Below are 72,089 nucleotides of genomic sequence, written 5' to 3'. Positions count from 1 at the left end.
ATCTGTTGTCTCTCTCAGCACAAACAATCCTTTCAGCTCGAGCGGCACACTGAGCACCGTCCCTCTTTCCAAACACTCCTCTGAGATATTAACCACGGTCGCCGGCTGCTCACTCAATCTGGTTGATGCAGTGAGTTTTAAGAGAGACTCCGGCTGCTTCTGTGTGAACTCCATCTATTGGTGCCACCCTGCTTATTTTCTCTGTCATTCACCAGTGCTGCCTCCTACTGCTTCACATCTTACAGATGCCTTTCAAACGCCAGCCTTTCAGGAGAAACGGTTTGCTTTTATTCTTTTTTGCTGTGGCATTTTTTTCTGAGTCTGAAACTGTCAAGTGAGCAGCAGCTTCCGCTGTGTGTGCTGCCTAAAACCTTTTTTTTTATTTTTTTTTATTTTTTATTTTTTAATAAAGGCTGCTTTTATTCCACAGATGAAATCTAAAGACGCTTTGTCTTTCTATATAAACTTCCCCTTTCTACGGTGGCCCTGAAGTGCAAAACCACATCAACAAATCTCTAAACACCACTATGAATTAAAAAAAAAACACAAAAACATATTGAGAAACATCTTAAAAAAATATATTAACTAAATACATGTACAAATAACAAAAACATAACAACCAAAACAACATTACCTTGAAACAAGTACAAATTAAAAAACACAACAAAATATTAAAATACACAATAACATAATGAAAACAACATATTTAAAAATAGGACAACAAACTAAATGCACAACATCTAAAAATGTACATTTTCAAACCCACTACATCTTAAAAAACACAATTACCTTAATCTGAAAACATAAAAGATTTGTTGGGGTGGTTTGCACTTCAGAGCCATCGTACTTTTCTCTCTATACTCTACTAAGACCATCTTTGTTACATATCATTTGACTTTATTTTGTTGCATAGCATTTAATGTTTCACAGCAACTGATTTAACCTAGCGCTATCAGTCAAGAAGGCCTTGGGACAATATGTCCCTTTCCCAAGTCATACCTCAATTTCTATCTAAACGTTACCATTTGTCACTACTTCCATGTCATACCCAACTGAATAATAAGTAACTTAAATTTGCTCATTTTAAATGTAATTATGATAGACCAATCGTCATTAAAGTGCTAAAATCTTACAGATTATTTCATTTCATATTATATTTTAGCACCTGTTACAACCACTGACCTCTAGGGACTCTCTCGCTTGTTTCTTTCTCTTCCTCTCCTGTTTGTTTGGCCTGCTGTCACATTCTGACACACAGCTAGAGTCCCTTCCTCCTCATCAGTGGATCGCATAAAAGCCTCAGTTATCCAGCGCCACATCCCTTCCCCTCTGTGATTTGGTTGACCATGAAGTTTGGTCCTGTTCAGTAGGTGTCTGGGACCAATTCTGTAGTTGGACATGTTTGTTTCGGTTAGCTGTTTTGTTTAAGATATCTTTTTTTCCAGATGGGATGTTTGGTAGATGTTCTCTGTCATTTTCTTTGAATTAGTTTTTGTTTTCCTGTTCTGTGGCAAGCCAGGAATCTTGGGTATTGTTCTTTTATTTTGTTAGGCAGGAATTGTTTTGTTTTCAGTCAGAAGGGGGTACTTTTGTGTGTTGTTTTGGCCCTGGAGACCCCAAAGCTTCTTGCTTCCCTCCTATCATGTGAGAAACTCTGCATATGTTAAAATAAGCCACTTTTACAATAAACTGGGATTTGGTTCAGTAGTTTTAAATTGTAGGGTTGTGGATTTACTCTATACGTATTGTGATACACCCTGTTCCTCCTTGACCTTCAATCTGAGGGTTGTAACACCACAATCATTACATTTAGTTTGGTTATCATTTGAGTTTGGGCTAAAATAACTCAATGTTGTGCTGGGAAATATTATTCATTCGGGCCATAAAACCATATTTTCTTACAGATTAAATTATTTTGAAACATTGGCTGGCAAAGTTGTTGCGAAACTTCCCCACGGGAGGTACAAAATGATGCATTATTGATACAAAACATCACACAGCAGACAGCTCAATTTGCCACCTGCTGTTTGCCAGTTGGAAACGGAGCAAAATTGCAAAGGTACCAAACATGGAAGGTGGGAAATGGCCAGTACCTTTCAAGGAGATAACAAATCATCATGTTTGTCAAAAAAAAAAAAACATTATTAAAATAATTTATTTGATGAATATCATATATATGTGAAGAGCAGATTTCCACACCAGTAAAAACAACAGATGCATTGACAGAAAACAGTCCACAACAGCACTGTTGTTCTTTCAGATGGATTTTTGCGTGCATGCGCGTTTACAGGCAAGATTCACTGGAGAAAGACTTTGCCTCTCTTATTTATTCATTTTTAAGGAAAAACATTATCAGTTATAGTTATAAGAAGGAGAAAGAACTAAGTACACAATTACTGTTTGGATAGGATTTCAGAGGGAGGGCAGTTGCCCCCAATCAAATGTGCTTGATTAATTTGTAAAAAGCAGGAGTTTTGGCAGTTTACTAGACTGGAGGTGTTTGTCTGGAGTTGTATGTTAACATACTGCAAAGGTGACGAGACAACAGGGATGACCTTGGAGGAGCAACTTCTGTTGCTCCTCAAATATGGAAAAGGTAATTTTCAGAACATTTAAGTCCACTGTTAATCTTCCCAGTAGTGGACATCCAAGCAAATCTGAAATGCAAGTTCAACTTGTTTTATTTGTTCCTATTGGTAGATTTGGTCTGCAGTCATGAGCTATCTGTCCTTACACTCCGCAGGCAACAATTAGATAAACTACATAATCAGTAAATTAGGAAAATTTGAAGCAAAAGTGGGTGATAAAAGTTTGATCAGGATGTAACAGCTACAGTTTTATTTTGTTCTACTTGGTGAAAGCTACTAGAGCAAAACTTATGGATCTGAAGCCTTTGTTCAGATGGAAGAAACATAAAACTATTGATTTTAGGTTGGGTTTAGGCAGCTTGCAGTAACAGTAACAACCATGAACTTCTCTATTTAACAAAGTATTGTCAAATGGGGGATGATTTGTGCAACTAATCAGGACAATGATCCCAAAAGCATCAGCATTTTTACAACAGTAGGACAGAAAAAGAAAACAATCAAGATGTGGCAAGGCCTTGAATCGTCCTCAAGAGGGCTGTGCATAAACAAATATCTGAAAACTTCAATGAACTTTCATTTATGACATAAAGAAGAGCGAACCAAAATATAATCCCACAATGACGTGAGTGACTGATAAAGTCATGCAGAAAGAAAAATGCTTGAAGTTATTGCTTCTAACAGTGGTTCTCCAAACTATTGTTACTTATATTTTCCAATGTTTTCCCATTACCACCATGGGAAAACTTTTTGGGCTCTCATGTGGCCCAATTTGCTCGGATTCATGCTCTGTTCGCTATAACATTTGATTCTGCAATCCAAACCAGACAGGGAACTACATCTGGAGCTACCAGTGTTTGCAAATCGCCCCTTTTGTGTTTTTTTCCCATTGTAACCCTCTTTAAAAGTAAAATAAATCTCTTTAGAGAGCACCAACTTTAAACATGGACTAGATTTTTCTATCCTGAGTGGACCTCTTTACCTACAAGCTTCCAGATGGTGTGATTTAATTAGTTTAATATTACCAAACCATCAACTGACAAATGAGCTACTTTACTACTTTCTGCAAACAAGTTGATTTAATTTAACTTCACTCTGAAGAATTACCTCAAGCCAATAAAAGCAATTGAACAAAAGCTGAAAAATTCAATATGACATCTGAAGGAATTGTTTCTCATCATAGACTAATGTGCAATATTATGATCTTTTGCCTATATGAGCACAGATGGACCCCTTGTTCTTGTGAGGTTATTACTGAGCTCATTCTTGCACAAAGAGCAGTATTCCTCAGAAGCATGCTAATTTGTTAATTAGCATAAGCGGAGATAAAAACATTTAGTGGGAGAAGATATCGTTGTGAAATTAGAGTTATGACTTAGTGAAACGTGTCTTTCAATCAGTCTGTAAATGGAAGCTTTAGCTCAAGTGTGTCATTTAATTGTTTCACGGTTGCATTTATTGAAAATAAAAGAAGGAAAATGAATTCAGGAAATGATCGCTTTGATCCAGTTTATTGAAAGTGTAGATGCTTAAAGTAAAGTTTGTTCCTCATGAACGTTTCACCACTTTTAACATTTATTTATGGTGGTAAAAAAAGGTTGTATTTTTGGGTTTGTTTTTTATTTTGTTTTGTTTTTACAAACCAAGCAGAAAAAAACAAAATGAGATATTTCATAGGTATTCTGGTGGTCATGTAAAATGTGTATATGGATGTTTGGGGTAACCTGACAACAGCCAGATGCATGTATCGCTCCGCCTAGCTCCACTGGAGCTAGGCGGAGCGATACATGCAGCTGTATCGCTCCGCCTAGCTCCACTGGAGCTAGGCGGAGCGATACATGCAGCTGGCTGTTGTCAGGTTATGTTTGGGGGTCATGAGACTGAATAAAAAGCTCACTTAAGCATGGTCGTTTTTTGTTTTTTTCTTCTTTGCAACCTGTGACATTGAATTGTGATGGGACCATGAGATGAGATGAGATGGTTACAGATCTCCTAGGAATGTGAAAACACAGAAGAGGTAGTCATAATAAAATGTGTAAATATAACACAGTCAAAACGGCCTTTTAACAACACTCTTGTTTTAAATTAATCTGACTGAGCAGCAGTTTTTACTAAGTTTCTTGAAACTTGTTATTCTACTGTCGACATCAAGAAGCTGCATCAAGGACAGAAAGTTGTTTTAATTAAAGTTCCCAAGTTGGGAGGAAAGGAGGGATTTATTTTTTTCCTGACACTGGCCTTATCTGACTTGATACTGACCACATTTAGCCCACGCTGCTTTAATACTGAATAGTTCTTTTTTTCTCTGGGGCCAGATGGGTTCAGACTGGTAACTAACTCTGTTCTGGTTTGACCCCTTTTACATCGAACCATTTTGTAAATAAAAGCAGACAAACCATAGAAGTAGAACACACAAAAAAGTAACGTCAAACTGAACGTTTTAACATCCGGTTTACACAACTAAAGACATCTAGGGAAAATATAAGAATTTACACAAAAAAATTTATGTGTCTAAAATAATGTCATACAATTTCTGCAACTAGCGCTATAAGAATGCATTTGTTAACATTTGATGATATTAGATGTTTCTAATTTTGTAATTATTATCTACAATTTTTTTTTAAAGCTCATAGACAAAATACTGGGATCTATGGCTTTCAGGCTGCAAAGCTACACATATTACCATTCACAGTATTATTCTTGTTTTAAACAACAGTTTATGTCAATGTTATTTTTAGAATGATTTCACTTGTGTATTTTAGTCATCAAAATATTTTTTTGATTGATTGTCTCTGATTTTTAGGTTAGATGTCCTTAACAGCTACTCCTGCAGGTTTGAAAAGCGGGCATTCATACATCCCAACAACATGTGAACATCTCACAGTGACATAAAAGCTTTCCAGGCGCGAACCAGCCTCCTCTCTTCAAATCCGTTGCCATGGATTTAAGATCTTGGAGGTATGTGTAAATAGGCTTTCAGCTTCAGAAGAACAGGAAAGCTCCCTGACCCGACAATGTCTCCCCCAATGACCAACTAGCCCCCTATCATAGCTCTGATCTTCTGGAGTTGTGTGAGGTTCCCTCATGCTTCCAACACACCACAATTGTCCCAGTCCCCAAGAAATGGACCATAATGGGGCTAAGTGACTATAGATCTGTCACCTGTGGATAATAATTCCTTTGGGCAACTGATGTTCAAGCATCTGATCAGAGGCCCCCCTGTATGATGCCCCGCTGTGTGTTTACAGGTCAAATAAATTAGCAGATGACACAGTCAGTTTGGGACTACATCCAGGGGCATATAGCCAGGATCCCATTTGTGGACTTCAGCTTAGCATTCAGTACCATCAACCCAGACATCCTTTGCCCTGCAAAGGATGTCTGTGCCAACCTCCACCAGCTTCCTCACTGCAAGACTGGGGAGCATCTTCTCCCACACAAGAATCATCAGCCCCAGAATTCCACTTGTGTTATCACTCCCCACTCCACAGCCCTCTGTACAAATACGGCTGCACCTCAGTGGACCCATGTGTGGAACTCCTGAAGTTTGCAGTTGACACCACTGTTACTGGTCTGATCGAGGAACATGATGAGTCTGAATACAGACAGGAGGTGGATTGGCTGGTACACTGGTGCAGTCAGAACCACAAAGAACTTAACCCACACAAGACAATTGAGATGAGGATGGACATCAGGAGAACACCCACCACAGTGCCTCCCCTGACCATCCTCAACAACAATGTCCAATGTGGATCACTTCCAGTTTGTAGGAACCACCGTCTCTCGGTGCCTGAGATGGTCCACAGACGTTCAGAAGACGCACAACATTCAAGCTGTGGGTTGTGTTCTACACTGCCGTTATTCAGTCTGGTCTGTGTTCATCCATCATTGTTTGCTTTGGCTCATCCACTAAACAGGACACATCAATCTACAGCAAACAATTAAGGCTGCAGAGAGGAAAATCGGGGCTGACCTTTCTTCCATCCAGTGATTGAACAGGTTCGGGGTCAGCAAAAATCTCTGCAGACCTCACACATCCTGGACAACCCCTGTTTAGACCTTTACCTTCAGCTCTGTGCTCAGTCAGCATGCCCAGATCAAAGCCATGCATGTTTGCACTAATTCAACCATGTCTTTCCTCCCAGCTGCTGCTAGACTTTAGGAAAGTCTGTTGCTGTTCGCAACAGACTCAATAAGTTTTCACAAACTTGCGACTGGTTCCAAGGATTTTTGATCTGATCAAGAATCGTTTATGCTGTCTCTCAGATGCTAATGTTCATTTGCACACGTTTTTAGCTTCTCTGAGGTGTTCACTTGTACAATCATGTATAATGGATAGTGTCTCATCGTTCTGTAAATCAGCTGCTGTCTATCCTCTGTTTAACTTGAATACTTCATTTATTTACACAATGTATGCATTTACACCCAAATATCCCATTATAACAATTAATAATTGCAAAATGTGTTTTTTTATCAATTGTAATAGATTAATTATGTTCTGCTTTACAACTTAACTTGAAATTTGTTTATTTAAAAATCGTATCATTTAATTAGTGTGCAATTCTTGTGTATTCAGTCTATGTGTCTCGGCCCCTATTATGTCCGAATTTCCCCATTATGGGACAATAAATGTATTTCTATTCTACGCTATTTTTCTATTGTAAAAACACAACACAACAATGTACATATTTACAAAAAAATAAGGTTTATGTTTATTTCCCTTATTATGTATATATATTTTAATTTTTTAATTGAGAGCAGAGTGGAACCAAAGTCAAATTCCTTGTTTGTGTGCAGAAACTTGGCAAATAAGCTGATTCTGATCTCTCCTTTTTTCATATACTTTCCTTCCTGGCTCTATTTCTTCTACTGTGTAATAACACCACCTGGTGGTTGAGATAGGGATTGCTTCACCTGGTGCCAGGCCAGCTCATCAGCACAGCAGTCTCCAATCCACAATCATGTTAGCAGTAAATCTCTCCGGAGTTTACCAAAAGTTGTTAACCAACTATTCATGTCCGTCTGACAGAGTTTTTTGATCTGATGGCCATTTAAGAGGTTTTTGAAGGTGCAAAATAATCGGGCACAAATCACAAAATTTTTAAATGAAATTGTGGTCGATTGTAATATTTTTTAGGTCAAACAGAATAAAATTGTATGGAATTACTCCAGGTTAATTTCCATTTGTAAAACAATTACCCGCTAAAGCAGAATTGTACAAATTTGTCTGCAAATGACAGGATGTGTTTGCCGAGCTGAATTAGCTTTTGCAACAGGCTGATCGATACTAAGCATGTCTGCAACAAAATAGTTTCCAGCTGAAACACGGAAAGGTTAATGGATGTAATTCAACAGGGTACGTCAACAGTGTGGGAAGAGATTTTGGGTGTTTCCAGTCAGCCAGTGGTAGTCCTTGGAAACAAAATACACAAATAGAGACCTGAAAGGCCAAATGGGGAAAATAAGATTCAGCACTTTTGTTAAACTGAGAAATCATCTGAAGGAAGAAGTGATTGTGTAAACCCACTATTGTGTTTATTTATATAGCATCACAACAAATGTCTCAAGGCACTGCAGGATTCCACTGCAGCAGTGGAATATTTTCTACTCTACTTCTAATTTTAAACCTTATGCAAAACATGTCACAGAATGGCACGCGTAGTCTACAGCCTGTGTTTGCGGAGACGTAAGGTTAATCAGAGTTCAGTTGCTCAGTGTTTGCTTAGACGGTCGTAAAGCATTCTTAGAACTTTATTATCACAGTGTGGGGGATGATGGTAATTTAGAGTGGGTGGGGAGAACTGGGTCCTCCCCAGGTTGTAGGAGAGGTTAAAGGTCAGGAGTCAAGATGGAGTCGTGACATGTCACATGAGGCTCTTTGTTTGTTAATCACAGAGGCTCATCCTGTTTGTGTACATTTGTTTCCTATAAAGACACAAGGTTTGTCTTACTAGGAGTGCATTTGGGGAATAATGTACCTTGAATGCTGTTTTGCCTTCAATAAAGACGGGTCTCTGTCTCCATGACAGCACTTTACAAGAAAGAAAGGGGGGTGGGGATCACATTTACATACAGAAATATATAATCCATAAATCCAATCATACAAATAGATTCAAATTCTATTACATACACTACAGTTCAGTCCTAGTTATAAAACAATGGGGTCAAATTGAGATTATTATTCCACTTGGTAAACAGTTTTCAATCCAAATGAACCCGGCTGATGGCATCAAATCACCAAATGAAGAAATCACTCCTCCTGAACGAGCATGTGGAGACAGTGGATGGTCCGTTGTTAAGCAAAACAGAAGGGGAAAAAAAACGTTGCATTGGGCTAAAGACAAGCAGCCATGGTCTGTGGATGATTGATGGAAAACGTTACACAATGAACAATTCTAAATATGTCCTCATAAAGAGATGATGTTGAGACTGTCGTGTCGATGCCATAAAATATTCAGATATTTAAAATATTGGTCCAACATGATTGTTATATAAATTCAGACCATCGGGGGTTGGTGGATTCAAAAAAGACAGACTTTAGAGACTCATGCTGGGAAGGCGGAGACTGTAGATGGAAGAACCCTAGAAGGCTGCTTTGGGAAAACCCACAAAGAACCTTTTCAAAAGGTCGGCTAGGAGGCAAGGAGAACCCTTAGAGAGGTTCCTCAGGGGCAGGAGGCATGGATAACTCTCTGAGGAGCTGTAGAGACCTGTCCACTGACGATTACGGCTTTGAACTAAAACCCCACTTCCCACATCCTTTCTATTTTGGGTTAAAGCTCAGACTAGCTGGGGTTCTAAAGACCTCTGAATCTAACGAGCATTACCCTGATTAGAATTCCTGTGAGACCTTTTTCAGCTAGATAAGTAGGATACGACTGATCTACTAACCACCTCCATCCTAGGGCCACACCCTTCTGCAGTGGACAGGTCAGGCAGCCTAGTAGCCTGAAGCCACCTGTTTCCCGACCACCGCCCTAGTTAACGGTGGCTCCTTCATCTATAAATCGGCACTTGTTACACGATCAGTATTTTTTTAAAGACTCAAAAGTCCCTAAGGGTGTTGTTTTAAAGTTTGGGGTACAGGTAACCTTTTAAGACCTCCAAAATATTTCTAGAACCACGCACCATGACTGTTTTACAATCATAGAAGAACTCAGAAAAATGTTGACTCAATAAGAGAATGTTCACAACTTCTAATAAAATTTTATATGCTTCTTTAATTAGTATGCTTTAGCAGGGGATTAGAAACAGCATTAAGCAATTTAACAGATTACAAATTAATATTTAATCAACGTCCTATCTCTTATCTAAGGCTGCTTACTAATACGTTCAGGAGAGGATTTTAAATTTGGAGGAGCAAACTGACCCGAACCCCAGATGGAATCCCAAAGTGTCTTTGATTGCTGGATAAGGAGTTGTTCAGCCATACGACGTGCCTTCTCTTGATGGCAACCCCGATGTCCCACTAATGCCCCATTCACAAAGACTCATGACTGGAGCCCTTTGCCTTGATGTCTGTGTCTGAGGTCCGTCTCTTCTGCTCGACGAGTGGTTCAGCTTCAGAACTGACATCTCATGGGTGCAACTCACATCTTCTGGACATCTAGGATCTTCTCATCAACCAGGTCAAAACCACAGCAGTTCTTCTTGACAGGATTTGCAGATTGTTGGCCCCGAATTGTGGAAAAACACGAAAAATAGATAATCGGACTCGGCGGTTCTCAGAGACAGGGGTACCGTGTTCTTCCTTTGGCTCAACGATCGTCCTTCCGTCTTGGGTCTTCTTCTCTTCTGCTCCGCACCGCGTGTCTTCTGAGAAGAGGAACTGAGCAACGAGTACACAAATTACCTTTGCTTTATCTGGTGAAAGAACCGCTGGGAGGTTGCAGCACTTCACACCCTCCCCCTGCATTGAACAGCATCACCTCTCTCATCTCCGTTTGACCATTACCCTAGGCAGCGAGTTCCTCTTTGGTCGGTTGAGCTCGAGGTCTTGTTCCTTTTTTTCAACCATTGCAAAGGCCCCTCGACCTTTTTACCCCACTCACCAGTGTGGGTTGAATCAAAGGTCTGGTTTCTCTTCTGCTATAGATGGACAACATCCTCCTCGCTGAATATGATAATTCTATTTTCTACTCATCCTGTCTGCACTAAGACACTTATTGCTTCATTTATTTAATACATAAGTACTTGATCCACACCACCACCAAATTTGACAGAATTTGACTGATGACCCCAATAAATCAGAATCAGAATCAGAAATACTTTAATAATCCCAGAGAGAAATTTCTGTTTCAGTACAACCGCCATCACAAACATTTCAGGGGGAGACGATTTACTGAGGCCTTGCTGCCAAGGACACCACCTTACACGGTGCCCACAGGGCGCTGCCATTACTCTGTGGAAAAATGGAGGCCACAAAAAAAGGAAGGTGGGAGGGAAAAAACATAACTCATACTTTATCCTATGACAGGATACAGTTTGAGATATCAAAAACCTCTTGCACAAAAAGCACAAATAAGACGAGACACATATAGCAGAAGGTAAACATTTGAGACCAGTTGCGTGTACAAAAGTTCATCAGTTTTTATGAGCATCAGTTATGTGTCTCTGTTGGGGTGAAAGTGTTTATATTTCCATGAACGCTGTCCAGAGGCCATTGTCCTTGATGTTATCAGCCGGCCAACAGTTCAGAAAGCATCCGCAGATGTCAGCAGGGGAGGAGGGAGCAGGGGAGAGTTCTGAGCTCTCTCACCATAACAAACCAGGAGTGATTAGATAGGGAAGGCATAGTCCAAATATGTTATTTGTTATCAGACAAGCAACACTGACTTTCCTGTCAGCTTTAAGTCTTTTGCTGGCTCCAAATGGTGAAATCCAATATTCCAAATTGTTGGGCTTTTCCGCGTTTCACATTCCCATCTCCCCTTGAGTTCAACCACCGAAGCCAGTCTGCGTACCAGCACATCCAGCTTTCCGGCTCTGCTCCTCCACCTTCCAGATCTGTCAGTTCCCGCCTTAGTAAGCACGTCATATGCAGCCGGCAGCCTGATCAAGGCCAAATGGCTGCCGACATCGGACAAATTGTATTTGCTGATACATCAAAAATCCACCAAATCCAGTAAGTAGAAATCCAAGTATCCTGAATCCAAACATGCAAACTCTTCAAACGTCCGGGAATTACAAAGTCGAAAGACACACACAAAGGGGAAAAAAAGGAGAACATACATTTTTTGGTAACAATAAAAGCATAAAATGCATAATTAAAACTTGTGAGACAAAAAGTGAGGAAAATTGGTCAGTATGTCCATCAGCATCCTTAGTCTCTAGTCTTGCAGCATAACTTCAGCCATAGCTCAGGATAACCTACATCACTCTTATATGAGCTTTATCAAAAAGGAAGGTTAAAAACATAGTCTTAAAACTACACAGTGGTCTTCCTTATGGACTAAAATTTGGGAGTTGGTTCCACAGGAGAGGAGCCTGTCAAGTAAAAAAAAATCTTCCTCAAATTCTATTTATAGAAACTCCAGGAACCATTTGATGGAGCTTAATTATATGGTGGAATTGTAAGTTCATAAAACAAAAGGCAGGAAGGAAATTTCTTGAAGTCTTGAGGAAACAGTTCTGCCAAGGTAAGTCCAAGAATGGCCAGAGTTAATGCAGTGGAAACTGCTACTCTGATGCAATGAGAAAACATTCTTCCAAATATGGAAGTAACAAGCTGAGCCGAACCTAATGACTGCTGAGAAAGATGCCTTATAAAGTCTTGCAGGAGGTTGTGTGGCTGGATACGTCACAACCTACTATAAGAACGCCCAGGACTAGTTGTACTGCGGGATCTTCGATGGAGATGTCTGATTTAATTTGAGTACGCTGTAACTGGATATACTAATAAAAGTCCCTCGCTTCGGTTATAAGACACAATCCTTTTGTTTGTTTTGTTTTTGTTCCATATGAAAACTATTTTTGGGCCTCTTTTAAATCTCCCACAATTATTATGAAATTGAGAATTTTAAACTCTCTCCCAAATGAAGAGAAATTAAAATTGGAGAAATATAATCTGTTTTTCATTCTCACCCGAGCTTATACTGCAACAATTTATTTGTCAGACTATTATAGTAAAGAATTACAACGTTCCAGCCTTAAAGTAACAAATGCATGAATTAGCTTCAACTAGGTTTTGTATTCCTTTGGGATAGGATGGCATACGTACAGGATGCATTTAAACCCTGAGCTCTGCAGAGGTATCGCAGTCATACTCTATATCACGTAGAGAGGACTACAGCCCTGCTGTGACTGGTTCGTTTGTTTTCTCTCCTGCACCTGGAAGCTTATCAGGATTAAAACTCTCCTCCTTCACATCAGTCTCAAAACTTCTAACACTGTGCAGAGCTCCTCATGAAAACAGGGCAATGCTAGATTTGCACATATGGTGCTGTGCAATTAATGATTCACTATGAAGCATTTGCAAAGTAATAGCTGTGTATTATATATTACCAGCCATTACAAGTATTGGTTATGAGAAAATGTTTTTGCTTTTCTTAGAAATGCTGTGTCAAAAATTGTATGCTAGGTCGGATCACTCCAAGCGTTAATATTTCCAGTGAGATAAAATAAACCTGAGCATTAAAAGGCACAGGATACCGAGCTCCAGCGGATGATAAATTATGCTATGCTATGTTCCGTTAACTCCCAGAAGCTTCACCGGATATAGTATTTTGAACGATATATATCGTTATTGAACGATAGTTCAATAACGATATATATCGATCAATAGACGTATATCGATGATTGAAAAAAGGCTAAATAAAAAGTTCAATAGAATAAAAGTTTCCTTCCGTATGCATTTTAGCCATGTAGGCTAATATTACAGTCATTACATCCTCCCAACCAATCACAAACATAGACCAAAACGCTCCGTCACCAACCTCTGCCATTTTTGAAGGGTTCAAAGAGGATGTATTCTTTTTTCTTTTTTAAAAACATAGTTTTGGTGAAAAGTTAATTGAATAAAGGGTTGAGTTTGAATTCAGCGTTTGTGAGTACTGTATCTAAAAATAGGTCGCTAAGCAAAAGCATAAAATGGCTACGGATGCACTTAAAATGTATGCTTTGAATTTGTTGATAATTATCGATATCGATCAATATGATTTTTATTTTATCAATATGTTTTTTTTCTATATCGTCCAATCCTAGATCAGGATATGTTCTTGGGCATAGAGAACTAATTAATGCCAATCAATGTGGCTTCAGAACAGAGCAATCAACAATGGATGCATTAGTAATGGATGGGTGGATGCATTAGTAATGATATAGAAAAAACTATAGTATTTTTTGATATCGAAAAAGCATATGACTCATTATAGAAAAATTGACTGTTCATAAAATTAAGTCAGATAGGAATAAATAGCAGGATGTATAATGGGAAAGAAAGTTTTCCATTAAATAGAAAAATAAGAATAAAGATAGGGGAGTAATATTGAAGATAATTTAATGTAGAAAATGGAATATCCCAAGGGACCTCAACTAGTCCAGTGCTATTTAGCATTATGATCAATGACATTTTTTTCAAATCCAAATGGAGTAGTAAAATCAGCACTTTATGCAGATGATGGGAACATATGGAGAAGGGGAAAGTCCTGCATTATGTTAATTACAAATAAGAGAAAAAATAATTAGGGAAAATAACATTACAGGGATAGCCATTAGAAACAGTAACATAATTAACATTTTTGGGGTTATGATTAGATAGTTCATATGCTGTCAGGATGCAGCTTGTAGGCTGCAGTCTGAGCCTCGCTGCCTCTCTCCCTTCCCTGCGCTGATTGATTGATTCCACCTGTCTGGCTGCAATCAACCTCCAACTGTTCCCACCTGTTTCCATCCTCACTTATACTCACCTTAGTCTGTTCTTGCTCGCCGGTCTGTAGTGTTCACTCCTGCTCAGTTTCTGCCAGAATCCTGTGTCAGCTGAGCTCAGTTTTTTGTTACAGTCAGCCTGAACCCGGACACAGCACGCACACACAGAGCAAGTTCTGTGTGTGCTCACTTGTTCTTGTGAGAGCAAGTGAGTTTATTGAACATTGTGGATGATGATGAAAGGAACCAGAGTCTTTTAACTGACGGAGATGTAGGGTGCAGAAGCTGACTGACAGGAGGGGTGTGGGGTGACTGACCAGGAGGGAACTCTGGAGCGGAGGACTTGAGACCGTGGAACAGCTGCAGAACTTGAGACCGTAGAACGGTTGCAGAACTTGAAACCATGGAACAGTTGCAGAACTTGAGACCGTGGAACAGTTGCAGAACTTGAGAACGTGGAACAGCACATGAACTTGAGAACGTGGAACAGCACAGGAACTTGAGAACGTGGAACAGCACAGGAACTTGAGAACGTGGAACAGCACAGGAACTTGAGAACGTGGAACAGCACAGGAGTTGAGAACTTGAGTGGAACAGAGCTGAACAGAGTCTTAGGCAATGGCTTGAACAAAAACAAAGTTGAAGAAAGGTCTTCAGGCTGACTGTAACAAAAATCTGAGCTGACACAGGATTCTGACAGAAACTGAGCAGGAGTGAACACTACGGACCGGCGAGCAAGAACAGACTAAGGTGAGTATAAGTAAGGGTGGAAACAAGTGGGAACAGTTGGAGGTTGATTGCAGACAGACAGGTGGAATCAATCAATCAGCGCAGGGAAGGGAGAGAGGCAGCGAGGCTCAGACTGCAGCCTACAAGCTGCATCCTGACATATACATGGAAAACCCATATGAAACAACTAGAAACTAAATGTAAAAAAAAAAGTCATAAACCTTTTGAAAGCTGTTGCGGGAAACAATTGGGGTGCAAATAGCCAGCCACTGCTAAACATATACAGGGTACTAATGAGGTCATCAATAGATTGCGGTAGTATAATATATGGAGCTGCAGCTTAAACAACATTACAAAAAGCAGACAGACTACAGTACAGGGCATTATGTGAGTGTACAGGTGCAACAAAAATAATTACCATTAATGCTCTACTAGTAGAGACTGTTGAGACCCCACTGGAAACTAGAAAAGTAAAACTACCACTAAATTATTGGATAAAAGTCAGAGGTACTAAGGAAGGAAATATAACCTCAGAAATATCAGATAAAATTGTTGGGAGACCTCAATATTCTAGGGAAATGGAATATATATAGAATATATAAGAAAATATCACATTTCAATCCAATCAGTGCCATTCATCCACGGTTATATCCTTAGGCAAAAGTGGACATGAGGGTTTTTTTAAAAGAAAAACAATTGGAAGCTAAACGATGTAAGGGTAAAAACAAATATATATATCTTAGAAACTCATTTTACAATTACCTTAAAATTTACACAGAAGTAGCAATAGTTAGACTAGGGGTAGGACATACTTCTCTTAAAGACATATTGTGTTTGATTGGGAGGAAAGACTATGATAAATGTGAATATATTTATAGAATATGGTGCAAAAGAAAACCTAGAGCATATATTGTTGAACTGTGAAATACACAGAAATAAAAGAGAGTTTGCGTGTAGTAGTAAAAAAGCCATGAAAAGAATGGGGTCTGGAAGGAATGCTGGGATATTAAAGGGGAACAAAGAGAAAATCTGTACAAATATAAATTAACTATTTATTTATATGCATAACACAAAAATAATAAAGATAACTTAGGGAGTGGAAGCTAATGATGTTACACACCAATGTATAGTACGTGGCGGTATGCACCTATAAGCCGTTTGCAAATCGCCATAAAAAGAAAGACGAAACATTAACCTGCTATGATTAACGACCAAACGAATCTGCCACTCACAATATGGCGGACGCGTTGACGTGCCGACCGGAACCTTTCTGAGCGGAACGAAAGTTTTGACTTACTTTCTAGGGGTTGCTGCAGCGGTTGTTACAAAGTAACTTTCATGCCGAAGCCATTTGTGATGTTTACTATATACAAAGAGAAACCTTTCGAATTTAGATATGTGAGTTAGAGTTTTGTGTGTGTGTGTGTGTGTGTGTGTGTGTGTGTTTTTTTTTTTTATATAATTATGCTGGGATTTCTATCGGCACCAAAATGTTGCCGATATGTTGAAGGATTTTTCGAGCTTCGGGCACAAACAAGCAGACGCATCACAGAATCCTGCCTGTCAGAGGAGCGCATCAGACGTTTTATATCGGAGAACACGGAGGTAGTTGTGGGACGGAGCCTGACGCCTGAGATAAAACTGAGATTGTTTACCCCTAACTGCAGGTTCTGGAGAGAAAGACCAGAACTCTGGCCTTTCACTGACCCGTACTGGGCGATTTACTGGCCAGGAGGACAGGCGCTCTCAAGGTCCCTCACAATCCTCACCATAAATCAAATGTAGTGCCCTGTAGACCTCACTAATCTGAACGCTCCTTCTGGTAGGTACATCCTGGACAACCCTGATGTTTGTCGCGGTAGAACGGTGCTGGATCTGGGGAGCGGTTGTGGAGCCTCGTCTATTGCTGCAAAGCTGTGTTGTGCTGCTCATGTGGTGGCCAACGACATCGACCCCGGTATGCTTTGATTACGGATATTATTCTTATATTTTAGTGTGTTTTATTGCCTGCAATCGGAAATCCGTGTTTTAATTCAGTTATACAGATGTCAATAAATATCTTGTGGTTTACCCACCAGAGTGAATAAATAAATATGGATATAGAACACTGAAATCAAAATGAATAAATTTTTACAAGAAATCTCACAATCGTTGGGTTACTTAATGTAATCCCTGGTTCTTTGATAACAGAGTGAGGTGTTTCACTATGGGAATGCCTCGGTGTGACCAACTACGGAAGCTCCAATGACCTGACAGGTTGAGCCGTCCGTGGCCGTGGCTGTAAAAGAATAGTTTGCTAATTAACACATAACCTTTCCTTTGTTGTGCACATTTGTGCAAAAGGAAAAAGAAAAATAAGCTTAGTACTTTTTTAGTGGGGGAAGTCTGAGTGTGTACAAATATAGTTTAAATAAAAAATAACTGTAGAAATCCTGACAAAATAGGATTATTTAGGATTTTATGAAGGCTTTTTGTGACAGATTGTCTTTTGGCTTTTATTGAAACCTTTTATGTGCCTATGTGAAGGCTATGCTCCTTTATTTTATACTGACAATGAAGGCCCTTTGAATATGAAAGTACTTTTTGTGGTGGTACTTAGTATCAAAAGTTTGAGAATGACTGACTAGCTACATTTACATGGACAAAAGTCATCGGAATAAAGAGCCGATCTGAATAAAAAAAACGTCATGTAAACAAGCCAATTGAAATATGATGATCAGATTAAGATCAATCAGAATGAAATTATAATCTGAATGAGACGTGGGGTTTATGCTGATTCATAATCTGATCAACGTGCGTATAAACGCTTGTCAGGCCGAAGTTATTCTGAATGTGGCAAACTGACCAGAGTGCGCATGTGCGCCTGATGTAAACGTGCCATATTTCCACATTGGTGAGTGGCGGAAATACATCGGGAAGCAAAACTGTCGGGTAGGGTTGGGAATTGATAAGATTTTCACGATTCCGATTCCCTTATCGGTTCTGTGGAACGATTCGATTCCTTATCGATTCTCTTTTCAATTCCAATTTGGGGAAATAGGAGAACAAACAGTTTGATAATGAGCATCAACTTTGTTTACTTAACTATCACACGACCTTACAAACTAACAAGTGTTATGGAAATATATAATCACTTATATGATAATAGTGTATTTAAAGTTATACAGATATCAACCCTTAATCCAGTAACCTAAAGATGAGAATGTGTACAGAGCACAAAGGTGGATTCAGACTTCAGCAAGCGTGTGCCAGCCACGGAATGGAACGGGGAATTTATGAGAGCCTTGTTGAGCAGATAGTGTATTTAAAATCCCTTTCTCATGGTCTCAATGTTATTTCAGTTAATTCCCAGGAACCGAGCTAAGGTAATAGATTACATTTAACGGTCAAGTGTCAGGAAACACATGTTTTAGCCAGACTCAGCGTCTGCACTCAGGCTGGGAGGCTGCACGAAGGGGGGTTAGTCCGGCCCCCTCTGGCGGCGTCTCTGGGTTAAAAAGCTTGTTTCGAGTGTAAATCGCTGAGACACATTTTTACAACTCACGGAGAGCATTTTTGGGATAAGATTAGGATATCTGCGTCGGTGATGAAAACTTGTAAGTCGTCTCCCACTTTGGAATTCCAAATTGTAATACATATGTGTTAAACTGTTTTTGCCTCTGAATTCACTGTCTCTTCTCTTGTGGCCAAATCATCGAACCGCTGAATGAGACGGGCCCATATGAGTCTTGACACAAGGTCAAGATGTCCACAGCAAATGTGCAACTGGAGTAACATTTATCTTTGTTTAAATAAAAAAGGAATATAAGAACAAACTTAAATACAGTAGATGAGTTGTTTAGAATACAAGAAAATGTAAGTTTCTTGTGACAGTGGCTTATTAATCTCAAAGTGCCTTGTTCCCATCTTTCTCTTCCTTAAAATGAAGCCAGACTATCGATCGCTTTCCCCGATGGGGTGCCATTTTTTATTTTTATTTTTTTTGCTTTAAGCCTGGTCACGTCGTGCGCAAGTTACGCAAACGTGCTTACTGAATGCCGTGTGCGTAACTTGCGTAAAAAACGCTGTGCTACCATTGTGCTGCTCAGAGCCGCAACACGACGGAATCGAAAAGAGAATCGTTAAGCCAGCTGCCAAACGGTGCCATGGAATTGAAACACACGGAACCGGTTCTGAACAGGAACCGGTTTTTGATTCCCATCCCTACTGTCGGGGCTCCCGATACAACCTTTCTGTTCGAAAAAATAAAAGAGCTCAAAATTGTTGCTTACTCCGTAATGTTTCAACCACAATTAGAACCTCATGCAAGTCCAGCCAGGGCCCTCGGAAGACAAACAAACTCATACAATACTGCTTTAATTACTATTTTTTGCTTAGCAAAGACGGAAGTATTTCTTCTGTGGTATTTTATGATCGGATTAATTGATTGTGAGCCCATATAAACGGTACAATCCAATTATTTGTTCCGAATACATTTTAATTCGATGGTGAAATTTTGTGCATGTCAACATAGCTACGGCTGCAGATCCTTATGAAAAATTGTCACCGTTGTTGTGCATATATCTTTCTGCTATTACAGCATAGTCAGAAAGACGCATAACCACAGCCGCTGGTGGTGGTGGGGGGATACATTTTAACCCACTTATGTTGAAAAGAGAATCAAGAATCTTTATTTTCATTATGTGTTACCATTATGAAATTTTGGTGATCATGGGCCACTCAGTATCAGTAGCACACTGCTCCGAATTTGAACGTCCCCTCTGTGAGACTATAAAGGGACGTATTTATTTATGTAGAAATGTGCAACTATCTATTTCTATCAGGTGGGGTGTTGTCACGATCTTTTTCACAGGACCTTCATTATTGTTCATTTCCCTAGCAACAGATTGTTTACTACTGCTTGTCTGCAGTTCTACGACTGCTTCACCTTTTGACCTCTGTGAAACACTTCACTTCTGTCCAAATGTTTCCTGTCAACAAAACTTTATCTATAAACTTACTCTTCCTCTAGGGTAGGGTTTCTCAACGGGGATGGTACCATTGTCCATCACAACAACGCCATCAGCCTGTGTTACACTGGCTGGATGTCAGCGGACACTGCTGTAATTTTCTCTGCAGCTTTATAGATTGGCGTTGTCGTGAACTTTAAAGTCTTAACATCAGTCATTTTTAATATATCTATGAATAAAAGACAATGGGAGAGCACAAAACATGGAACACAAAAGATGTTCCCAGGGAAACTAATGAATCTGTTTTTCATGCAGCGATGTGCTTTTTTAAGATTTTCAAACATAACAACAATAATAATAATCATAACAGCAGCAATGACAATAATAATAATAATAATCACTGCAAGTAGCCTACATCTTATTTGATGGGGGGTTGCTGACCCAACAGTAAGGTTTCTTACTTTATCTTACTCTACCCATCTGCTGTCTTGTGTGCAACACATTGTCCAAGAACACTCAGTCTCTGACCTTTTGCTCTGCACTCACTTCCTGTTTTGTCCAGATTCAACTTCATGCCTTCTGCAACACTCCTCCGCATCAATATATTCTTAGCGTTTTTATTCTACACTTTAACCTTTGCTTTTAATTAATGTCTAAAACTCTTAGCGCAACTCTTAACCTTATGCATCTGAATAAATGTATTCCGGCTCTTCTGTGACCTCGTTAAAACATGGCATTGGGTTGATGTGTGAGTAAGATTCCTTCTTGTCATTGTGTTATCTGCCTTCTACACTATTTTAAAAATGTGGCCTTTGACATGATCAGATGCTAGCGACCATTTTCAGACAATGAACCCCTTATGTTGACCACGTAAGGGGTTAATTTAACAGCTTTAACCATCTAATGACCTAAGACATATAACCGCCTTACGGATGAACAGATGCGTGAGCCTATCAGCCATGTCAAAATAATTTATGGCTTCCTTATTTTTGGGGATCCACAGTTTTTCACTTCCAACTCCGATACCAGAATTTTGGTATCTGCTGATACTTTTTAGATACTGTCTTATTGTATTTTTTTTGTTTTTTTAAAAAAGCTGTAATAAACTCCTTTCTACCGGCAAGTATGATATGTATGATATGTAATCAAGCGGAGCACTATGGCAAAGCTGATTGCTCCACTTGTGAAAGTAAAATCTGTCGAGCTCTATTTGGCATTAAGACATCAATTCTTATTGCCACATTGCTAGACAGGACACTGGGGTGGAAAAAAGTATGATATGTATTAATGTAAGCATTTAGTAAACTCACAAAAGAAGTCAGAAAAACAGTGTCGTACAGTGGCTGCCTGGTGGAGACTACGCGTTGCTAGGTGCTCAATTATCTCATTAAACTCAATAATATACACCCCCTGCTTTGTCAAATTAGCAGAAAGTGTGGGAATGTATAAATTTGTCAAAACAATGACTATGAAGACCGCGGACAGCCCACGCGGCTCACAATCTGAACTGAGTCTGTGGCACTGGTTAAAGCATCTCAGTGTTCTTTAATGGGGGCTTTTTCGAATGTTAAAGTATGTTGTGTAGGTCGCTGCAGAACTTTCACCTCTCGGCTTGAGAGGTGAGATGGTAAGTTGAGCTCTTGATTTGCAGTGTTTCTGGTGTAACATATTTCCACACAGCGGGCGTGCTGTAATTAAAAGGCGGTTAGCCATGGTGCTACGCTCCAATGCAGCACCTCTGTTAGCTGGCTTCAAACTGTAGAATGGATTTCTTGACCAGAAGTGGGTCTCATTGTGAGAGCTGGAGGAACTCTGCTCCGTTCAGTAAATCCTTTCCACAGTTAGCAGCCAGCTAGTAGAGTAGCTGCCTGAGACTCTGGAGATTTTCCAGCAGAAAACATTAAAGCACAAGAGTAAAGCGCAGTTTATGGATCGGAAATGTCCATGGGTTGGATTGCAATTTTCCGATCCATAAAAAACTACATTCTTTCACAAGCATTTGTAGTTGCCATGACCTGAATAACTGAGAATTTGTAAATTTATATAGACACATAGACATTACCCCTGAGTTACTGAGCAGCACAATACTTTAATGTTTAGATGTTTTAGGCCCCAGCCGAACTTTTTTGCAGTAGCAGGACTAAACATACCTGTTTCTGTTACAGTTGCAGCTGTTGTGACCAAGTTGAATTGTGAACTGAACAACGTGGAGCCGCCCGTTTGTGTGACAGACAACATGATTGGTTCAGACCCGACCGACTTCGACTTGATCCTCCTTGGCGACATGTTCTATGATGAAGCCCTCACCGACAGTCTTCACAGATGGCTGGACCGCTGTATCAAAACCCACGGCACCAAAGTCCTGATTGGGGATCCTGGGAGAGCCCAGTTTGAGGGGCATGTCATTCGGAAGCTCCTGCATCATCTGGCCCAGTTTGAGTTGCCTGAGAGTGTTAGGGAAGAGAACTATGGTCTGATTTCTAGCAATGTTTGGTCTTATCATTGCAAGCTCTGAGCACGTAAAAGGTTTCTGCTTGTTTAAAAAAGTTTTTTTTATTTCTCACAGTTATTTAAATACCTCTTTTGGTCTGCAACGAGTGTGTGGGCAAGATGTCGGCAAGATGTTTATAAGAAATCCTCAGATAGTTGGCTTTTTGAACTGGGGAAACAAAATGTAGGGCTCACCCAGGTTTAAGCTGCATCTGTCATTTGTTGCACAAGATAACTAACATCTTTGCCCAACTGCTTATTTGATTATTCACTCAGGCACACATAGTAAAATGAAATACACACTTCTTTAGAGACTCTTTCAGATTTTAGAACCTTATGGTGCCTATCTCAGCAGTCACTGGGCGAGAGGTGAGGTCCTTTGTTATCACAGGACAACAAAGGACAAACAACCATGCACACACACCCCTAAGGCCAATTTAGAGTAACCAATTAACCTAAGAGTCAAGTTTTGGGACATGCATAGTGCATAGAAGGGGTACCCATGCATGCACAGGGAGAATATGCAAACTCCTTGCAGGTTGAATCCAGGGTTTGAACCCAGGACCTTCTTGTTTCAAGGCAACAGTGCTCTGTTTTTTTTTTTTTTTTTTTACGAAACGAGACCAAGTCTCTAGTGAAGCTGTTCAAAAAGTCAACCCTTTAAAAATAAAGAGGTATGTAATTAAACTTTCTGCAGTGTAACCAGTAATTTCAAAGTATTTTATTATTATGATATACAAACGAAAAGAGAGCTGTAAATACAGATTATAAATTGTAGGATACATTTTTCCAGAAATCTGAAAAGTGTGGTTTGTTCATATTTAACACTCTATACTCTTTTGCTTTCAAATAAAAGAGTTCCTTATTAAAGCGACTTATTTAGTGAATATAGTCGCTCTGTATCTAATAAATCAGATTACTGTATGAAGTATTTTTTGATAACAGTTAACAAATGGAGGAGGGAGTTTCAGCAGTTGTCTTAATTTGCTAACTGCACATGGCTTTTTAAATGAAGAGGCAAGGATTCTCTTAAAGAGTTTAATGTTATTTGCTAGAGAGAATTTTAAAAGATTTCAAAACTAGGACGTGACATCACATTCCTTTGGTAAGCGTTTTCTCTACATCTCCTCCTCATGACCTGAGGTTGCTGTTGAATAGTGTTGAGTGACCTCAATAACAAACCAACATCCTGTCGGACATTTTTTTCTCTTGGTCAGACTTCTCACATCCTGTCCAAAAAGACCGATATCAAGAATCTGGACCACATGTCCTGGTTGATAGCTGATATCCTGACATCCTGTCAGAAACTCGACAGGATGCTGTGCAGTTGCTGGGGCTTGAGTGTTGGTCCAGATAACCGGAAACATCTTGCCGGAAGTATGAGGGACCAGAAAAGGGGGTGGCGGGGGGAGAGTTCATTGGGTCAACTGTCAGCTGTCAAACGTTCGATCAAATGTTTTAGTTTTTTGCCTTTTATTTGCATGAATTGCTGCATCAATATGTCGGTCCTCACATACCTGTTCTAGCTTTAGGCTCTGTTTTTGAGTGATATGGGAATATCTGGCGAGACGGCAGCAGTACAAACAGCTGATCAGTCATGTGAGGTAATTGTTTGCTATGTCAGAACTGCTTCGACAAATGTCTTTCCATTTCCTCTTTAGCGCATTTACTGTTTGTTTGTTTTTTTCGAAAAGTCAAAAACCACCTCAAGTGAACGTAAAAACTTGTTTGCAAAATTTAGAGTTGATTCGAATTTTGCCGTTTCCATCAACCTTTTCTAACTTCAAAATACGCATTAAAAAATCATCAATGGAAATGAGACTACTGACTGTGGAAACCTCCCACTGGACTTCAAGTGGCATGCATTCTGTGCCTATTCACTTTTCTTCCAGAATCTGACTTAGACTTAGACTTAGACATCTTTATTTGTCATTTTGTATGTACAGAGTGCATACAGAACGAAATTTTGTTGCATACAGATTGTAATTAAAAGTAAACAATTGAAATGTAAACAATGCAGGAAAATTGCAGCAGTGATTAAAAAGTAAACAATTGAAATGTAAACAATGCAGGAGAAGAGAACAATGAAAACCATTTGTATGTGCAGAAATGATGGTGCAAAAGGCATTTGTGCAAAAATGCATTTGGAAACTACAAGTTCGGCAGCATTTGTAATGCTAGATAAAGATGCAATGGTGCAAATGTGCAAAAAGTGGTGCAGGGTCCAGTTTAGAGTCCAGCAGTACAACAGTCTGATGGCAAAAGGGAAAAAGCTTTTGCAGAACCTGGTGGACCTGCAGTGGATGCTGCGGAACCTCTTCCCAGAAGGTAGCAGGGTGGGGGTGTGAGGGGTCTTTTATGATGTTTCGGGCTCAGGACACGCAGCGCTGACATAAAATGTCCTTAATGGAGGGAAGAGGAGCTCTAATGATCCCTTCTGCTGTCCTCACCACTCTCCTCACGTTCTTCCAGTCGGTGGCATTGCAGTCTTCTATCTGTGATCATGACTTACAAATTAAATTCCATTCAATTAAATTTATTGAAAGAGCGCCAATTCACAACACATCATCTCAAGGTACCTTACAAAGTCAATCAGACAGATTCAATAAAAAGTTTTCTATCTACGATAACCCAGCAGATTGCACCTAGTCATTGACTTGCAGCATTTACTCCTTTAATGCTGGGCAGAGCTGGGCCTCCAATTCTAACAAAGTCATCACCAAAGCTACAAAAAAAAACTGTTTATTAAACGTACCATTATCACTAAAGAAGGCAGAGAAGTAACTAAACATCTGACAAAGAGTGTCAGGATAGTGAAGACGGCTCACCCGCTACTACCATCTAATGTAGAACAGATTACTAGATCAATGTGTGCTTCTGTGCTTTTTTGTCTCTCTTGTTGTGTCTCGGCTCTGTCTTCTGTAACCCCAGTCGGTCGAGGCAGATGACCGTTCATACTGAGCCCGGTTCTGCCGGAGGTTTTCCTTCCCGTTAATGGGGAGTTTTTCGTCCCACTGTCGCTTCATGCTTGCTCAGTATGAGGGATTGCAGCAAAGCCATGTACAATGCAGACGACTCTCCCTGTGGCTCTACGGTTCCCCAGGAGTGAATGCTGCTTGTCGGGACTTTGATGCAATCAACTGGTTTCCTTATATAGGACATTTTTGACCAATCTGTATAATCTGACCCAATCTGTATTGAATTGAATTGAAGGAGACTCAAACAGAGAAGGAGAAACCACAGGAGAGACAGAATGGTTAGCTATATTGGTGCTGAAGCTAAGACTAAGCTTGCTTCCTGACCATGCAGAGAAAACCATGTAAAACACGAAGGGTTACCAAATGTAACGACCAATGTTCGAAACTGTGCTTTAACATACTTATGTGTAAGAAAAATAGATTTCATAGTAAAGAGAATTCTTATTCTAAACATTTCACAGATACACTAATTGCAGCAGCAAAAACAGTAAGCGATGCAATACACGTGTAACAAAAACTTTACTTACATCTGAAAAGAGAACGTTGGACCATTGAACAACAGACCAGGGGTTTCATTTGTAAAACATGCTAAGGATCTATTCCAAAAGAGTGCATACGTCAAAAAGCCAAAAATGGCATACAGCAAAAAAATGCTGATTTATAAATCATGCACACGCACACCAGCAAGCAATTTGCCTTTATAAATGACAGCTGCATCTGAATCGTTGCGTACCAGGTTCTGCCGCATGTTCTGCCCTCTACACGCCCAGATTCAATAATAAATGGTCATTGCAAAGTACCTCATGAGTGTCATTGTGTATTTAAATGAGCCATCTGATCAATGTTATTTCATGGTTAACAATGCCAACCATGGAAATAATGACTAAAAGGAAAGTGAAAAGAATTCACAGATAGGCGTTTATTAAATGTGTAAATCAGAGGTAAAAGTACATATGTTGTCCATATTAAAATAATTTGTTCAAAACTGAACTATATTGCTATTTTAAACGTCCTATGAAATAAGGATCAAAATCACGAGAAATAATGTCTTGAAACATTTCCCTCAGTGTAATGGATCTTTATAATACAGGAGTCCCTTTCTGAAATGACTGACAAAAAATATTTACCTTTTCGCACAGTAGGATGTTCCTGTATTTTTTTAACCAATATTTTTTAGACCAACACATCATAGTGGAAAAACTGTGAAGTGTAAGAAAAATTATACAAGTCATTAGACACTTCACGCTGACCCTCCATAATAAAATCTAGTGCCACAGCTGCTCTGTGAAGATGTTGGAAGAGGTTTGTCAGAGATTATTATTGAACAAAGCATCATAAAGACTAAGGTGCACACCAAACAGCTCATGGTTAGGTCATAAAACAACATCCCACGCTTTACAACTTCTTAATATAACTGTAAACCTACCAAGACAGACATTTTTGAGAGCAGGTGCTCAGACCAAAATAAGGACATCCATCAAATTGATTCATAAAAAACACAGTTAAATATATTTAACTTTCATAATAATTTTTGATAAACAGTTGGACAAGGCTTTAAATTTCATGAGTACAAACACACATCCTTACATCATTCCAGATGGCCCCACCCCATTATGTTAACATCATTTACAAAATGGCTACACATCATTACATCCTTCCAGCTGGCTACACCTCATTACGTTAACATCATTTGGCCATTCTGGACAGCTACACATCATCTCCCCTTCCGGACCATCATCATACACATTTTGTTTACATTACAGTATAACTTGATCTTTGGTTCAGATGTTTCTATGGTGCATCCTGTATTGCTCCACTGCCAGGGTTTGTGTGCATTAACCCTCTAACTCCTATCTTGACCTCTGGACTGCCACACACACACATTTTTCTTAGATACATGTTAAAGCACACTTTTTAACCGTTGTGACAAGAATACATTCATTGTGAGATATGTAAGCACACCCTTCAACTATTGTGACAAAAATACATGCATTGTGAGATATTAATCCACTACACCATTACCAACACTATAAATGGTGTCTAGTATGTGATCTTTGTCATATTACTTTGACAAAGATCACATTCTAGAGAGACTGAATAAAGATTATGGCGATTATTACTGCAGCTCTGCTTTTTTAAAATTTAAGAAAACCACCTGACAAATAATTTTTGGCTTTTCAGAATTTGACCTAGTCAAATGCAGGGCATTATTTCCATTTTTGTATCACTGGGACAGGAGTGGAAAATGTGGCACGTTCCTCAATTGAAACTGATGTGTCATGTATAAAACTGTCTAAAATCCATACTAAAAGTCTACATACGCAAGAAAATGGTGTAAGGCAAAAAACAAAACAAAAAAAAAACCATTTCAGATTTATAAAACCACAAACACCAGCATGTAATTTCCCCTTTATAGATCACAGCTGTAGCTGAATGTTTGCATACCAGATTCCGCCTCCTGTTCTGCCCTGAACACGCTCAGATTCAACCACTCTAAGGGGAGTGGTGGGCTAGTGGTTAGAGCACAGAGCTTTGGTCCAAGAGGTTCTGAGTTCAACTCCCACAAGCTGCCATTCTGGGTCCCTGAGCAAGACCCTTAACTCCCAGGTGCCGCACAGTGGCAGCCCACTGCTCCCCAAGGGGATGGGTTAAGATGCAGAAGTGAATTTCTCCATTGTGAGATCAATAAAGTTCAATTATTTTTTTTAGTATTATTATTAAATGGTCAGGGCAAAGTGTGTTGTCCTCACTGCAGTGTTGCACCTGCCGCTAAACTCTTCCTTATAAATGAAGACGTGAGTCGTAGCAAGCTCTAGTTGCTCTTTATTGTGGCTCTTTTCTTTATAGTACAAGGTCAGAGTGAAAATATATTGCCTCTGGGACGTTTACAGTGATAAATTCAGGTAGTTGAACACAGAAATGTAACAAAATGTGAACTCAGCTAACCTCCTCCAACTGCAGTACTAACTGCAGTACTAACTGAAAACAAACCTGAGATACCTAACGTTAGAGGGAAAACTGCCCTTCAAAATAAGAGCTCCTTCAAAACAAAGGTCCATTCAGATCCATGCCTGAAAGGCAACACACAAAGCACCTCATGAATTTTAATGTGTGTTAAAAATTGGGCATCTGATTTTTTTCATGGTGAAATGACAACCATGGAGAGAGAAAAAAAACCCAAAGAAACTGTGAAAATTAAATCAGAGAAGAGTTTATTAAATGTGTACATCAGTGGTAAAAGCACAAATGTTGTCCACATGAAAAGAATTTAATTGTTGTTTTAATTGCTGGATGACAGCCTCACACCCTGCTCCATGTTGAAATTCCTCTGAGGCTTTGCGTTCAGATCAATAATCTGAGGAGGGAGGGGCATCAGGAGGGATGAGAAATGTGAATGTAATCATTTTCTTTTTATTAAGTTACAGGCATTTAAGAGCTGTCTTGAAGGAATGTTCTATTGTTTTAACTTCACACAGGAAGTACAGATGTTTCTCCCAGACGAGGAATGTCTTGCTGTGTATGTTAATCCTACACTTAAACGACTAAACGACAGTACTCTGAGAAGCTGAAAAACCAGTTTTCAGCCAACGACACTGCTTCTGTCTGGAAAGGGCTTAGGCAGATAACAAATTACAAGCCTAAAGCCCCCCACTCCATTAATGACCGACAGTTAGCAAACGACCTGAACAACTTCTACTGTCGTTTCGACATACAAAGGGACAGTCCTGCAATCACCCCCCACGACACCACCCAACAGATCACCTCCACCTCCTCCTCAGTGACAACTCTTTCCATTCATGAGAGAGATGTTAACAAACTCTTCAGAAGACAGAACCCCCGGAAAGCTGCTGGACCAGACTCTGTCTCTCCATCCACCTTGAAGCACTGTGCTGATCAGCTGTCTCCAGTGTTCACAGACATCTTTAACACCTCACTGGCGACATGTCAAGTGCCAATCTGCTTCAAATCCTCCACCATTATTCCTGTTCCCAAGAAGCCAAGGACCACAGGACATAATGACTTTAGATCCGTCGCTCTGACCTCTGTGGTTATGAAGTCCTTTGGAGCGCCTTGTGCTTTCACACCTTAAAGAAATCACCGATCCCCTCCTGGACCCCCTACGGTTTGCCTACAGAGCCAACAGATCTGCAGACGACGCTGTCAACCTGGCCCTTCCCCACATCCTCCAGCACCTGGACTCTGCAGGAATCTACGCCATGATCCTGTTTGTGGATTTCAGCTCTGCCTTCAATGCAATCATCCCAGCTCTGCTTCAGGAGAAGCTCTCCCTGCTGAATGTGCCCGACTCCACCTGCAGGTGGATCACAGACTTTCTGTCTGACAGGAAGCAGCACGTGAAGCTGGGAAAACATGACTCTGACTCACAGATCATCAGCACTGGTTCCCCCCAAGGCTGTGTTCTTTCTCCTCTGCTCTTTTCACTGTACACCAACAGCTGCACCTCCAGTCATCAGTCTGTCAAGCTCCTGAAGTTCGTGGACGACACCACTCTCATCAGACTTATCTCTGATGGTGACGAGTCCGCCTACAGGTGGGAGGCTGACCATCTGGCGACCTGGTGCAGGGAGAACAACCTGGAGCTCAACGCTTTAAAAACAGTGGAGATGTTTGTGGACTTCAGGAAGAACTCAGCCCCAGCTACCCCCATCACCCTCTGTGACTCCACCATCGACACTGTGGAGTCTTTCCGCTTCCTGGGAACTATCATCTCCCAGGACCTAAAGTGGGAGCTGAACATCAACTCCTTCACCAAGAAAGCCCAGCAGAGGATGGACTTCCTGCGGTAGCTGAAGAAATTGAACCTGCCAAGGACAATGATGGTGCACTTCTACTCCACCATCATTGAGTCCATCCTCACCTCCTCCATCACCATCTGGTACGCTGGTGCCACCGCTAAGGACAAGAGCAGACTGCAGCGTGTCATCCGGTCTGCAGAGAAGGTGATTGGCTGCAATCTTCCATCTCTCCAGGACCTGTACACCTCCAGGACTCTGAGGCGTGCAGGGAAGATTGTGGCTGATCCCTCGCACCCCAGTCAAAGACTATTTCAATCACTTCCCTCTGGCAGGAGGCTGTGGTCCATCAGGTCCAAAAACCTCACGCCACAAGAACAGTTTCTTCCCATCTGCTACCAGCCTTATGAACAAGGCCAAGAGCCACCCGTGAAACTGGATACTGTCTCTCTCCCCCGTTACATTAATGCACAGTTTACTGAGTGTAGCTTCTGTATATATATACATTTTTTATTGCATTTTATTTTTTGTCTGCAAAAAACCTGTAAGGCCAAGAGATCTCCATCCAGCTGTCCCATAAAACCACCGCCGTCCGATTACCATCTCTCCAGTAGTTCTCTAGGGTGATGCAGGACTGTAATGCAACAAGTGGAAATATATCTAACATTTCATGTTTTATGTATAAAGAAAAAACTAGCTAAAATAAGACATCCTAAGCATCGCAAAAATACTGTCTAACATCATGGGTATCAGTTATTGTAGACCCTATTCAAGTTCCTTCCAGCAGGTGTTTTCTTCTTCGGGGTCTTCAGGTAACCTGAGGACAGCTTCCATCCCCTGTTCATCCACTGCATCTGTATGGAAGAGGGGTCTAACTCCAGGACCACAGACATTTGGTAGGCCGGTGGTGCCCCCCTTTTTTTTCAACCAAAAGGCTCAAAGCTTTATCAATACACTTGAGGATGAAAACGTTAATACAGAGCACACAACAACCACGAAACAGCAAACACACCAATATTAATTATCAAAGATGTGTACATACTAACCATATGATTTCCACAGGGAATGGGCCAGATGCAGTATTATTGTAGTTAAAATAAGTCACTTTATGCAACAATGGATTGAAAAACTGGTGGAGTAATATTTTGTGGAGCCCCAGGATAAATAACACCCCATTCACTACAATTTGAGAGATTATCCTGACTTGGATCAAACCATGACTTGGATCAAAAAAAATATTTTTATATTTTCATGTTCAGATTTATGGAATTTTCAAACGCAGTTGATCAATATTACAGTGGGCCAAACCTTTGGACATACTGTACAATTACTTTAAATTTCTTTGTTTTAGATATAAAGAACTAAAACATAGTTTTGTGAAAAACTAAAGCTATCTTTTTAGATGAAACACGGTATGACGTCAGACACCATCTCTCTGTGTTGAGGCATCGTTTAACACACGTCTTGTTTTAGTCTACAGACAGTGCTCAGCGGCCCACCTAGTGGAGAAATTGTGCTCCTTTAAAATCTAATGTCTCCACTCTGGTATGGCTAATTTTGTGTATCTGATCTTCATTCCACTTTTTTCCAGAGTAAACCTCCATCTCTCTAGATTTTCTAGCTTTTCCCTGCTGTCCCCAGTGTTTACAGTGCTATCTGCAAACATCATAGTCTATGGAGATTCCTGTCCATCTTCATGGCAAACAAGGGGCTCAAAACCAATCCTTGATGTAGTGCCACTTTCAACCTTGAGCTCCTCTCTCACATCTACTGTCTTACGGCTGTCATACATGCCCTGCACTACTCTAACATACTTCTCTGCAACTCTTAACTTCCCCATACAATAGTCTGTCTCACCAACCTGTATAAATTCTTCTCTCCCTCCTTAATGTCCAGGCTATCATACAAGTCATTTTGAGCCCTAAAAAATCATTACAGTAATAAAAGCTTTAAAACATCAATATGTGTTATGTTGTTTATCCATTTGTGAATTGAGTTACTGAAATAAATGAACTTTTCAATAATATTCTAGTCCCAACATTCAAAGTCCTTACTCTCAGTCCTAGATTCTTGTCTTTGCTAATTTCTCTCAGCCAACAGACTTCCTCCTCTTCTACTTTTCATACTGACAGTTGAAAATTCTATGGCGCAGGGTACTCTAGTGCATAATTACGCAAGCTGAATGCTGAGTTCAAAGTTGTTCTCTGAACACATTTTGTTTATAGTTGGAGTGGACAGAACAATTCAATTCTGCTTTCCTTTTAGCCCACTAATAATCACTTTAAGGTTGAATCCTATTGGAAATAAAGCCCTTTTTATCCATTGTAACCCCAGATTCTATCAGTATAGTTGCAGCTTTTCAAGCTGTGCGCCTCACTGATTTCTAAGTGACTTTTTTTTGGTAACATCTGGCACCAACATAATTTATGCTTAATGTTACCATTTTGAGACAGTGAGGCGGGTGGATTTTTTTCCCAGTGGGAAAGGCACAAATAAAAACTCTAAAGGGATCCTTTACAGGTAATAGGAGGAATGATGGGTCTGAGCTGGAGCTCCTGGTGTTACAAAGCCTTTAAAATGCCCCTTAAAAGTGTGCAGCTAAATTACATGTAACGTAATTATGCTCAGTGCAAGGCGACGCAGCAATCCACCAGATCACCACTGGTTCTGTGTCGGTCAACAAAATCGCAAGAAACACGACCACTTCTATTGATTTTAAGTGAGACATTTTGCTACGGGCAGGACATTAAACGTAGTGGTTCAATTTTTGAAGGCTGGACGCTGATAAAATCCCCATGGCTCCGAGGGAAGGGAGGGGAGGAGAGGAGCAGTAAGACCGTTGAGGCACCGAAACACAGCACACGCAGTCAAAAAAATTTAGAATTTTGTTTTATGGGACCAAATTTTGTTTATAAACACACTTAGTGTGTTTATAAACAAAATTTATAAACACACTAAGTGGGGTTTTAGACTGAATCTGGTTAGCGGATTTGTTTTCTTATATGACGTGCAGCCATGACTGGTTCTAAATGAAGGCTTTATCTGGCAGTCACTCTCCCTCCTTGCCTTCTGCATACGCATACCGGCTTACTTTCCCCACTGGTTAAGACCAAAAATTATTCAGAACTCTGATCGCACTTCCTGCTGCTCTGTTAACATGAACTGTAGCAGGAATAACTCCTGATGTTCTCAAGCTGTGAAAGAAGTTGAAACAGCTCTGCAGAAGGTAGGCATTAGACTGAGCTCTGAATGGACAGGGCTGTGAATGGATCATCTGCACCCCAGATGGCCCATTGTTATTTTTATGCGTGAGAAATGCCATGTGTAGCATGTTTGTGTGTGAAGTCAGGGAAATGCATGTCACACAGTCATTGTGTGAGAGTTGAAAGCTCTAGGTATGAATGACATGGTGAACATATGATCTGAAGCAATTCTGTTTTTTATATTATTTTGTGGTGTTGGTGTTACTTTTCAACTGCGTAACTTTACAAACCATGTATCTGTGACTGACAAGATCTATGGCACTTTTGTGACACTCAAACCCATTATCTATGAATTACCTTAACCTTTTAGATGATCCAGCAGCCTTGAGAATAATATTTTCCTTTATAGATTCACAGAGGGGAAATTTGTCTGTGTTTAACCCACCCCTTAGGGAGCAGTGTGCTGCCACACTGAGTGGTTTACAGGGACTAATCTGTGGTTAAAGATCTTGCCCAGGGACCCAGAGTTACAGACTGAGTTTCAAACCGACAACCTTTGCAGCATCCTCAAGACGCCAATGCCTGGCTGCATAACCAATTGGCCACCGCTGCCACCAAATGCTAGCATTTGTGTGAAAAATAAGTGCCAGAAAATCTTTTTTTTTAACCAGAGTATGCCATGTTATCAATAGTTGTTCAGTTCTTTCTGAAAAATAAAAGTTGAAATTAATGCCAGAGAAAATATTGCATGAGTCTGGTTGCCTCCGATTTAGGCCTGTTTGCTTTTGCGATGACCCGGATAACTGAGAATTTGCACAGGCATGTTTTATTTTTTACACTGTTGCTTTAGAACTGACTACAGATTAGCTTGTTTTTAATTACCATTAATTGTGTGTAACTCTGTGTCTTTGCCATTATCATGCCCAAATTTCCCCATTGTGGAACATTAAAGGCATTTCTTATTTCCATCATAATCAGGTTCCTCTGGCTCCCACCAGTGGCCCTATTGCCATTTGTAGATACACATTGCTTTACAAGAAAACTGCCAATGTCTGGAAAGGTATACCTGCTCAGAAATCAGACAGGTAAACATTGGAGCCACACGGCAGGCTCTGGAGTGTGGGAGGAGCTGCAGAGGGAGAGCTGCAGCGCATCAGAGAGCAAGAGGGGAGCCTGTAAGCCAGGTATGCCGGTTAAAGGTTTTTTTCAAAACTCCCTTCTGCTGCTTTTAATTTATTTTAACCTGAACTTTTCAATCTCCTGATTGTGTGGTTCTTATTCTAAAAAGGTATTCTAGAGAAATTTTCTTATCACATATGAACAGATAGAAGTTAATTGTCATGATTTATTTAAAGAGCATAAAAAACAAGTTTAAGAAAAAAAAACATACAAAGTATAATAAAAAAAAATAGTTTTCTTTGGTACAAAAAAGTAAAAAAGAAAAACAAATATTGCAAAATATTGGACCTGTGCGCCGTATGCAGTATAAATACGCAGCATATAAATGTAACAGTCAGTTTGAAAGTTTGAGCTTTTTAAAGAACTCCTCTCACAGGAATGTAAAATAAAAAATTTACTCCCTGAATATACAGTACAAACACAATGTTAGTAACAATATTAAGCATACAGAGGTCAAATGAAGAACAGATCATTCAACCGATAATGTGCCAGTCTTCTCCTTGTATTTCTTTTGATACTCGTGGAAGAGGCCGGCATTCTTGGAGGCATGTAGAGGCTCATACAGCTTTGCTTCACTTGGATACCAAGTTCCTGTTATGGATTGAATGCACAATGATTGGAATTGGCACCAAAGACATGCAATATAATTTTCAAAAAATATAAGATTATTTTTTTACCTTTTTGCTTTACTGCAGCTTTGTCAGAAAATTTCTGTTTTTTTATTGGTTCCAACTTGTCTGAAAAAAAAAAAAAAAAAGTAAAAGTTGTTATTACCCAGGTAATGTTACTTTCCTGGGGCTTTGGTCCCATAAGCAACTTAGTAGTCTGCTTGTTGAGGGGGTGGGGTTGCATGCAGCAAGAAAAACTGTCCGCCACAAGGGGGGGTAAGGAACAGTAAGGAGATGAGGAGTTAATAACCTATCAATTTTATACCCTTAATTTAGTATAAAAAGTTATTTTAAAATGGATTTAGGTGAGGAAGTACACCTCCAAACTTCATGTGGGCCGTCAGTTCATCAGGATTATGAGCCAATTTTAATATTGCTCAGACTTGTAGGGAGCGGCAGAGAGCCACTGACAGGCTAGGCAATCTGGGGAGGCTGCGGGGTGAACCCCGTTTCTGCAGCGTGTAGTCGGCCAGACTGTCTGTGATTTCCAGTGTACCGCAATGCTCCGAATATCCATTGAGCGACGCGGCTTCATTGCTAACCAAAGTCGCATTTACACATTTTAACAGATTTTTGAGCGCATTATACCACAAAAAAATTCGGTCAGTAAGTACAACAGCAATCATATTTAAAGGCACACCATAATTCTTTGAGAGAATCTAAGGATTTTAAGTGCTCCTTATAGTCCAAAAAATACGGTAAGGATAGCTTATGTTATGGGATCCAAACTTTCCATGATGCTCGTTGGTCAAAACCATCAAGTTCAAAGTTTCTTCATCGACACTTGAAATAATAGAGAAGTCTATTTTTGAGGAGGTAACAATAAGATGCAATGTTTTTATAAAACAAACTAGTGATATTGGTGTAGAAGAAAGGTCTGAAACAAAAAAAGGGTCTGTCACATTTAGTTTGGTTTAAAAACTATCATTTTTTTCTCATTATTATTTCCTTTTCATTTTGCTGGTCAAACAAAAGGTTAGTCTATCCTTAACAACAGCAGGATATCGGTCACTCGTTAAAATGCTTGCTGTATTTTAGCTGAGTTTGATTTTGAGTAAAAGTCGATGGATGATCGTGGTCCTATTCACTAGAAAAATGGAAAACTTTGTTATACTCCTGTTGATTTTTTAACACAAATGCTAAGGCTCTTTCTTCAATTCAGCATGACATAAACGGGGATCAGTCTCTGCTGTGTGGTGCTAAGCAAGCCCAAGTTGCTTTTTAAATTCGACAATAGCTTGACTGCATTGTTAGTGCTGACATTTCTCATCAACCCTTTTGACATAACTAAACTGGACCATGTCTACCAGCACATAATCATCACAGAGAAGCTGTTATAAGAGATCTAAAGAAGATCTTCAGACTCAGTTGTATTTACCTGATACAGGTTCAGCTGCCTCCTTCATTCCAGAAGACCCGTCCGTGAAGTTGAAGGTATTTGGCAGGATGCTGAACTTCAAGACAATACCGTCATGGACCTGCTTTCCATCACTGGTTTCATTTTGCGCCGCACCTTCCTGCAAATGTTCAGGTTGCTCAATGGAGACACTGTAACTCCTCTTCAGTGTCTCTTTGCATCTATGGTGTTCATAGAGGGCCCTATTCTTCTTAATATTCGGGGTGTACTGTCTACTTATGGAGTGTCGCAGCTCAGGGGACATTGTCTGCTTCTTCTCCTGTGTGCTCCCAGAAGACATTAAAATGGGTAAACTGGTTTGTCTTCTCAGTTTTCTTTTGTGCCGAAAAGGAACTGAACCAATCATTGTTGGAATGCTTCTCCTCCATTTTTCATAGACCAACTGTTTCACTGAGTAGTCCTTTGTGGGATCGGCTGTAGAGATGTCCCTTCCTGAAGAGGCCAATTTCACAGACAAAACTCCAGGAGGTCTGTGTTTTTCATAAGACATACCTATATGAGAAGAATCCAAACACTTTCCTTTTTCAGTTGTAGAACTTGATTCTTGTTGCCCAGCTCCAAACAATGCTAATTCTACAGTTTTATCTTCAGAGGCTGAATGAAGGGGTTCAGAGGTGTGATCTGGGTCTGAGGCACGTGGTGGTCTGCTTTTCTTAGGTTTCTTTAGGGATGGGAAATAATGGTCCAAATTGCTTTGTCTCCTTTTTTTCATCCCATTTCTTCTTTGATTACCATGGAGGCTTAAATATGTCTGATTAATAGGGTTACTAACTTGGATTTTGTTTTCTGAAGGCGACTCAGCCTGGTCACGAGATGTCACAAGAGTTTGATTACAGTTTTCTTCCTGGTTGGACAGCAAAATTGGCTCTTTCGTTAGCGTGCTGTTGGAAGGATCACATTTTGTTAGCTGGGCAGAACACGCTGAATCGCTCGACTGCAGCATCTCCTGTGCTCCTGTTTCTATTGATAACGGCTCCTCTTGTACATGCTCCCACTCAGATTCTCTCTTCTTGATGACAAGATGATGCATCTCTTTAGTAGAGGATAATATAGGAGAAGAATCTTCCTCCATATGGTCACTTATCCCGAAGGTATTAGACTGGTTACATGTAGTCATCTGTAGAGTGGGCTCGGACTCTTTATCAAAATACGAAAATAGTTGGTCGTCGCCATCATCAGTCAAATCAATGATCTGATTAACGTTAATGTTACATTTATCATCACTTGGATTGACTGTTTGATCATTAACATCCTCCTGGTCAACTGGAAGATGGTCAGGGTGTGGCTTAAGTGTCTCTATGGTGTCTTTATTTGCATTTTGTTTGACTTTGCATTGGCAATGGGAAGAAGGTTTGCCTAATCCTGAATTCATTTCTATAAACCTTACAAGGCAGCAAATCTCTTCCAGCTGATCGACTGAAGACTTCTTCACTTTGGGTTTATTTAACGTTGAATCTATATCTACATCTTGCTTCCCAGAGTCACTCACAACAGTCTCTTTCTCACAATCATTGCTATATTGCTTATGCTGCATTTGCTCATAGATGACTTTTGCTTCCTCTGGAGGTAAAACCTTGATTTTAAACGAGTACTTCGAGTCGCAGGAACTTTTCCCTGGTGACTCATGTTGGGAAGAAGGTGGGTTCAGAGGGGTTGCGTTTTCTTGAATCATTTTAACTGATTCAGTTGGAGACAGGACTTTGTTTACTGCCTCATTCGCAGGAACATTTTCAAAAGTCTGAAAGTCGTGTCCCTGGCTTTCAGTTATGTCCACAAAAAGATGCCGCTTCAAAGCAAAGGGGAAGCCAAACTCTTTATCTATATCATCGAGCTGATCATTGACATTCAACCATAGAGATTTATAAGGAGGCTCTGAGTAGACCTCACCATCTTTAATGATATTGTACCGCTTGAGTTGGTCCTTAAAGTCGGGACTAACTTGTGTCAGTACAACAGTGCCCTCCTTGATGTGTGTGTTGCAGAAGTTTTCTACATCAGAAAGAAAATCCGTTTGTAAAGAGTCGTTATAGCCCTGAATCAGTGCTGCAATGTTTTTACTCCACAATGTTATTAGTATTTTGATAGTACTTGAATGCTTTGATGTGTCTTTTGGCTTGGGTTGAGCTTTCTCCATCTCCAATACAAATTTGGTCAGCGCTTCAGTGGTCCAAGATTTTGTTGGGACCAGAGAAAGCTCATTAAAAGGTGGTGATTGAGAGGCAGCCTCTTCAGTTTGTTTAACAGAATCGGTTTGACTTCCTGGGACTTCTTGTACGCTTTTAACAACTGATGTATGAGTATCCAACTTTGATGTTTGAGCCAAGTTTTCAGGCTCCAAGTCCGAAATAGTTTCATCAATGGATGTGTTTTTTTCAGTATTCATTTGACTCTGATTAGATTCCTCTCTTGAACATGTATTGTCACTGTCTATAACCTCATCAAGTAAAATTTCTTCTGCATCGTTGACAGATTTACAAGGTTCAGAGCTGACAGGGGAGTGACACTCTTCTTGCGACAATGGGGGCACAACTGCAATAGCTCTTATGCCTGTGTGACCAGACATGGATGAAACACTGTCATTTTGCTTGAATGGTGAAGGCATTCCATTACTATTTAAATGGCTGACTGCAATGGCTTGAGTGTCATTTCTCTGTGACAACACTCTCTCACATCCTTGTGCCACATTACTTTGTGATTTAACTGGACATCTTTCGGACAAAGTTTCATTACTGGGAACAACCTGTCCCCTTCCATCCCTATTCACTGCTGTGGTAATGCTTAAGTCATTTGGTAACATGTTTTCTTGAAATGGTGCATTTACAGCTTGCTGTGCCCTTGACATAGCCCCTTGAGTAAAATGCTGTCCATAATGGGGTAGTAAAGACTGGCTAGCATTCAAGCTGTAACTTTCAGAGCGAAGTATGTTAGCAGCTTGTATGTTTGGATTAGACATTCTGGACATACTATACTGGTGGCTTTCATAAGGAGGAGGGCGATTGGGGTTGCTTGCTTGACTTGTACTTTCTGGATGCATATTTTGCCGTACCATTTTCCCAGATGCAGCCTCATGGTTTAAAGGATGCTGAGCTTTTTTTAAACGAAAACGGTTATTTACATACTGGTTCAATGATTGAATGTTCCTGGAATCCCCAAACTTGTTATAGGAAGGGTTGCATTGAGCTGAAGGATGCTGATTAACTTGGTCTATGTTAGAAGCATATTTAACTTGTGGATTTGAAAATGTGCCATGAGTAGCAACACTGTTGTTTCTAGATGACTGAGATGTTGCCATTCCATAGCTTTGGGGGACGTTCTGAGAGTATCCACACTGAGAGAAACTTTGTCTGTAATTCTGGGTAGGAGCTGCCTGAGTCTGACCAATACAAACAGCTGCAGATAGTGTGTTGACCAACTGCTCACGAGGAAGTGAAGGAGCAGGATTATATGATGGAATAGTTCTGGTCATGCCTGGATTTGCCGTTGGTTGCATGGCCTGCTGGGCCCTGCTCTGCTGAAGATGTAAAGCATCTGTATTCCAGTTTGTCTGAGCCCCATTAAAGGAAACCAGCTGTTTGCAGAGCACCAACGTGTTTTGTTTGCCGTAAGAGTTTGTGTAGGTAGAGTTTGTGACGGCACCGCTATGCAGACCCTGGTTTGCTAGATACTGATGAGAATTTTGCATCGGTGCTGACTTCGATGCGCAGGTGGTCGATCCAGGAAGGTTTTCATTTTGCAAATGGATTGATGAATACTGCGGCTGGAGCAATTTGAGCAGGCATTGATCCTTATAATGTGAAGCCATATGATAAGTATCAGAGTTCTTCCAGTTTGCCATCTGTGCACTAGCATTTGCTCCATTCTTTGAGGCCAAATTAGCATTCTGTGACAGTTGGAATCCAGAGTTTCCTGTCATATACTGTTGCGTGGTGTTTGCAGGGTAAGCTCCTGATGAACCTTGGGACAGATGAGCAGCAACTTGTGAGGGTTGAGGGTGTGGTCCGGCCTGACCAGTCTGTGCCTTCATCAAAGAAATGGAATGCATGTTTGTACTTCCTTATGCTTTTTGGATGGTAGAGAATATAATGTTCCTGAAATGAGACAACATTTTTTTTAGAAATATTAAATATTTCTTGCAATAATTATTTGAAGATTCTAAATTTCCCCTTGATCAGCTCAAATCAATGATCAGAAGGTACAAAATATATAACGGAACATTTCCTCTCCATTATGTCTTATAGTCCTTAAAAAAGAGTTAACCAGCAAGTCGGAACTCAAAGAAAACTGAAAAAATTGGCATCAGCCAGGAAAAGCATAAAGCATTTCCCATTTCACCATATGCAATTCAAACTTCTGTGTTAACTAACTGGACTGTAGAGGCTAGTAAAATTGTGGATCTTCACCATCCTATCCAAATCAAACTCATCCTGGGATTTTTGTTTTTTTACTCCTCTCCCATATTGCGGAGGCCAGAAGCAGCTCTTGGAGCATGACAAATTGCAGATCTGCCTAAATGGCTGATGTGCAGTTGTTGTAAAATACTTCAACAGTGTTTTGCCTACTATTCAACAAGGGGGGTACCCCGACAACAAAATCGCCCACCCCCTTAAGAAGGTCAGGGCATTTAGGAAAGTTATTATAAGTCCATGTGTGTTGACTGTTAATTTCATTAAAATTAGCCTAAGTAGCGTAAAATCCCACCCTGAGCTATTTCAGTCTCTAGGCTCCCACATAATAAGGCGGACATGAGTCCGTATACAGGTACGCGCAGAGCTCAATTTTATGACCACATATATCACACTAAACTGCTCGGCGGGAAGAAGTCTCCAAGGCAGTTGAACTTCCAAGCTCCTGTACCCTCTCCGCACCACGGAATGAAAGGTGTGTGGTGGGTGTCTGCTGTGGGAAATGTAGGAATTTGTCACAAGAAATAGCCAATAATTGCGCCCAACTGTGAAGTTTAAAATGTCCGTGGAGAGTGCGCAGTGTGCAGTACTACCAAGTGTGCAGCCGCCTTTAATGTTTCCCCTAAGCTAGTCGTCGCTCCTTTACTTTCAGCTCAGAGGCATCTGGGTTTGCACACAGGTAAACTGTCACTCCCGCCAGGAGAGAGAGCTCAGAGTCGCAACATAATTTTTACCTGCCTTGGTAAATGTTTCTGCGTTTAGAAATTGCGCCCAGTTGATGAGGATGGCTGCACTAACATTTTGCATCTCTTTGCCTTGAAGACATCAATTAAATTAAATTATATTTACATAGCGCCAATTCATGATACATGTCAGCTCAAGGCACTATACAAAGTCAAATTCAATCAAATCATAAAAATTGGCCAAAAAGTTTCCCATATAAGGAAACTCAGTAGATTGCATCAAGTCTTGACAAGCAGCATTCACTCCTCGTGAAAGAGCATAGCCACAGTGGACAGTCGTCAGCATTGTTCATGGCTTTAAGATAAGATAGGATAAGATAGGCTTTATTGATCTCACATTGGAGAAATTGACATGTCACATCAGCTCAGCAATCAGTAATCAGAAGAAGAAGGTGCCAAGTAGGACAAGATGCATCAGGTATATACAGCGTGTCCTCGTTATACCGTGGATCAAAAAGTAGTGGATAAGAAAATAAAAAATAAAAATACAAAATAGAAATAAGGCAAAAGCAAAGGATGTCTTATGTGCATTCACAGTGAATTATATGCATGTATATTGACATATATTCGGGTGTAATAGCAGCAGAAGTCACTTGTTTCAGGATTATTGCACAGTGTATTTAATAGAATTGCACATTAGTTATTGCATGTTGGTTATTTTGCAGCAATCTCTCATACTGAGCAAGCATGAAGCAGCAGTGGAGAGGAAAACTCCCCTTTAACGGGAAGGAAAAACCTCCCGCAGAACCAGGCTCAGTGTCAACGATCATCTGCCTCGACCGACTGGGGGATAGAGAAAACAGAGCAGGAGACACAACAGACAGAAGCACACATCGATCCAGGAATCCTTTCTATGTTATAGCGGATGATCTGTCTCCCCTGGATGATGTCAGAATGCCAGACCAGGTGTATCTACTATGATAAAAAAAAAAAATGACAGAACAAAAAGTTAAAAGTTGAAATAACAACAAACAATGCAAATTGGAAAACATTAGAACTCAGCAGAGTGAGAAATATAGACCTTGATGTCCTTTAGCAGCCTAAACCTATTGCAGCATAACTACAGAGACAGCTCAGGGTAAGCTAAGCCACTCTAACTAGAAGCTTTAGCAAAAAGGACCTTATTTAAGCCTAGTCTTAAAAATAGATAGGGTGTCTGTTTCACAGACAATAACTGGGAGTTGGTTCCACAGGAGTGGAGCCTGATAACTAAGAGATCTGCCTCTCATTCTACTTTTAGAGACTCTAGGAACCACCAGTAGACATGGAGTCTCAGTGTCTCTTAGGACACTACTGGGTAGTCCAAAAACAAAACAACTGGACTTTTTTCCGAAGTTTGAAGACGTTTCGCTTTCATCTGACCTGCGGCCGCATGTCTTGGACACTCAGGTGAAGAGAGGGGCGGAGCTCTCCACCGACCACTACTTGGTGGTGAGCTGGCTTTGATGGTGGTGAAGGAAGCCAGTCAGAACTGGTAGGCCCAAACGTATTGTGAGGGTTTGCTGGGAACGTCTGGCAGAGTCCCCTGTGAGATGGAACTTGAACTCCCACCTCCGGGAGAGCTTTGAACATGTCCCGAGGGAGGTGGGGGACATTGAGTCTGAGTGGACCATATTCTGCGCCTCTGGATGACTGAGAATCTTCACCAGCATACTCTAGTGTGGAGGCGGCTAGTCGGAGCTGTGGCCGCAAGGTTGTCGGTGCATGTCGCGGCAGCAACCCTCGAACACGCTGGTTGACACCAGCGGTGAGGGAAGCTGTCAAGCTGAAGGAGTCCTATCAGGCTTCATTGGCCTGTGTGACTCCGAAAGCAGCTGATGTGTACCGGCAGTCAAAGTGGAAGGCGGCTCGGCTGGGCCGAGGCAAAAATTTGACCGTGGGAAGAGTTCGGAGAGGCCATGGAGAAAGACTTCCGTACAGCTTCGAGGCGATTCTGGTTCACTATCCGGTGTCTCAGGAGGGGGAAGCAGTGCAGTACCAACACTGTTTATAGTGGGGTTATGTGCTGCTGAGGAAATGGATGGATCAACAGAGCTATGACTCTGGGTAAGTTTGGCAACTGTATTAAACCAGCCAGCTTCCTTGCCAGGAGTGATGGCCTAGTGGTTAGAGCAGCATGCTTGCGCTCTGAGAAGGTTGCAAGTACCCGGTTCGATCCCCACAGCCTGCACTCAGCAAGACTCTTAACCCCAGATTGCTCCCCGGGCGCCGCACAGTGGCAGCCCACTGCTCCCCAAGGGGATGGGTAAAATGCATTTATTTATGGTTTATCCATTGTGAGATCAATGATGTTGGAGCCTGGTCTCCAATTCTGACACCCACGCCTCCAAAGCTACAAAAACACTACATTTATTACATGTACCATTATCACTAAAGGAGTCAGAGAAATAACAAAAAATCTGACACAGAGAGCAGGAGAGAGGGGGAGACTTAGACAGAGAAGCTGATGAAAGGTTAGGGGATGAAGCCATTGTGAAGCTAAAGCTTGGCTAACAACCTTTTACCACACCAAGAAAAGCAAACTATGTCAGATCTGCTCCACCACTTCAGGGTGCAGCTTCCATTCCCCATTAGGAGGGCTACCCCTGGAAAAAAGATCGGTCCTGATAGAACTCCTGCACTGCTCCACATAATCATTTCCCTGGCCAGTTTGTGTAACTGCAAGGACCTGATCCCGCCCCGATATAAGCCACCACAGTAGACTTGTCTCTTTACCAAGACGTGGCGACCTACCACATAGGGCATTAAAGTGTTTTAAAGCGAGGAATACTGCATGCAGTTCCAGCATGTTGATGTGAAGCTGTGCCATTTTTGTCAACCATACACCATTCACTGTTCTGCCCATCTTAGTTGCACCCCAACCGATCAAGAATGCATCCATAGTCAAAGTAATCCTGGATGCTAACGTCCCCAGTGGCACGCCTAATGTGAGAACCGTCAGGTCTCTCCACGGCTGAAGAGCCGACGCACATGCTTGTCCCCACAGTCATTTGTGCTACAGGGTAAGAGTAACACAGAGTCACAGTGACTCAACTTAAATCCAGGGGCTTGTAATGGTAAAGGGGTTAATGTTTCCCCTGCAGGGTCTAACAAGGGTCCATTGATATCCTTCACACATGTCTCACACCAAACAAGGAGGGTGATGGGCATGTCACTGTTTCGCATGCATTTGGAATGTGCCTAGGAGGATGTGCCTCAATAGCCCCATTTACACTACCCTTGTTAAACCGATCCGAGCTTAGTTCTGACGACCATTTACACACGTCATGTGAGCATGTTAAATCATGCTCAAAATAACCACAACACATAACAAAAAAAAGACAAAAAAATTGTGGTGGCACTTACAATAACACAACCATCATAACAAAGGTTATAAAAATAAAATTAGAACACAACTTGAATTAAATTGCGGGGAGCCAGCGAAAGAAAGATGCTCAGATCAGTCACACCTCCAAAACCTGAAACTAGGGCTGAACGATTTTGGAAAATAATCTAATTGCGATTTCTTTTCTTAATATTGCGATTTAATGCAATTTTTTTTCCAGTTTAATTTATCATGTCTTTTTAAACATATACAAACGCCAAATCAATTTGTTTCCTCGCTGTGCAGATTAGTTGGTAAAAGACCCACAGCATCTAAACACAGAGCAGAAATGATTGCGTTCTGCCTACGATATATTGCAATTTTGACTTTTTTCTGCATTAACCACAAGCAACAAAAATGGCCTCTAAATAAAGATGTTTGCAAACAAGGACTTTTTTAAACAAGAACTTTTAATGTTTCTATTAATCAGAATATTGTTCAATAGAAAAGCTTTTAGTTGATTTGGACATCAATCCTTGAACATAAAGTGCAACCAACAAGCAAGTCTATGTATTAAACTGATTGACCTGTACTTAATGCCATGTATGATAATATAAACTCTAAAACAAGTAATACAATTAGATTATCTCACTGCTGCAACTGTCTTCCCTTCCATGTGGAGGCAAACCCACTTTAAACATTTTACCAACACCTAATGGACGTGTCTAATTCCCTAATTGTTACATAGCCAAAAATTGCAGACTCTGCGATTTGGAAATTGCATTTTTTTTAAATCGCAATTATATTGAAAATGCGATTAATTGTTCAGCCCTACCTGAAACGTCTCTAAAGCAGAGGACTAAACTGTGATGATCTTCCTGTGTGGGTTCTCACTTTGTTTATTTCATGTACCAGCTTCTAATGTTTAATTTGATTTGTGTCCGATGACGAGCGAGCGTGAGAGAGCCGCTCCACTTTGGTAGAGCAGCACAGAGTAACCATAACGGAGCGCTGGCCACGATAAAGATGTTCATAACAGAGCGCTGGCCACGATAAAGATGTTCAAGAGAAATGAAAAAAGTTATTTCCTGATTGTTTCACAGCAGTTACATCCAGCAGGTAAACACCCCCATGGGAACACCTCAGCTCCCCTGACGGTTTCCCTTTCTGTCTAAATATGCACTAAAACAGCATATTTAAAATTAACCGTGCCTGTCTGAATCACAATGAAAAGTATTACAGCTCTGTGCATGAATAGTCAAGAAATCGCATCCATCTCCAGTTTTCCCCCAGCGGTGTGGCCATGACATGCGCATCAGTGCTTGTAGTGGTTCAGAGTCACGGCAGCATCAGCAGTAGGGCTGGACGATAATTCAATAACAATATATATCGATCGATAGACGTGTGGCGTGATAGAAAAAAAAAGGGTCGATAAAAGTATGATATGGAGACAGTTTTCCTTCCTTTCAGCCTGTCATAATTAGGCCTGTCACGATAACAAATTTTTCTGAATGATTAATTGTCTCAAAACTTATTGCGATAAACGGTAATATTGTTTGAAGACCTTTTTGCACTGATTTAATGGAAATTACTTAATAATGTTTGCGATTTCCTGCCAAAGATAAACACACTTTACACTGGAACTGGTTAACAAAATAAAACGAGAAATAAAAATCAAATGGACTCTCAGTCTCTGTTAACTAAAAATACACTTGAATAAAAACTAAACACAAGATAAAACCATGGTGGAAATAAAAACTACATTCAACCAAAAGAGTACAGATAATGAAGTCTGTATATCATTAGATTTTAAAAAAGATAGGCAAAACTGCCATTTTATAAAAAAAAATGCAAAGTAACAAAAGCAGATTCTTAAATAAGACTAGATGCCTCAACAATCTTTAAGCAGATCTGTAACTACTTTAGTCAGACAGATTCCGAGCAAGAGTAGCAATGTGTCCAGCTGTACCAAACATTCTCTCTGAACTGGTGCTTGTTGCACAAATACACATGTATTTTTTTGGCCAAGTTTGCCATCAAAGGATTCTTTGACTGACTACCTGATAGTCCACTCCTCCTCCCTCCTCATTTTTCCCTTCCTAAAAAAAAAATTAGGAAGGGGAGGGGTCAGTGGATAGCACCGGAGTTAAGCCTTTTCATCCAGCGTCATCAATAGAAACAGAAAAACACAGGCAGAGTCGATATAGACGATAAATTAAATGACGCAGATAGTTTTTATTTATCGTGCGATTAATTGATTTATTGATTATCGTGACAGGCCTAGTCATAATAGTTGATGAGTCAGTACTTCCTCTCAACCAATCGTAATCGTGGACCCAGGCACACGTCACAAAGCGCTGCCCTCTCAAACCACAACCACAAGCAGCGGCGGAGGAAATTGTTCCAAAACAGGGTTTTACTAGTTCGCCAGCCTGACAGAAATAAACCACAGTGATTTGTAAAATTTGCAAGGAACCGGTAAAAACAAAGTCTGGTAACGCAACCAACTTGTTTCATCACGTAAGCCGCTCACACCCGCAGCAGCGCGAGCTGTGCAGCCGCTCCGCGTCTTCGTAGGAATCTTCTGGAACTTCTTCCAAAACAAAGCAGGTACAGCAGCTAAACTGGGCTCCCTTCTTTGTGATAAAATGACAAAGCGTCCAAGCGACATAAGGACATCACGCATGCAGTAACATGCTTTATACTGATGGATATGCTGCTGTTGTCTGCAGTTGGAAAAACCTGGCTTCAAACAACAACTCGCCACTCTTGATCCGTGATATAAAGTTTTGGGGCGCAAGTTTTTCTCTAACAGCGCTTCCTAAATTGTGCAACTAGTGCAGGGAATCAGTGCAAAATGAGCTGCAATCTGTGTCTTCCCACGGCACAACCTCGGACCTCAGCCCTGCGTCAGCCTCTCAATTGACTATATAGAAATAGAATGGACTCTGATTAGTAACTAGTGTACTATTCCCACCTAAATAGGCTATTCTATTAATTTGTTATATTTATTTCAGTCACTTTGCTGGTCACTTTACTTTATTCTTTGTCAGTATTAAAGAACATAACTCAGGTCTCTTAAATTATTTTTCTTTAAAAAAAAATTTCTGTTATGGTTAAAAAAGTTGGTTAAATAAAAATTTAATTGGAATTCAGCGTTTGTGTTCTTTACTACAATTAAATCATTTAGCAATATCATAAAATGTCCAGGCAGAGCTGCACATAAAATATAGTTTTAAATATTTTCAATAATTAACGATATCGATCAATATGCATTTTTTTTTTTTAAATCGATAAGCTTTTTTTCCTATATCGTCCAGCCCTAATCAGCAGCACTGTTTGTAGGGGCTGCGCGATCTATAGAGACCGCTCACTCAATTTAATCTTGTAAATAAGATTTTCGGCCCAAATTCAATTGTCCCTCTACTGACTTCTAAATAAATACACTTTCGTGTGAATACTGTAACATTTTGTTATGACACGAAAGCACCAGACCGAGGTTTTGCTGCTAACACTTTATTTCAGGACAAACAGAATGGGGCAGCTTTCACCCCACCAGTCCCCCGAACCACCACTCCTCCCCCCAGAAGCCACACATTTCTTCCGATACAACCCCAAAACAACCTAACTTAAAGAAACAGTAAGTGTGCAACAGTCAATAAAGTCTAATACGGATCATTACAATACATTTTTATTTATTGCTTAAATGTACAGTTTTTGATTTTAATTTTTACAAAGGAAATGTTCTTAAAAAGTCTTTATGGTGTGGGGAAAAAAAAACACTGTCAGAACACCATTACAGGTCTATTAGGACCCCCTAGTGGCAGCTCGCACACCCCCAGGGGTGCACGCACCACTTTGGTAATCCCTGGTCTAGCGACTTTCTTTCAAAAAGCGACTAGCAGCAAACATCTTTTTTATGGCGACTTTACCAAAGCACCAGTCGTTTTGGGAGTCGCTGTATTGAGGCGAGAGTCACGAGAGTTCCCGCTTACCTCAGCTGCTGCCTCGTCACGTAAATATAGTTTTTAAAATAACCTTTTTTGTCTCTGAAACTGTTGCACTAAAATAATTACCTTAATTTGCTTTACACACAGCTCCAATCTCTTATTCACCTCATTCACTTTGTGTGCCTTTGATAACAGTTTGGTGCAGTTTATTTTATTTAGTTTGAATTCACAATGTATTAGAATTCATAAATAAATGTATAAAATTTATTTAACATTTTAAATAGCATTTGTCTTGGCAAAAGCTCTCCTACCTGGGTCACAAATATATGAAGAAACATGCAAATTAGATGACGTCAATCAAGAAGTAGGAAAAAAGAGAGTCAGGTAGCCTTCAAAATATAACCATGTATAATGATACATGACAGAAAAGAGACAGAAAGATAGATAAATAAGAGAAGGATGGAGAAAGAGAATATGGCTGCTCATGTAAAGCTATATTCTGGGATACTAACGGAAAGTTAAGTGGAAGGAAAATCTCTGCCAGTTTTGTTGTGGATGGCCTCTCCACAACGTAATAATTTGTACTAAGTCCTTCAAAAATTCTAAGTTCTTGGTAAGGCAGTTAAAAATATCCAACAGTAGTCAAAAAGTGAACAAAGGTAGCCGAGTTTCGGTCCAGGATGGTTTATTGCAACAACACAAGACAACCACACTTGAGATGCTCTCCGGACAACATCTGACAGCGTACAGAAAGTGGTCTGCTTATATACATTCTCTGAGTCTTGGGGCTCCTCCTTGAGCCCCTCCCATTTTTACATATTTTCCATTGCTTTTCCACGGATATCTTTGTTATTTTTTACCTATCAGTGGAAACTTCTCTAGGGTGTACTTTTTTAAAAACATGGTTACACATCACAGCTCATTCCAAACATGGTCCCTCACTACTGCCCATTTCCATATGGTTACACGTCATTACCTTTTCCGGACATGGACCATGCATTTTCTGTGTTCATTTGCAGCCTTTCATGTTCTATTTTACATTGCAAATAGAGGTTTTTTCCACTGCCCTGGTTTGTTTCCATTGACCCTCTACCTCTTATTCTGGACTTGTAGCGTGACACACACACATGTTTCTTAGGTGAATGTTACAGCACACCTTATAACCATTGTGATAAGAATATATTTATTATAAGATATTGATCCACTACAATATTCATTGTGAGATATTAATCCACTACAGTTTCAGGGGACCGAAATTGACAGGATTAAAATAAAAGCAGAGATATATAATGGCCCAATAAATACACCAATACCCTAAAAATGTAACAATATATTTTTATTAGATGATTTTATATTAATTTGTCCTTGATTAAAATATCTGTTTATTGACTTTACCACCTGTTTTATAATTTAATTGACCTTCAAATTAATTCCCCCATTTTCAACATTATTTAAGCTTTTAATCTTACTGTTTTTTAAGCTATAGTGTATGTGTGGCTCATATATTTCCATACATATTTTTCCATGAACGACTTTGTGTTCCCATTTATTCTTTTTACATTTTTCTGTCTCCTTTTTTGTACTTTTACTTGTGGATTGCTGCCTCCGTGTGCAGCTTCATTTACTCCGTAACTATACTTCGGCTGCTACAGAGGAAGGGCAGGCATTCCTTTTGCTTGACCGAGAGTGGAGGAGCTGACCTAAAGAAAGACGGGCTACCTTATTTGCATAACGAGGCAGAAATGCATAAGAAAGGGTAAAAAGAAGACAGAAAATGTAAAAGAACATATGGACTTGTAAACAAAAGTCTTGCAATTAACAATGTAAGAAAATTCAAGAGGGAACTAAAATAAACAAATACAGCTATAGGCTAAGTAAAAGTAGGTACGTGACGATCAGCAGGTGACGCTGTAGCAAGTGTTGACCACTGCTAGTGAAGCCACACTGTACATCGCTGCTGGTGGTATTCAGATTTGTTAAAAATCGCTAACTCACTTATTTTGAGATGCAGTGTAGTGCTCAGTATTCAGTGACGTAGAGAGCATCTTCCTGTGCAACCTCGTTTTCAAAATTCTGTTGTCCAATTACTACAAGCGCTGTTATCGATCTTCGAATTTTTACCTCAACTTTAGCCACTCAAATCTTATCAAAGGTTAGTAACTTCTTCAATAGTATATACTCATTTAAGACTTTATATTTTAGATTATTTATGTGAAGTTTGAGCATGATTTGACAATTCGCATTACTTCCGCAATATTAATATTTTTCATTGCCGTTTGCATACATCACTGTGAACTCGATGACGTTACAAGATTCAGAGTCACTGATTGGCCAACTGCTTTGTTCACAAAACAATGAGAATACACGCGATTGGTTTTATTCAATGAAATTTCAATTCTTTTGAGCCAGGTTTTTTTTTAATAACAGTAGTTATTAATATAGTGGAAATGGAAATGGTATTTAATCTCTCATATTGTATATTTAGCATATTCCCCTATGTCGGTAGATGGCGATGAGTAATTAAAATTGCTGTTTAATTAATTAAGAATTATGTTTTTTACTTTTCATTTGGAATTCAGAAAGTAAATTATACAACTTATAAGTCCTGAAAATTTCAATGAGCGTTCCTATAGTTTTACTCAGACAAAGACCGAAGCCCCTCGATTTTGTAATTTCAAATTTTGATAACTTCATTAATTTTTATCTTAGAACAATAATCTTGATATAATTTTAAAGCTCTTGGGTCCCATATTCTTAAAATGTACGTCTTAGTCGTTTTAAGTAATGTTATAACCTTTGTCACATGCCTTGTAAAAGAAAAACAGTAAAATTAAAATCAAATGCTTAAATGGACATGTTGAAATTTAATAGAGGAAAAATATGAAGGTCAATTAAATTATAAACGTGGTAAAGTTAATAAATGGGATATTTGAAACGAATACAATTGTAAATATAACATTCATTTTTAGTGTATCAGTTCATTTCTTGGATCGGTGATAAATTTCTGCTTTTATTGTCAGTTTCGGGCCTCCATACAGCTAAAACTGCAGAGACAAATTAAGCAGAAGACTAGGAGGAAATGCACTTTTCGCGACACTAACACGCTCTTTCTTCCCACGAACACGCAAAAACCAAAACGCAAACCATTTGCATTTTGGTGGTAGGGCCACCACTCGTGAAAAAAAAAAAAAAAAAAAAGCAGAACTGAATATGATTTGCCCCAATGTGTTTGCAAAAACAAGAAAAAAAAACGGAGGTGAAACACATGTGACGCTGAATCGTTTCTAAGAGAATTCCAACCATTTTGTATTTACTTTGTTAAAAAGGGGCAGCCTTTCAATATGGAGCTACCGAAGACAAGCCTTAAAAAAAAGAACTTCCTCTCTCAGAAACGTTACCGTTATGCGACTCTCAAACCACAGCAAAGCGACAGCGCTGACAGACGTATCACAGTCAAGAGATATCAACACAACTCACAGTTTCACGGCGAGGTTCCACCTTTACAGCAGCCTTGTTTTAATCCACCCGGAGTGTTTGCAACAAGCGAAACTCCGCTGTCCGCTTCCTCTTCCATGAGGATCTCAGCAGATGCTGCTACTTTCTCTCGCTGCAAGAGACGTTTAAGAGCAGCGGGGGAAAAGTACGACCCATACCCTTTGTATGGGGGCGTGGTTTTTAACTTCAAGTGAAATCAAAACCCCACCTTCTTTTCTGAACCACTTAGATCATGTTTTTCAGTCTTCCCCCCCTCCACTTCCCTCCCCAAGTGGAGCGAGCAAGCCTATGGTAACAATTAGTCTCATGATTGTATCACAAGTTATCTGTGAACAATATACCATGAAGCTGTCAAAGAGCCAAGAGGATCAAAGAAATGCAACCCTTTATTGTCGGGTACAACGAAAAGGAAAATATTTTTGCAGGAACAGGGAAATTGCTGTGACTGGTGCAAAAAGCACTAAGTAGGACTAAAAAAAATAATCAAAGTATCGCAAAATAAAAAAAGTTGTTATACATAAGGTCAATTTACCACAGACCATGGTGTGGTGAGCTCTATATTCCATGAAATTTACAAATTAGTATCATTTGGACATTAAGAGACATTAGGAAAAAAAAAAAAACAATGACAAAAACAGGACTTAAAACTGAATGGTTGATTAACTGTTTTTCTTTTTCTCATTATTAATGGCTCAAGGCTCAATTTTAATTATGTATTAAAAATTAAACAAAATAATATGAGTATGGTTGTTTTTGATTAAGTAAATGTGTTAGAATTTTGATGCATAGACAGTCTGGAGAGAAAGCCATGTCTGCACACATGGTCAGTGAGGGCTGTTGGAGGAAGGAGATGACTCCAGTGGGAAGTGAATGAGGAAGAACCTATGGCAACATCAACAGGAACTCTGGCTAAAGGAAGGAGTTTTGCAACTCCCACCAGCGGTACGGTTTTCAAGCATGTACCGTATTTTTCAAACTATAAATCGCTCTGGTATATAAGTTGCATCAGTCAAAAAATGCGTCTTAAAGAGAAAAATATATATATATGAGTCACACCGGACTATAAGTCGCACCAGGCTATTCGCATTTATTTGGACATTTAAGACTAAAAACTGACATTTCATCTAGTAAGTCAATTTATTAAATTACACAGACCGGACGACCGTCGGCTGTGGCTCTACGCTCATGTAGGGCATCTGCCTGATTAAAAGTGTTAGTAAAATTGTATTGTATGTAAATTTACAAAAAAATATCAAATTTAAACTTGAAAACCTGATTTTTCTTCTTTTTTTTTTCTTTCTAAAGTTGTATTATCTGTCCACTCTGAACAAGAACAGTCCAAAATTAGCATTAAGAACGCAACATATAATACGAGTGTGGATAGTAACTAGCGTCCCTGTACTTGCAGCTGAGCGACAAATTATTTTGTTAATTTTACTTTAGTAAAGTGAGGACTTGAATGCAAAATGAGGTGTTCACTTTTTTCTTGGCTATGGGATAAGGTGAAAATTGGTCAGGGTGTGTGTGTGTGTGTCACTTTATGACATATATGTTATAAAAACCCACCAGTTATTACTCCTTTGGGGTAATCTTGCAGAAAAATATTTTAGTGCTAGTTAATGCGTTAACTTATCTGACTTTGAATCTAGGTTGGGTAAAGAGGATGGATAGTATCAAGTCTATGAGGTGTCTAATTTCAGTGGTTAAAAACCTGCTGATTTGTTTACAAACAACAAGTATTTCATTTATAGCATTAATTGTTTGCATTTGGAGGCCCTAGTTGCAAGAGACTTTTTAAATTATAAAGGATTGTTCATTTCAAAATGAGATCAGAATTGAGTCAAATAATGAAAAGAACCCCACTCGTTATTTTATTTTAACATTTAACAAACTGAAATAATTTTAGTAATCTCACTGACCTAACACAGGGGAATGTTGGTCAGATTTAACAACAGTGACAAAAACAATTTTATGCATCTTTTTTTGCAGTTTATCTTGTCATATAGCATTTACTTTATGTGAAATTTTACATAAAAATGTAATCAATACATTTTAAAATTTGCAATTAAATTACTCAAATAACTTTTTAAACTACACTTAAATCATTTATATATAGTTTCATCATGTAATGTATTTAATATTGTGTTTATCTGTAGTAAAGGCTTTCACACTGTGACAACCTTTGCTGAGATTTAACTGATAAATGCATATAGTAATTACATTTTATGTCCAATATTCAGAATAAAAGATGCTTTTATGTGATGAATTTAGGAGGACCCAAGAAATACCCGAAAACAAGTGAGTACAAAAATAATATCAGTCTTTATTTTTGACGCTGCGGCTCGGCCCCTGGTTCGGCTCGCACTCTGCGACTGGCCGCTCCTGAGTCTCAGGTTAGTGACCAGCAGATATTAACAGGTTTGTTAGAGAGAAGTGAGGCCACTAACCTGGACGTGCTGAGGGCAGAACTCTGACTCCTTGTTACGAAGGCGTCCGAGAGGGGGTTATCCAGGGCTCTTTTGTCCAGGTCCGGTCCGGGTCTTTGTCAGGGGGAAATCCGTTTAGTTCAGGCAGCGGTCTCCAAGGGGGAATCCAATAGAGCGTCCAGGTCCAGGTCCAGGTCAAATCCAGAAGGCACAGACAGAACAGGGGGGGCAGGCGAACTCGTTTACTCACGGACAGGCTGGGGTCGGAATCACGGTGAGGCAGTCCAAAACTCTGAGGCTGACAGGCAGAACCCAGGCAGGCAGACAAATCCAAAGGGGCAGGCAGGTATCCAAAAAACAGAGGCAGAACAGGTCGAGAGGCAGACAGGCAGACAGGAATTTCAAAAATGCTGGAAGCGCTCACCGTATGGCTAGAGACGTTCTGGCACTGGAGGCTACGATGAGCAGAGCTTTTAAGCAGACAGGGTGGAGACAGATACAGGTGTGCTGATTGCAATCAGCAGCTCCAGTGCCAGAAACGTTACAGAGCCCCCCCCTCAAGGGCGGATTCCAGACGCCCCAGGTTGGTCTGGATGGGCTCTGTGGAAATCCCTAATGAGGGATTTGTCCAAGACGTGGCGAGCCGGAACCCACTGTCGTTCCTCAGGACCATAACCCTCCCAGTCGATGAGGTACTGGGTGCCTCGACCCCATTTACGGGACTTAAGGATCCTCTTCACGGTGTAAACCGGAGAGCCATCCACCAGGCGGGGGGGAGGTGGGGGCGTGGTGGTGGGAGACAGACTGGAGGTGTTGACAGGCTTGATACGGGATACGTGGAAGGTGGGGTGAACCTTCATGGTAGAAGGCAGACGGAGACGGACCGCCACAGGATTGATGATTTTGATGATGGGAAACGGTCCAATGAAGCGTGGCGCCAGCTTCTTGCTGTCCACCCTCAGAGGAAGGTCCCTGGTGGACAGCCAAACCCTATCTCCCACTTGATAGGTTGGAGCAGGAACCCGCCGACGATTGGCTGCACGGGACTGCCTCTGAGATGCGGCGAGTATGGCCTTCCTGGCCCTTCTCCAGGCTCGCCGACATCTCAGAGCAGAAAGACGGGCGGACGGGACTCTGGACTCTACCTCTTCGGTGGTAAAAACTGGCGGTTGGAAACCGTAAACCACATAGAAGGGAGAGAGGCCAGTAGAGGAGGAGGGTGTAGCGTTTATCGCATGTTCCACCCAAGGTAAGTTCTGCGCCCATTTAGAGGGGTCCGCCTGGCAGAAAAGGCGGATCTTCGTCTCGACCTCCTGGTTCATCCGTTCAGTTTGTCCATCTGACTGGGGGTGGAAACCGGAGGAGAGATTTACAGAAATCCCCAGCATCGCACAGAACTCCTTCCAATAACGAGCCACAAACTGGGGACCCCGATCTGACACAATGTCAGAGGGCAGACCGTGCAGCCTGAAAACCTCCCTGGCAAGGATGAACCCCATCTCCTTGGCAGAGGGAAGCTTGTTTAAGGGGACCAGATGGACCATCTTAGAGAAACGGTCAACGACCGTGAGGATGACCGAATGACCGTCAGAGGAGGGGAGACCCGTGATAAAGTCCATAGAGAGGCTGGACCACGGTCGAGGAGGGACTGGGAGAGGATGAAGCAAGCCAGAAGGGGGACGACGAGACACCTTAGCCTGGCTGCAGGAGGGACAGGCTGCGACAAACTCCCCAACATCTCTGACCAGAGACGGCCACCAGAACTGAGATCTGATGAGGCGAATGGTCTTGCACACGCCTGGATGGCCGTATAATCGGGAGCTGTGACAGAACTCTAGCACCTTAGCTCTGAGTTCAGGGGGGACAAAGAGCCTGTCCTTGGGGCAGGCTTCGGGCATCTGGACAGAGACGAGGGATTCCCTTACCTCCCTCTCAAGTTCCAGGCGGGAGACAGCACACCTCACAGAATCCGGCAAGATGAACCCCCGTTCCTCCTCCGGATCCCCCTCGTTAGCCTCGAAGACCCTTGACAAGGCATCCGGCTTGGTGTTTTTAGACCCCGGTCTGTAAGAGAGGGTGAAACTGAACCGACTGAAAAATAGTGCCCACCTGGCCTGCCTGGGGTTGAGTCTTTTTGCTGTCTTGAGGTACTCCAGGTTGCGATGATCAGTCCAGACTAGGAATGGTATCTTGGAGCCCTCGAGCCAATGCCGCCACTCTTCAAGGGCCAGTTTGACTGCCAGGAGTTCTCGGTTGCCCACATCGTAGTTCTGCTCAGAACTGGATAACCTCCTGGAAAAAAAGGCACAGGGGTGCACACGACCATCCTCCCCCTGCTGGCTGAGGATGGCTCCGACTCCAGAGCTAGAAGCATCTACTTCAACTATGAACTGCTTCTCAGGGTCAGGAGAAACGAGGACCGGGGCTGAAGTGAACAGCTCTTTAAGGCGCCTGAAAGCCTTGTCTGCCTGTTCATTCCACAAATACTTAGTTTTACAAGAGGTGAGGGCGTGGAGAGGAGAGGCTACCTGGCTGTAGTTTTTGATAAACCTCCTATAAAAATTAGCAAATCCCAGAAATCTCTGGAGTTGCTTACGGTCCACCGGAGTAGGCCACTCCGTTACGGCCCGAACCTTGGCTGGGTCCATGGCAATCTGCCCAGGCGACAGAATAAACCCAAGGAAGGAGGTAGAAGTAGTATGAAACTCGCATTTTTCTGCCTTAACATAAAGTTGATTTTGAAGGAGGCGGAGGAGGACAGAGCGGACGTGTTGCTTATGAGAAGCCAGGTCCTTGGAATAAACGAGAATATCATCAAGATAAACGAAGACGAACCGGCCGATCATGTCCCCAAGAACCTCATTAACCAGGTTCTGAAAGACTGCTGGGGCATTAGTTAGGCCAAAAGGCATCACCAGGTATTCGTAATGGCCGGTGGGGGTGTTAAAAGCGGTCTTCCACTCGTCTCCCTCCCTAATCCGGACTAAGTGGTAGGCGTTGCGGAGGTCCAACTTGGTAAAAACTTTAGCCCCTTGGACCTGGTCAAAAGCAGAGTTCATCAAGGGAATAGGATATCGGTTCTTAACCGATATGTCATTTAAGCCCCTATAATCAATGCAGGGGCGGAGGGAGCCGTCCTTCTTTTCAACAAAGAAAAATCCCGCCCCAGCTGGAGAGGACGACGGGCGGATGATGCCTGCTCTTAGGGACCCATTAATGTAGTCCTGCATGGCCTGGGATTCTGGAGGGGATAATGAGTAAAGGCGGCCTCTGGGTGGGGCGGCGCCTGGCAACAGGTCGATCGCACAATCATATGGGCGATGAGGAGGTAAACTCGTGGCCTTGGCCTTATTAAAGACCTCCTTTAAATCATGGTATACGGAAGGAACTCTGGACAGGTCCGGGTAAAACTCGTCTGCTTTACCTTCGGGAGAGCAGGGAGGGTGAGCAGAGGACAGACAGGACTCGGAGCACGAAGAGGCCCAACCCGTAATCTCGTTACGCCTCCAATCAATCTGGGGGTTGTGTTTGCGGAGCCAGGTAGCGCCCAGGATCACTGGAACCTGCGGGGAGTCAATAACCATAAAGGTGAGTCTCTCTTTATGATTACCTCCCAAGGTCATCTCCACCGGCTCAGAGAGGAGGCGTGATTGGTTGAGCTCGTGCCCATCCAGGGCGAGAACACTGCGGGCTGAAGAGGCGTTCTGTAGTGGGATGTTAAGCTTCCTGGCCAGGCCCTCGTCCAGAAACTCAGTGTCGGCTCCTGAATCAATAAAAACCGAGAGCCTGTGGGACTGTGAGGAGAAAGACAGGGTAGCAGGAATTAAACGGTTAGGTGGGACAGCAAGCTTGGTGTAGCTCAGTAGGGATGCCCCACCCCCTACTGAGCTTGGTCTTTTAACGGGCAGTTCCGGACTTGGTGGCCCACCCCTCCACAGTACAGGCAAAGTCTCTGCTGTTGCCTGCGCTGGTACTCATCCTTGGTTAGGCCCACCTTACCCAATTGCATGGGCTCTGGCTCTGAAAGCTTGGGCGAAACCGGTGACGTAACAGGGGAAGGAGCCGAAACTCGAGGGGGAACAGAAGACGTCGAACGCCGTTCCCTTCGCCGTTCCATGAGGCGGAGATCCACTCTGTTAGCCAGCTCCTCGAGCTGCTTCAGGGATTTAGGGTACTCTCGAGTGGCAAGCTCATCCTTAATCTTATCGTTGAGCCCAAAAATAAAAACGTCCATAAGGGCATACTCGTTCCAGAGGCTGTCGGCAGACAACAAATGAAAATCAATAACATAATCTGCCACAGACCTATCTCCCTGTCTCAGGGTCAGAAGCCCCCTAGAGGATTCCCGGCAGGGCAGCAAGGGACTGAAAACTCTAACAAGCTCCGTGGAGAAGTCATGATATGAGTGGCAGATGCGCGAGTCATTTTGCCACTCGGACGTTCCCCACAACCTGGCTTTGCCGGCTAGCAGTGAAATCACGTACGCTACTTTGGACCGGTCTGAAGGGTATGAGGAAGGTTGCAATTCAAAGTGTATCTCACACTGTGTGAGAAAAGCCCTGCAATGTTCTGGATCACCGGAGAACATTGCCGGCGGGGAGAGACGGGGCTCCGACGAGGATGACGTCACCGGAAATGACGGAGGGCCAGAGGAAGCGGCTTGCGGAAGTGAAGGCTGCGTGCTCCCCTGAGTACGAAGATGGCCTAAAATCTCCGAGACGCCGGCTTCTAATTCAGAAATGGATTTCTCTACCCCCGCACGCCACTGGGTTTCGGGTACAGGGTCCATGTTTGGCCAGAACGTACTGTGATGAATTTAGGAGGACCCAAGAAATACCCGAAAACAAGTGAGTACAAAAATAATATCAGTCTTTATTTTTGACGCTGCGGCTCGGCCCCTGGTTCGGCTCGCACTCTGCGACTGGCCGCTCCTGAGTCTCAGGTTAGTGACCAGCAGATATTAACAGGTTTGTTAGAGAGAAGTGAGGCCACTAACCTGGACGTGCTGAGGGCAGAACTCTGACTCCTTGTTACGAAGGCGTCCGAGAGGGGGTTATCCAGGGCTCTTTTGTCCAGGTCCGGTCCGGGTCTTTGTCAGGGGGAAATCCGTTTAGTTCAGGCAGCGGTCTCCAAGGGGGAATCCAATAGAGCGTCCAGGTCCAGGTCCAGGTCAAATCCAGAAGGCACAGACAGAACAGGGGGGGCAGGCGAACTCGTTTACTCACGGACAGGCTGGGGTCGGAATCACGGTGAGGCAGTCCAAAACTCTGAGGCTGACAGGCAGAACCCAGGCAGGCAGACAAATCCAAAGGGGCAGGCAGGTATCCAAAAAACAGAGGCAGAACAGGTCGAGAGGCAGACAGGCAGACAGGAATTTCAAAAATGCTGGAAGCGCTCACCGTATGGCTAGAGACGTTCTGGCACTGGAGGCTACGATGAGCAGAGCTTTTAAGCAGACAGGGTGGAGACAGATACAGGTGTGCTGATTGCAATCAGCAGCTCCAGTGCCAGAAACGTTACATTTTATACTTATTCCTAACGGTCGTTTAAGTGTGTGAAACAAGTAAGTATAATAATGTTATGTTCTCAGCAGTATGTATTCAAAGTACAATAGGAACATAATAATGACGTGCCCTTATTGCCTTTTCATTAGGCTGTGACAGAGAGCCACGTTTTCATAGAGCATGAAAAGTTGGAACCAACTCTATTGATCCTCTCCACGAAAACCTTTGGTAAAAGATGAATGTTTTACATGATGTGAAGAGAAACAAGAGTTAATAGTTTTAACCTGTGAAATGGACCGATACATTCACCACTACTCGAGTCTGAGTGACGGTCTCAGATAGAATTAAATGAAAACACGGAAAAAGCAAACTAAATAACCCGCAAAACAGAGATTATGGGTTTACCAAAATATATAAATAAAGGTGATCTATTAAAAAATATATACTTTTTTGGCTGTAATAGTGTGAAACTTATTTGTCTTAAATTATCAGAACAATATCAGAACAATTAGCATAAAAGTAAATTGAGAATAATGGTGTGACATTTTAGCTGCACCTTTGTAGAAATATTTCAGGGGTTTCTTCTTCTTTTCTTTTTTTTTTTAAACTTGAGGGTTTTTTTCTTACTTTGTTACTGCATTTAAGATACAAAATTAAAGATTAGTGAGAAAAACTGATTTATTGATTATACACACTTTGGAATCCTGAGCAAAAGAGGGCAATATTTACAAACGGGAAAACGTTAAATTAGTCAATATTTGATGAATTAGAACCATGTTGTTGCAATTTACTTTTGTTTATTTTTATTTAAACGCAATGGATTTTAACATGTTATCATGGTACAGCAGACTGTTTGCTTTAAGGATGGTAAAAGCAGACTTTATATGTTTTATTCAGTAAGCCAGATTTAGAAACCATTCTCTTAAACAGTAATGCTGGAATTACTCCCAAAAAAAAAAGAAAAAAAAGAAACAAACAAAGCGATACACAGGTAGATTTAGTTTACTAATAAATACAGTAAGATAGTATTCAAAACCTCTGGAGTTTTTTCACATTTTGTCATGTGTATAAACAAAACCTTCAGTGCGTTGTTTGGCATTTTTATGTTGGCTGCTTTTATTGTTTGGGGATGCTTTATTCACTAGACACAGGGAAACTGGTCAGAGTCAAAAAGGGGGCTTTGATGGAACTAAATGCAGTGCAATCCTTGAAGAAAATCTGACAAAAGACTTGAGATTAGGGAGGGGGGGGGTAGACTCACCCTTTAGCAGCACAGCAACCCTAAACAAACAGAGCAAAACAGACATCTACCCGGAAATTACTTTGACCGTCTGGTTAGGGACGTCGTGACGATTATGAAGTGGTCTGATCACACAAGCTTTGCCCCCCCCCCCCCCCCCCCCCGCGCGCACGAGTCTGTCGATTGAGATAGGCGCATCGTGACGCTCACATCCTGCCGCATCCAGATCTCCCCCCCCCCCCCCCCCCCCCACCTCCCGCATGACAATGTTGACTGCAATCGGCGCATCATAACGCCCGCATCCTCCCGCGTCCAAACCGATTGACCCGCAAGTCATGAAGCCAGGGGCGATTGTAGGATCTGACCTTTAGGGGTGCTCAGAATCAGTGTTGACTGTGATTCCTGGCATGAGCAACAGACTTTCCATTTTTAGTCCAGACGTAAGATTGTGGGAGTGACTATTTTTTTAGCTAAAGCTCATCAAAGACGCTACAGTATATATAGGCCCATGACAAACAGAGGCAGTGACAAACAGATTGAAATGTTTTCACGTGATAAAACCTTGTGCATTTGTAAAACCTGCATGATGGCAATAGTTAGACTAGCTATATTGATAAAAGTGAGGAATAATTTCCCTAAGGAATGAAAACTAACTTTGCTTTCATTAAATTTTATTTTCTCTGGCTTAACAGAGCAAAACATGGTAGCCCACAAAAACCTTTTGTTGCACAGTGTTTGTCACCTGGCTGAAAAAAGGGCTGATACTACTACACTTTCCTTATAGTCATATTGCTTTGCTGACAAGAGAGACACATTTATCAGTTTTGATATATACCCAGTTGTGGAGAAGCATTTATATACATACATACATACAGTGTGCGATTTGCAAAAAAAACAGGGGGGGGGGGGGTCATTTCCTCGATTAATCACATAATGTCGATAGGTAACTCGATATTAATTGCAAATTAATTGTATGTTTTATCCTTTTATTTCTGAAAGTGTAATAGCCTGTTTGGGCATTTTAATATGCAATTTTGCAATAAATGACACTAATAAAATACATGCTTGTACAAAAACATTTTTATTTTGTTATTTTTCAAGCACTTTTGAGAATTGGAATGAAAACATCCTAGTGCCAAATGTTAAACTCTGGACAATGATGGCTAAATGACTAATCATGACACCCTGATGTTTACACAATGTGTAAAAAAAATTGTAAATAAATACCATGCCGATATATTTTTTTGCCTCTTAAACAAAGATAGACATGGTATTAGGCATTAATTGTATTGTTCATTTTTTCACTCTCTCTCACACACATCTAATTCTGAGCTTTCACACCAACAATAACTTCTTTGAATATTTTTGCTTGCTGTTTATATCCATATTTATACAGTTTAAGCCTGGAAAAAGGTTTTAAATCTCCAGGTCATTCCAGTCTTACACTTTGCTTGCAACTGGCCAGGAGCTTAATACCCTGAATGAGACTGTTTAGCAACTGTTTAGTAACTCCAGGTCCTTTGTTTGGCAACGTGATTCAGCCTTAGTTTGTCAAATACAGAGAAAACAAATTATTAAGCATTAAAGTACGGTTTATGGGTTGGGTTTCTGCAATGTTCTCAGCATGTTAAAAACTCATCTTCAGAACCAATGTCTGCTCAAAATGGTGATCTGCACCACCAAGTAATCTACTTTCAGTTATCACCGGTTATTGCACCGTAAACTGCAGAGTTGCTCTGTCTGCCTTTACTACCCTCGGCTCCTATGGCGGAGGGATATTTCAGCTGGATACAAAGTGTCTAATGCAGGCAGGTCTCTTAATAACCGCTGTTTCGTCACTTATTTTAGAGCCCAAATAAGCGATTTCACTTTCAGAAGCGTGCCCAAAAAAACCGCAACCCGTGACTTTTACAAGTGCCTTTAGAATGAAAGAAGCCCAAAGTCGCATGAAATTAACAGCCTGTGCAACAGTGAGCGCGGGTCTGTTTTGCTACAGTCTTTAGCTCTCTTGAAACTACGGAAAGCGCCGAGGGTAAAAGAAACACAGTCCGGAGAGCACGGCAGGGAAAAAACATTAGGGAACGGTGTGTGTTTTGACGCGCAATTAACGCCGACAACAAAAAATGTCGGCTTTGTGGTCTTACGCGTTGAAAACTGACAGCCCTAATTTATATACATTTTTAAATTCAAACCAGAGGGGGGGGTGTATCCCCCCCCAGGGATAAAACATGAATGACCAGAGGGGGGGACGTCACAAGCAGAGCTGATATGCCCCCCCCCCCCGGCATATCACACCCAGCATACATATACATACACACATACATATCTATCTATCTATCTATCTATCTATCTATCTATCTATCTATCTATCTATCTATCTATCTATCTATCTATCTATTGTAGTGGATTAATATCAATATAGTGGATTAATGTCTCACAATGAATATATTCTTATCACAATGGTTAAAGGGTGTGCTTTAACACATATTGGCAGTGGAAAAATACCTGAACCAAAGATCAAGCTATACTGCAAGGTAAACATGCAATGTAAACAAAACGTGTATGGTCCAAAGGTCTGGAAGGGGAAATGATGTGTAGCCATCTGGAATGGGCAAAGATGTAATGATGTGTAGTGTAGTGGATTAATATCTCACAATGCATGTATTTTTGTCACAATAGTTGAAGGGTGTGCTTACATATCTCACAATGAATGTATTCTTGTCACAACGGTTAAAAAGTGTGCTTTAACATGTATCTAAGAAAAATGTGTGTGTGTGTGGCAGCCCTGAGGTCAAGATAGGAGTTAGAGGGTTAATGCACACAAACCCTGGCAGTGGAGAAATACAGGATGCACCATAGAAACATCTGAACCAAAGATCAAGTTATACTGTAATGCAAACAAAATGTGTATGATGATGGTCCGGAAGGGGGGATGATGTGTAGCCGTCCAGAATGGCCAAATGATGTTAACGTAATGAGGTGTAGCCATCTGGAAGGATGTAATGATGTGTGTGTAGACATCATATTCGTAGACGCGTCGTTGGGCGCAGGTTTGCACGTCAACGTCACCACCTTATTGTATGTGGCAGAAAAAGGTGAAGTTCTGTTGTAGTGAACGTGGATCAGAGAAGATGCCTCATTCCTGTGCTGCATGAAAATGTATTCGGGCTGATTTCACTATGTGGAATGTATTAACTTTGATCCATTTTTAATACACATTTATGAAGGTTTAACATGCTTTTATATGCTTCAAGGCCGTGTCTGTTTCTCAGAGGAGAAGATTGTGAATAAATTAAGGTAAAATGCTCTGTTTACGAGTAAAAGTATCAGGAGAGAGTTTCAAGGCCAGTTCCTAGGCAGTGGGAAAGAACAACAACTCCAGTTCACACGCAGCAGGAGAAAACAACAAAAGAAGATGGTTATTAGGGAGTAAGATAGCGATAAGGTGTGTGCGTCATTCATTGTGTGACGTTGTATAATCTATTTTCTAAAATTAATAAAACAAGCCTAAACGGGGAGGAGAGAGAGAGAGAGTTGTTGCCTGGAGTCGGCAGGTGTATCTTCTCTTCCTTTTGCAAAGGTGAAATGGAATTCTGCGTCCTGGCTGAGTTATTATTTTAAGTCCTGCACAACGAATTAACAAACCCGGGGAAGCAAGACGGCTTCAACAACTACTTGTATCTGCCTTCTATAAACTAAGGCTGCACCATGTTGCAAAACTGGACACACTTAAGCTGGAGAGTGGCAACACTAGGAAAAAGCTGTGCAAGACCACTCTTTTTCAAGGTTTTTAGCTTGCATTTAGTACAGACTATTGTATTTAGACATAGATTTGCATATATAGATTTTCAAGTATTATAAATAAGCAAAATAAATAGCTGTGTTTTTATATATACATCTATATATATATATATATATATATATATATATATATATATATATATATATATATATATATATGCACTTTTATGTAAACAAAGCCTCAATCATCATTGTTCAATAAGCACCCTACTACATCATTATCTTTATCTGTGACTTTCCTGAATGCTAAAAAACAAAAAGTTTATTCTGTTTGTCAGGGTTTTTTGCCTTCATTATGTGTAATGTGAACCGGAGTAGCCAAAGAGAAATGTCACTGCGGTGACAAATAAAATATTCTTGATTCTTGAATTCTTGATTCTTCTGCTAACCGCAACTGTTGTGCTAATTGCTAATATTTCAAGGTATATTGTAAAAAACAGATTCAAATCTAAGATCTTTAATCACGTTTTTATTTTAAAATAGTAAAATCCAGTGTAACAAACCTGCTCCTATACACAGTGTGACGTCGCCTTTGATCTATCCATCCATCATCTATATCTTCTTATCCTTGTCAAGACTTGATGCAATCTGATGAGTTTCCTTCTATAGGAACCTTTTTGACCAATCTTTCTGTTAGATTTGATTGAATTTGACTTTATAAAGTACCTTGAGATGGCGCTATATAAATACAATTGAATTAAAATTTTTGATAAGTGGATTCCTACTTACAGATTAATCTACAGTCTTTGTGTATTGATTTTTGTATTTCCAGATGTCTCGTGTTGTGCAATTACACATTGTTTAAAAGTTATTTAATGTTTACTAAATAACTCTCTGTCTGTTAGGTATTGTCAGGCAAATATCAGCTCTAGAGCTGATATCAGGACAATAGTTCAAAGGGATGATTTGAGCACTGACGTTCTTTTAACAGCAAACTCTGCACACATATAGAATAAATTAGTGACAATTCCAAAAAAAGTAAAAAAAAAAAAAAACAACTGGACTTTTTTCCGAAGTTTGAAGACATTTCGCTGGAGTAGTGTGGAGTTCCAAGCTTTGTATTATCGCCCAAAAAAGGTGTCGTTACGTCTTAGATAACATGCAAATTAACCCGAAACTGGTCCACCTCTTAGCAATGCAGAGTCGTTATTGGCTTGCAAATTAACCCGAAACTGGTCCGCTCATTTACAATGGGGAGTCGTTAGGGTCATCGTTGGCCTGGTTTACAGACAAGATGTTGTGATCACCTGCATGGAGGTGAAGATTGAGGTGTAAATTGGAAGGATTCAAACCCATTGCTGTGTTGTAAGTTTTTGAAAGTTGAAACCTGAGTCCTCCTCCTCTGTTTAAAGTTGTTTTTTATCTCTTAACGTAAATGGATTCCTTCACTCCCCCTTTCGAACAATATGTCTTCTTTGTCCAAAATGTGAACATTTTGGTCCTCAAAAGAGTGTCCTTTGTACTTAAAGTGTAGGTGGAAAGCAGAGTCTTGTCCTGAGGAGGTAGCTCTCCTGTGTTGAGCCATGCGTCTGTGGAGAGGTTGATTGATTTCTCCAATATAAAGATCAGAACATTCCTCACTGCACTGAACTGCATACACCACTCCGCTCATCTTAGGTTTGGGGGTTTTGTCCTTAGGATGCACCAGCCTCTGTTTGAGGGTCCTGTTTGGTTTGAAATGTACTGGGATTTTGTGTTTGGAGAAAATCCTCTTGAGTTTCTCCAAACCTCTTGAGTTTCTGGGATACAAAATCCCAGCACATTTTCAAACCAAACAGGTTTCTATCTTTGTACGTATTATCCCAAACCTCTATGCGATAACTAATGTATGGAAGAACTAATGAATTGTATTATGTCGTGCTCTATAATCAAGCAGGTGTCTTACTCTAGACAGTATTTATATACTTCTTGCCATTTTTAATTTGCTATTTGGGGTTTCCAGCTTACTTCATGATTTAAAATCACGTCCAGAAATGCATGTTCATTAACTCTCTCAATATTAATGTTGTTTATTTGAACATTTACTTGAGTGTCTTTCGGTCATTTGCCAAAAATTATCATTTTAATTTTAGAAATGTTCATTGATCATTTTCCCTTCCCTGGGCTGCCACCTTATCGTGGCAGAGGGGTTTGAGTGTCCCAATGACCCTAGGAGCTATGCTGTAAGAGGCTTTATGCCCCTAATAGGGTCAACCAAGGCAGAAAGGTCCTAGGTGAGGGACCAGACAAAGAGCAGCCCAAAGACCCCTTATGATGAGTACAATAAATGGACGTAGTGTTCTGTCGCCTAGCCGCGGGTCACCGGGGCCCCACTCTGGAGCCAGACCTGGCTGGGATTTTACCCATGGAGCCCGGCTGGGCACAGCCCAAAGAGAAAACATGGGTCCCCCTTCCAGAGGGCTCAATGTTGTTTCTATTTTTTTTTAAACAAATTTACTAATACATCAACCACAATAGTTATAACAGTGACCTGCTTCATGTTCCTGATAGTGATGCATAACTGGATGTCAAATATTATTCGGGCATTGAAGTTATGGAGGCCATGTTTTTTATTGAGCAAAGAAAGAAGTTCTTCTTTTTCTGTGGCTGTTTTGAGGTAAATTTGAGGACTGTGCATGTCAGAATGGTTATATTGTGAATAAAGCCAGGTGCACATTAATTGCTGTGGCTGAACTTCCAAGAAACTCGTGCCGGATTTGAATGGTCATCCAACAACTGGTTCAGCAAAATATTATGCTCTTTATGACCAATTTCATGAGGACAACACCAAACGTGCCAGAGATAGCCTAGGAAAACTTGCCCATGTCCTGGAACTTGTTGGAAAAATGAACAGTCAAGCAGCTGAGCAGATGTTTGCAAAAATTAAGGGAAAAAAACAAATTACTTATTGAACAAAGCATTATGAACCACCCATCTGTTCCTCATGAGAAATATCATAACCCACTACAATGTTCATAAAACAAACCCTTGAACAGAATAACAAAGGTTTTTGGAATCTGGATAGCAATGAACAGCTACAGTGAAGTTGTGTTGGGTAAATTTTCAAACATTGATCTTTGTGCATTAGTACCACTGTGCAGTACACTTTGCTACTTCTTTTTGGTGTTTAATTGATATATGTGTGCATATGATTACGAAATATTGCAGGTTCCGAGACATACACATTAGATCAGTGGTCCCCAATCCTGGTCCTCGAGGGCCGGTGTCCCTGCAGGTTTTACACGTGTCCCTGATCCAACACACCTGACTTACCTCCCCAGTATGATGTCAAGTTCTCCAGAGTCCTCCTAATGACCTCATTATTTGACTCAGGTGTGTTGAAGCAGAGTGACAAATAAAAGTTGCAGGACACCGGCCCTCGAGGACCAGGATTGGGGACCACTGCCTTAGATGAACCTGTATCAATGGACACTAATGTGCCTGCTAGTGAGTAATTATTTTTCTGTCATCTTACTGCTGTTTTCATGTGTAACAAGAGGTACGTACAATGTTGCTCTGTGCCCCCCGGCTGCTATTTGCAGTATGCCCCAACAAAGGCCCTTGGTTATTTAGCAGCAACAAAGGCCTCGGAGAATGATAATGGTTAGATAAGGACTCTTTCCAGACATGAAAGGAAATAGCTGGTGGGTACGTGACTAGACCATTCCCAAATACACACCCATGTGAGAGAAAAGACCTATAAGAGGGAGTTGAAAGAAATGAGATGCGGGACTTTGTAACCGTGAACCATGTATGTGAATAAAAGAAGTCCCCCATACCTATTGGTGTGGTAATGTGTCAGTCTGCTGTTTAACAAGCTTTGATAAGCCTGAGAACAAGTCAACCACGAGAAAGGAATACGGGCTACAACTCCGTCGAGTCACTAACTTGTAACTCAATCTGTTTTGAAAGCCAGCTACCTTGTAGCCAGACATGTGGCTTGGAGTAAGAAACCCTTCAACATAGCAGAACATTTGATTCTGTCTGCAAGTGTGGATATGCACAGTGAGATGATAGGAGAGGCAGCTGCAAAGAAGTTGCTGACCATCCCACTTTCAAATTGTTAGAAATGTGATGTATGAGTGGAACTTCAGTTATCCTGGGAGCGGCATGCTCATTTAGATAGTCTAGAACACAAGGCTATGGCACAAGGCTATCAGCACCCCAACGGTAACACACTATTTAACTGATGACATGTGAGGAAGTGTACAGCCCTTGCATGGGGGTGTACCTAGACTCCTTTATAATGCGTGTGGGAGGATCAGTCGGGGCTGTTGCTACATTCCTTTTCAGTGTCATGTCCATTCAAGAGCCCGTCAGCACTGATGTGTCTGTAAACATTTCTCTGACTTTACTAAATTAAACCAGTTAAAGTATAGATTTCTGCTTTGTGCGTCATATATTCAAAACACTGGCCTGAGTGTCAGTATAACACATGATTAGCTGTTCTCCAGAATGTTACATGTTAAGGAAAAGTGTTTGTTTTCAGTTTTGTGATAAGGATATTTTCTGTCTCTCTCTACAGATGTGTTGAATCATGGCCAACAGTTAAACATTTAAAACACTGTTGTGCCATGATGTTAAAGAGGAAATCCGGTCAACAAGTAAAAATCAGGGGACCATTAGCTATAACTAAAACTAATACGTTTGTGGTTATTTAATGAACTTATCTTTAATCAATAAGAAAATAAAAACATAAATTGTCGTCTGGATCACTGTGTATGGGGGCGGCCATTACTGCCCATATTTGGGCAGTAAGGGCCGTTTGACATCACATCCTGCGACGTGGAAAAGCGGAGCGGCGACAGCATTTCTCCGCTCTTTCCAAGCAAAGTCAATAGGAGCCGTTCTACACAGCTGCGATCATCAACATTTTTTTCGGATTTCCAGAGGACTTCACCACTGACATTCGCGAGAGCTATTGTTACAGCAACAATGCTCACGTGCATGGCCATTGGATGTTCCAACACAACTGGTAAAAGTAGAAAAAACATTGCTTATTTCAACTTCCCGATTCATGAGCCACCGGGCTCGTCGCTGGATTGCCAACTTGAAGAGAGCAGATTTGGGATACCACATGTGATGTGGTATCCCTCCGCCCCAGCATGTCCTGGAACGCTTTTATATTTTAATATTTATACAATAATGACCACCTGCCCTAATTACTAGGGGGCAAATATAACTCAAGTCACTTCAGCGTGGTCTCTCCTCCGCTGCAGCGCCGGTAAAGCCGTGCTGCTGCGGAGCGCGCACACATATACGCGCGCGTATATATGGGGGGGCCCGACTGAGTTTGCACTGGAAATAGGTACGGCTGGATTCCGTCAAAAGTCCGGTTTCTGTCAAGAAACTCTTCTAAAAAAATTCATATTGCTATCAGATGATGATAGCTCCACGGAACTCCCATCACTGTCACTAAGTACTTCATCACTCTCTGCTTCGTACAGAGCACCAGTCGTCGCCATCTTGGAAAATAGTGCGTCGTTGCTCAACAGCGGGTCCGCTGAGTGACATCTAAAAATGGCAGGTGACAGTACTATTCTTGACCAAGATGGGTTCCTTCACATAAACATGATTAAATGAAAATTATTCCTAATTAAAAAAACGTATAATTTATTGCACAGTATGTAGTAGTTTTATATTTAAAGTACTTTCAGCAGTTTGAATTCTGATTTTGACCGGACTTCTCCTTTAAAACCATGATGAGAAAAATCAAGTCGGATTTAATTGGCAACATGTGACATGGGGGAGGAAACAAAATGAAATGGGCGGAATTTCACACATTCCAGGCAGAGACAGCCTCTCTCAGCAGGGTGCCCTGCCATGAGGTCTGAGTACTTCTGCCTGGGGCTCTCAAGGAGAGGGGGCTGGGGCCAGCCGACCCTGCAAACCACTTGGGGCTCAAGGCAAGGCAAGGCAAGGCAAGGCAAGGCAAGGCAAGGCAAGGCAAATTTATTTATATAGCACAATTCAGTACAGAGACAATGCAAAGTACTTTACATGATTAAAATATAGGAATAAAAGCAAGTAAGGATAGAATGTAGAAACAACAAAGAACATTAAAAACAGTAAAACAGTTTAACTAGAACATTCAGAGGCAATTTCAAACAAATGTGTTTTTAATCTCGATTTAAAGGAACTCAGGCTTTCCTCACTTTTACAGTTTTCTGGAAGTTTGTTCCAGATAAGTGGAGCATAGGAACTGAATGCTGGCTCAGACTCAAAACCATTCTTCTTCCTGGGACTCACTGAGACAGAGTCCCTCTGGACAAGCCAGCCAGACACGGGGCTTCATGGAGCCCGAAAAAGACCCATTGTGTTTTAAAAACACATGGAGCTACCAAGTAGCTCCCTCTAGCATTGTGATACCATGTCATTGCCGATGTGATTGTTTTTTCCCTTATGGTTATAACAACGTTATCTCCAC

The 72,089-nt window shown here is 40.9% G+C and overlaps 2 protein-coding genes and 2 long non-coding RNA genes across 5 annotated transcripts; 1 reads left to right on the top strand and 3 right to left on the bottom strand.

Moving 5' to 3' along the window:
- The first annotated feature begins 16,488 nt into the window (after positions 1 to 16,488).
- On the top strand, positions 16,489 to 23,406 carry etfbkmt (electron transfer flavoprotein subunit beta lysine methyltransferase). Of its 2 annotated transcripts, XM_021310645.2 has the most exons (4): positions 16,489 to 16,577; positions 16,847 to 16,930; positions 17,006 to 17,136; positions 22,294 to 23,406. In XM_021310645.2, coding segments are annotated over exons 1-4 (567 nt in total). In that variant the 5' UTR covers positions 16,489 to 16,575; the 3' UTR covers positions 22,644 to 23,406. The 2 variants fall into 2 exon arrangements, with proteins under 2 accessions (XP_021166320.2, XP_012708074.2); XM_012852620.3 differs by lacking the exon at positions 16,489 to 16,577 and having other exon boundaries at positions 16,632 to 16,930.
- Positions 23,407 to 34,984: 11,578 nt separating this feature from the next.
- Positions 34,985 to 52,825, bottom strand: si:ch211-106e7.2. Its single transcript, XM_012852619.3, has 4 exons — positions 52,695 to 52,825; positions 36,779 to 40,905; positions 35,410 to 35,469; positions 34,985 to 35,323 (listed from the first exon to the last, which is right to left on the bottom strand). Exons 2-4 carry the CDS (start codon positions 40,857 to 40,859, stop codon positions 35,202 to 35,204), a joined length of 4,263 nt encoding a protein of 1,420 aa, XP_012708073.2. The 5' UTR covers positions 40,860 to 40,905; positions 52,695 to 52,825; the 3' UTR covers positions 34,985 to 35,201.
- Positions 52,826 to 55,015: 2,190 nt separating this feature from the next.
- On the bottom strand, positions 55,016 to 55,202 carry LOC118565101. Its single transcript, XR_004932186.1, has 2 exons — positions 55,160 to 55,202; positions 55,016 to 55,094 (listed from the first exon to the last, which is right to left on the bottom strand). It is a non-coding gene; the product is annotated as an uncharacterized LOC118565101 (long non-coding RNA).
- A 4,788-nt stretch (positions 55,203 to 59,990) lies between these two features.
- Positions 59,991 to 60,177, bottom strand: LOC118567244. Its single transcript, XR_004933554.1, has 2 exons — positions 60,135 to 60,177; positions 59,991 to 60,069 (listed from the first exon to the last, which is right to left on the bottom strand). It is a non-coding gene; the product is annotated as an uncharacterized LOC118567244 (long non-coding RNA).
- Positions 60,178 to 72,089: the final 11,912 nt, after the last annotated feature.

Source organism: Fundulus heteroclitus, chromosome 2 (genome assembly GCF_011125445.2).
Source record: "Fundulus heteroclitus isolate FHET01 chromosome 2, MU-UCD_Fhet_4.1, whole genome shotgun sequence".
Taxonomy (NCBI): Eukaryota; Metazoa; Chordata; class Actinopteri; order Cyprinodontiformes; family Fundulidae; genus Fundulus; species Fundulus heteroclitus.
This window is presented reverse-complemented; position numbering and strand designations above follow the sequence as displayed.

What these genes read in the sequence shown, in the direction of transcription:
- etfbkmt (XM_012852620.3), top strand. Translation starts at nt 16,644, where the DNA reads ATGCTGGGATTTCTATCGGCACCAAAATGTTGCCGATATGTTGAAGGA. An exon ending in GGAGGACAGGCGCTCTCAAG is followed by an intron (nt 16,931 to 17,005) that starts GTCCCTCACAAT and finishes TCCTTCTGGTAG; the next exon opens with GTACATCCTGGACAACCCTG. An exon ending in GGCCAACGACATCGACCCCG is followed by an intron (nt 17,137 to 22,293) that starts GTATGCTTTGAT and finishes TTTCTGTTACAG; the next exon opens with TTGCAGCTGTTGTGACCAAG.
- si:ch211-106e7.2 (XM_012852619.3), bottom strand. Translation starts at nt 40,859, where the DNA reads ATGCATTCCATTTCTTTGATGAAGGCACAGACTGGTCAGGCCGGACCA. An exon ending in GGCAGCTGAACCTGTATCAG is followed by an intron (nt 35,470 to 36,778) that starts GTAAATACAACT and finishes TTTTTTTTTCAG; the next exon opens with ACAAGTTGGAACCAATAAAA. An exon ending in AGCTGCAGTAAAGCAAAAAG is followed by an intron (nt 35,324 to 35,409) that starts GTAAAAAAATAA and finishes AATCCATAACAG; the next exon opens with GAACTTGGTATCCAAGTGAA.